Consider the following 72,089-nt stretch of genomic DNA (forward strand, 5'->3'; position numbering starts at 1 on the left):
CTGGAGAGCCTGCAGTGGTGGGCGCTGCAGCCAGTGAGTGACAGCAGCCTCCTCCTTCAGCATCTGACACAGAGCCCGAGCAGAATGAAGTCGCCTGCGGTGCCGCGTGGAACGTCTTCCGTTGGCCTTCAGGCTGAACCTCAGCTTTCTTGAGAAGTGACTCATCATGCAGAATCGTAGGGTGCCACCTGCCACATTCATCACACTTGCATCTTGAGCGGCATTCCCTCCACCTGTGTCCTCTTCTTAAGCAGCCTCGACACAGTCCCAGCTCGTTGACCTTGCTGTTCCGTTCAGTTCCAGTCATCCTTTTGAAGGTGTCGCAGTCGCTGATCTTGTGCTGGTGTTGACACAGTTCGCATGTTGAAGGCTTCCTTGTGTCCACTTGAGTTCCTCCATTGGCCCTCTTCACACCCGTTGTGGACATGAAAGTCCTGGCCTTACTCTGTGTCTTCTGTGGGGCTTGCCGCGTTTCTTCACACTTGGGTACATCCACTGGTCCGCAAGCAATCCTGGCTTCAATGCCGACAAAACGGACAAACTCTGAGAACGGTGGATGTCTCCTTTTAGCAACGCCCTTTTCATCGTAGAGCCACTTGTCCACCTCCCTCTTCCATCTGTCCACCAGGTACTTGGGCAGCTTCTTCACCATCAGCTGAATTTCCAGGTAGTCATCCAGGATTCCTAGGTGGCGAAGAGGACCCGCAGCTGCCGCTTGGCAGTGCTCGAGGAAATCAGCATAGTCTCTGAGAGCACGACCATCTTCATTTTTGATTGCGGGCCAGCTCCTCAACTTCATGCGATACGTGTTGGATATGATGAAGTCGTTTCCGAACCTGTCATTCAGTCTCGCCTTCGCCTGCGAGTAAGCCTCATCTGTCCTTAGGTGGAGCAGGCCCAGGATGGCTGTCTTGGCTTCACCCGCTGTGTACTTTCCTAGAAAGTGAAGGCGTTCGATGGGAGAGGATGTCTGATGTTCAATATAGGTTTCAAAAGACTTCAGCCACATTGGAAACTCCTCAATGTTGCCACTGAAGGTGCCTGGTTCCAGCACGGGAAGCCTACTACCATTGTGTCGCTCAGTAAGCAGATCTGCCAGTCTGTGTAGTGCTGCTTGAGTGCTGGGTTCATCATCCTCCACTCGACCATTGGCTGTCTTGTCGTTTCTTCCTGTACCTTGGACATTATCCTTCACTTGGACTGCAGCATCAATGGAGACATCATTTCTTGGTACTGCTCCAGTTCCAGTGACCACTTCAGTATTCTCCTCCTTTACACCAGGTCCAACTTCATCACTTGGGTCTTGACTTGCTCCCTCCTCCCTGTCAACATCAAACTGGTCAACCACCCTCAGCTTGGCTTCATTTATGTTCATTTCTGTTTCTATATCCAGTTGTTCTTGCTCCAGCAGCAGCTGTTCTTGTTTTTGCTTCAGATGCAGCCTTCTACTACTCATTGCAGCTCTTGCTTCCAGCTCTGCTCTGTCCTGCTGCATCTTGAGCTTCATGAGCAAAACCTGTGCCTTTACTTCACTGCCGGCACATGACTTGCTTGAACGTGATCCACCAGCATCAGATCTTGCAGGAGTAGCATCATCTGCGGAGACTGAAGACAGGTGAACCTCCACCTTGCCTTTCAGCTAATTCACTTCAGTGAGGTTCTTGTCATGGTCCAGGTTTTCTCTCTCTTCACCTTCCATCAGGGAGCATATCACTTCATATGTTTGCACAAAATCAACATAATCATGCTTCCAGACATCAAAGTCCTTCCTGATCACTTGTGGCTTTTCTTCCTGCTCAACAGACTCCAACAGTAAGCTGCCACGTGATCTCAGCTTCTTCAATAACTGCTTGTACAGCTTTGACTTCTGAGCAGCCTGGTAGCATCTACCTTTCTCAGTGGTCCGCAGCTCCCTGCCCTTCGCAGACAACATCCTCTGTTCCTCACTCATTGTGGACCAGGCAAGGAATTGCTCAAGAAAAGATGGCACAGGATTTAGTTTCACTACTTAAATAAATGTAAGAGGTGCAAATAATACATAGTTTAAATACTGCAATAACAAAACAAAAATGAAGCACAAAAAATTGTGACGCAAAACCAGTGCTAACACGTCAAGGTCAGACGTCCAGGTGCTGAGGTCAAAACTCAAGGTCAAAGTGACAAATACAGGTGTGTCTAGCTACAAACACCTCTACTAGTCAACCATCATGCATGATACGACAGGGGGAATCCTACTAACAACCCTGCGTAACCACTGAATCTACAACCAGTTGATATTCATTCAGTGCAACTGAAACTGTTAAAAGAAGAAAATAAAGACAATCTTTCAACTACAAAGTCTCTCAAAATCAGGACTAGATCCAAAAGTTTTACTGTAACGGCCATTCAAATCAATTTCTACAAATAAACCGCCATTCTACTAGGTGCCGCTATATTGTACGTAAAACCTGAAACAAACAATAGTATCAACAAAAAATAATACACATGGACACACGAACAACACAAAAACCAATCATTTCAAAGCATTGCATACATTAATCAATTATCAATGGACAATAATCTTACTTTTGTGGGATCTGACGTCCCAGTATCACAATCTTATGTGTCAATGGCCACGCTTCACCGCGTGTCACGCCCTGTTCAAGGTTCTATTAATTGGAGGCGGCAAATTGGGGAAAAGAAAACATCGCTGCCCAATGACCTCTGGGCGGCGGTTACACACAGCTTTCACTTTTGTGCTTAAACAAAACAATGCAAATGATCTACGTTAAATTAGCAGCATTTACATACACATTTAAACACTAAACTAGAATCCCTTCCGCATGAAACACGGTAAAAAGCGGAGCATCTGAGTGAGGATGGAGAACGCCGCGGCCGCTGCCGAAGAGCGGCAGACTGTGAGCGAACTTGTGCGCAATTTTGGCGACTCGCTCGGTGAAGGACCAGGAAAACGGGACAGGTCCGAATCGGGAGACCCAGCACCAGCCGGCAAACGCGGCGCTCGTGAACGCGACTCCGAGCCCAGTCCGTCTCCGAGAAACACCAGCATGAGGCAGTACCTGGATGATGCCCTGGAGAAGCTGGAGGAAAGGCTGTCCTCGTCAATCTCCAGGGATCTGCATGAATTTCGCGAGCTGGTGTCCTCTGAGCTGAGTGCTCTCACCGATCGGGTACGTGACCTCGAACGACACGTAGAGGAACGGGACCTGGAGGTTGCTGAGCTGACCAATCATCTGGATGCTTCCCGAAAGCAGATCAAACTCCTGGAAGAAAGAGCCGAGAACGCGGAAATGAACTCGCGGATTCCGTGTCTGGTTCTCTCCGGCCAGGCCATGGCGCCCCACCGGCCTACGCGCCTGGACGCGCCCCTGCCGCCGGCCGGTCGCACCGCGCCCGGGGGCGGTGACTCGGCGCGTGGAGAGGGCCGGGCCGAGTCAGCTGACGCGCCGGCCGGCGCCGGCCGGGCGCGGGACGGGGAGAGGGGCGGCCGTTCCGCCGGTGGACAGAGTGGAGGTGAGGCGGAGGACATTAACCAGCTGGTGATCAGTGCTGTTCGCGCCCGCTTGCCGGGACTGGACATCACGGATGCTGACATCGACCGCGCTCATCGACTTCCCGGAGCTAACCACAAGGTCATCGTGCGGTTCGTCCGGTCCGGACCCGGCGGCGTGCGAGACCAGCTGATGTCTCGCCGTCTGGAGCTCAAGGGACGAAACGACCTCTTCATAAACGAGAGCTTAACAGCACAGAAGAGCCAAATCTTCCGCTCTCTACTGGAGGCCAAGAAAAACAAGAAAATCTACACCGTCTACACCAGGTGGGGACATGTCTATTATAAGGCTGAGAAATTCGGTACCAGCTCCCGTGTCGAGTCTGTCGATAAGCTGCGTGAGCTGCGGTTCCCCGTCAAACAGTGATGTACGATTGTCTCGTCAGTTGCGGTAGCGACGCTGAATGCCGTGTTTCTCATTATGTCACGCTTTGTTTCACATTATTAATTTTAGTTTTCGTCTTATATTTATCATGTTACCACTTGTTTTTTCAGGAACACTTTTTTTGCATTTTATTTGTTTATCCGACTGATGGTGTGAGTAGTTGCGTTTTCCCTTTCTGGCTTCGTCTGTGTTTCGTTTCGCAGATAACGCCCTGTGCTGCTATTGGAAAAGAGGCGACCGAGGCGGCGGCGATGGCGGGGCGGCGGCCGGCGGTGGCGGCGCGCGGCCGCGGCTGCTGTCGAGTGAGGAGCTTCATCCCTGGCGCGGCTCGCGGGCTGGCGCGGCGACGCGGCGGACGATGTCACGGCTTGTTCCCAGATCCCCTGATGAGTATGAATCTAGTTAGGGCTTTGACGTCCCTACAGCTAAGGGTTTACTTAGACAGCTCATATAAATATTTAGCGTCTTTCTCTTTTAAGATAATCGAAGATGGCTCTTAACATGAATAATGGAAATAGCGACTTGGAAGTCGTAACATTCAACGTGAGAGGCCTGAATAATTTTGTTAAAAGGAAAGACGTATTCGATTTTCTGAGAAATAGCAAAGCAGATATTTTATGTTTGCAAGAACTGCATGTCACCTTAGAAAGCGAAAAACTATTTAAAAGTCAATGGGGAGGAAGGGCTTGGTTCAGCTCAAATACTTCATCGTCAGCTGGCACTGGAATTCTTGTTAATAATAAAACAAACTGTAAACTGATTGATGTAACCACCAACAAAAAAGGAACAGCAATAATAGTTTTAATTGAAACAGCTGGAGTACAGTTAAAGATAGTTAATATTTATGGTCCACCAGACAATGATGACCCTGCATTTTTTGCTGAAGTTTTTGAATTGACCCAATGTAAAAATGATGACTTTGTTATATTCTGTGGGGACTGGAACATGACTATGAATCCGGAGTTAGATACATATAATTATGCAAGCCGAGATAGGAAACCAGGCACACGTCGATTTCTTAAAGAAAAATGCTCACAATTAAACCTTTACGATGTATGGAGAGTGATGAATGAAAGTGAAAAACATTTCTCGTGGAGAAGAAGTAACCCAGTTAAATGTGCGCGACTCGACTTCTTCATAGTCTCTGAACCAATTCTTAACAGAACTACATCTTGTCAAATTATTCCGGGATACAGATCAGATCACTCCAGAGTTTCGTTACGGTTAAACCTAAGTGATCAAAAGAGAGGGAAAGGATTTTGGAAATTCAACTGCTCACTACTCAAAGACAAAAATTACTTGGAATCCATAAAAAATGTATTTCAGGATGTAACTCATGAATACGCATGCTCAGTTTATGCTGAGTCATACCTTAGAAATATACAAAACCGAGAAAATATTCAAATGAAAATAAACGATGCCTTGTTTCTTGAGACATTACTAATGAAAATACGGTCCCATACCATAACATATTCCATAAGGAAAAAGCGAGAAAGATCCGAAAATGAAAATAGTATTTTACGCGACTTGCAGATTTTGGAGTCATTACCAAACCCTTCAAGCGTAGATATGGAAAACATTGTTAAAAAGCAGTCAGAATTACAAACAGCGCGGGCTGCTGAAAACGAGGGCCGAATAGTTAGATCACGGGCCCGTTGGTATGAGGATGGAGAGCGAAGCTCACGCTATTTTTTCAATTTGGAGAAAAGAAATTTTGAAAGTAAAGTTATTCCTTGCTTGGATGTGAATGGTAGACAATTACAAAGTACTGACGATATTCTTGATGGGCTTTCAAATCATTTTGAAAATTTATTCAAAAAACATGATTGTTTCTCGGAATCAGAGGTGGTACATTACCTCCACAAAATTGAATGTCCAAAACTGACAAAAAATGAGGCTGAATTACTAGATAAAGATATAACGGTCGAAGAATTAGGGGAAACGCTGAAAAAACTTCAAAATAATAGAAGTCCTGGCTCTGATGGATTTCCGTATGAATTTTACAAAGTATTTTGGGGAGAAATAAAGTACTTTGCTTACAAATCGCTAAGATATGGATTATCTAAAGGATCTCTTTCAGTCAGTCAACGGGAAGGCCTAATTACTTTAGTTCCAAAACCATCAAAACCACGAAATTTAATTAGTAGTTGGCGTCCGATTACGCTCCTAAACTCAACGTACAAGATTCTCTCCGCAACCATAGCAAACCGCCTCAAACAAGTTCTAAATTCTATTATTCATGAGGATCAAGTGGCGTTCTTAAAGAAACGATTTATTGGTGAGAACACCCGAGTTGTATATGATGTATTATGGGAAAGCCAGAAAAACAATCAGGATGGCATGCTTTTGTCTGTAGACTTCAAGTCCGCTTTTGACGTCATGAGCTGGAAGTTCTTGGAATTATGTTTGTTAAAGTTTAACTTTAGTTCTAATTTTATCCAAATTTTCCAATGTCTGCACAAAGATAACATATCGCGCATAACTTACAATGGACACGCTTCAACGCGGCAGATAAATCTTGAAAGAGGTTGTCGACAGGGCGACCCAGTGTCATGCTACTTTTTTATTATAGGCGCTGAGATACTTGCAAATATAATAAGACATAGCAATATGATCAGAGGAATGAAAATACGTAATACAACAGTAAAAATAATTCAATATGCCGACGACACAACATTTTTCCTTGATGGATCTGAAGAAAGTTTGAGGAACGTTTTCAACGAGCTGGGCTGGTTCGCCAAATTCTCAGGTTTAAAGCCAAATGTAACAAAATGTCACGCAATGTGGATTGGAAAAAAGGCACTTGAAGAAAACATTATTTGCCCTGATATTGAATTAAGATGGGTAACAAAACTGAAGTTACTCGGTATTGTTTTTAACCCGTTGTGTTCAAATATCACGGAAGAAAATATACAGCTAAAAAAAGATGCGATGTTAAGAATAATCAGAACATGGCAAAGCCGCAACCTAACACTGGTTGGAAAAATTGTCATAGTTAAATCTCTTTTGCTATCACAAATAACTCATATTCTTGCCTCCCTACCAAATCCTTGTCAAAAAGCAATGAAGGAAATAAATAACATCTTATTTAACTTTGTTTGGGGCTCGCAAAGAAATCCGATAAAAAGAGCACGCCTTTGTCAAACAGTAACCGAAAACGGTCTTGGAATGATAGACATTGAATCGTTCGTGAATTCACTGAAAATCAAGTGGATAAAAAGGCACATTGCTGGAAACAAAGCTACGTGGCATGAGCTTGTACCAAATAAAATAAATGACGATTTCATTTGGAATTACGGTGTCGTGGCACTGAACAAAAAACTTGAATATATCTTAAATCCTTTCTGGAAGGATGTTATAAACGCATGGATATCTTTTTCTATGAGGTTCTGCTCAGAAGACAGTCTTCTTTGCTACGAAAATATTTTCAACTCAGACCTAACAAAATTTAAAAAGAAGAGGTATGCAGGATGGGAAAGAAAGGGCGTTAAATTTATTGGGGATTTGTACGAAAATAATAGGCTGATGACATGGCACCAATTTAAAGAAAAGTTTAATATAAACTGTGTCCCATTAGAGTACCAAGGACTCTTGCATAGTTTGCCTGCCCCCTTGAAAAAACAACAGTCACCAGGATGGTACATGCAACCAGCGCTTCCAGCACGTATTCAGTGCCTATTAAACAATAAAACATTTACGAGATATTTCACAAAAATTGCTGGAAGTGACACCAGAGCACAGGAAGACATCGCGAGAATAGAAAGGAAATGGATTTCTGATGTTGGCAATTTTGAAAAGCTATCAGTTTATAATATCGAAAAAGGTGTAAACGTGAGCAAATATATATCATTCCATTTTAAATTGATTATGCGTATCCTGACAACTAATGTTTTCTTAAGTATAATTAATGTTCAGGAAAATAACAAATGCACCTTTTGTGAGTCGGAACCAGAGACATTGAAACATTTATTCGTAATGTGTCCAGTAGTGGACAGGTTTTGGGATGAGGTTTCCAATTTTATGTCGAGCAACAGGTTAGGTCACCTTTCAAATAAAACTAAACTATTTGGGCACAATGAAATACCAATGATAACACACTGCGTGACGGTGGCGAAATATGTGATATACGAGGCAAGACGTGCACAGAAGTTGCCTTATTTCATTCATTTCAAGATATGCCTTTCAAGAGATTTTATTTCTGAAGAATATATAGCACGTAAAAATGGACAAACTGAGAAGTTCAGGGAAAAATGGAAATCCCTGGACACATGCTTACGCACAGATAACGAAAGAAGAATTACAGCATAGATTAATAGTGTACACCCTTTTGTTCTGAGAACGAGGGGATTGTACATTGAACAAAAAAGTAAAATATCACAATAGTAAGTAAAATAATTTACACAAACATGTACGAGCATATGCAACTGGTATGCAGCATATACATATGATATATGTATATATGTTTTATGTACATGTATATGCACGCGTGAATATACATGTATATACGTCATATGCGTACATTTACAATGCTTCATAAGGACATACGTATACACTATACATGCCCACATAAAATATACCTACGTACTAATATATGAAGTAAAACATAATTCACCATAATGCAGCTTGGGGACGTCAAAGTTATTAAACCCCCCTTCCCCCACCCCCCAACCACGCACCGTCGTATGCCCTTCACGTACGGTTCGTCGCTGCGCTGCGCCGGCCCGGCCGGTGGCTGTTGCCTAATGTACACGTGCAGTATAACCCGGCGGCCTCTGCCCGCGCCGCCGCTGCCGCCGCTGCTGCCTGTGCTGTCGCCGCCGCCTTGCAGCTACTGTATCGAGTGTTTGATCACTGAACGCCGGCCTGTGGCGGAGCCCTGAGTTTGCCGAGCACTGGGCCCCCGCCCCTATGACCCATCCGGGCCAACCTGGGTACCGGTCCCAATTGAAAGGGACCGGTCGGCCGCCCGGGCGGGCGGGGCGCCGGCCTGTCGGGTCGGGTCGGCGCTCCCCTCGCCCGGGCGGTGGTTAGGGGGCACCCTCGGGAAAGATGATTTTCCGGGGGTGCGGGCGGGGGCCCGCGGCCCGTTAAAAAAAAAGACATTGACCTGACGGACATGTCGGTGACCTGTGAGGAGGACGAGGTGTTCCGTAGCGCCGTGCTGACGGCCGTCACAAAGCTGTATCAGTCGCTGTCGCCGGCCACGCTCAGCAGAAATGACTGAGCCGCGCTAGGGTAAAGTGGCTGGTGTGAGAGGTATTAGTGAACTGTGAGACTGAACTGAGCTGGTGAGAAGTGTGACCATGTGAACACCTAGGGAGGGAGGGGAGGGTTAAAGCTGACTGTTTTGTAGACGTGATGCGGAATGTCATGTGTCTTGTTCGGAATGTCAGGTGTCTACACGGGCTGTTGTCTATCATTGTGCGTATTTTTTTCGGGTCGTTTGAGACCAGTCAAAAGCTCATCTGAAGCATCGTTCATCTGATGCTTCCCCACTATATCGTCATGCAGTGCATTTGTTTTGTGAGAATATCACTGTTGTTCGTAATAAATGCCGGACTATCGAAAAAAAAAAGCGGAGCATCTTCAAACACGTCTATCCCCTTGAAAAGCCCAAGGTGCACCCCAACCCTACGGTGGGGTAAGAAGCAAGGGAGATACGCAACATTTATTCTTAAGAAATGTCTGCATGGTCAAGGGATAAGACCATGCAGAGGTCTTAGGAGACGCAACATTTATTCTGGCAATAACTCGGCCGCAATAATACAATAACTCGGCCGGCCAAGAGGAAACGCAACATTTATTCTGGCAATAACTCGGCCGCTACTGGGCCGATTTTAATTTGTAAGTCGGCGGTCAGAGCCCAAAATGTGAACAAGCCAAAATCATAATAATTTTTACTTTGGACTAAACTGTGACGTCATCGTTGAACTCGAGGTCAATGAAATTAGGTTTCGTTCAACAGTTTTTTTCCAGGACTATCAGACGCTGTTTGAATTTTGACGATCGGCCCAGTACACAGTGGGGATTTTTCCGATCTAGCACGTATTTATTCGTAGAGGGCAAACCATAGGTAATATTGTAGCCAGATTGTGCACAGATGTTGGCTGGTGTGTTCTGGTGAGAATTTTACCTGTAAATGTGCATAGTCAACGTAGTATAGGGGGTTCAATTGGACCCCCGGCTCAGCCGTTTGGCCCCTGATCAAGCTAGAGCTTCGCGGAAAAATCAAGCGTGCTGCCTATGACGAAATGAGGCCGAATATATCCAATTTCAAAGTCCAAGGCCATTAGTTGACTTTCCAAGTCAGTTTAATGACCCAACTTAAGTTGGGAAATCGAGACCTTTTGAAACTTCGCAAAGTTAGGGTGTTACGGGGTATTTTGGGGTGCTGATCACGAATTTCATGCTAATTTTGATCACAGACGATGTCTTTATGCATTTAGGCCAGGTCGGGTCAGGTCAGGTTAGATCAACCATTAGGCGTCCTGCCGGCCATTCATAGCAGGTGTCACCTACTACTGATAGCTTCGTAACATGGTACGAAGGCACCAGAACTACTTCGTAAATATTCAAATATTCAAATATTCAAATGGTTGCTAAATTCGAAATCAGCACCAAAAAGTACCCTAGAAACAAGTAAAACCCGAAAAGGTGAACCAAGGTCATCAAAGGTCAATGACCTTGACTTGACCTTCACGTGACCTTATCACCCACCATAATGCATGGCACCAACATCATTTCATATATTTGAGCGTTTAAAACCACAAAAAGACTGGAAACCGCGGATAATGTGAACTGGCATACGCCGAATCACGATTCCGGCCAAACATGGTCTCGAGAAATATGCCACAGGTCAAAGGTCAGTTGGGTCAGAGTCATGAAAGTTTTAGGTTAGATGTAAAATTGATGATCTCGAGGGCACCGAAAGTTTCGTCGCGATCGGCCGCTTTTTGCGCGAGTAATTTGCGGAAAACCATGGGGGTTTTATCCGACCCCTCCCCCTCCCCCTCCCCACAAGTGCAAGGGTTGATAAGGTTACGGTATGTATTATTTACACTTGTCATCCTATTCCTAATGAATGTGTCTCAGAAAATATGCTTCATATAAATCACGAAGTAAAATTATTCGCCTCTGTCCGGAACATACCTACATATATCGTGCTGTTTGCCCTAGCGCTCCTAGAGTGGGGTGTTAAGATACTCTAATGTGAATATTCCGTGTTCAGGCAAGTTCCGGCAGCCAAACTAGGCGTTGACTTGTGCAGGAGAAAGTGGCGAATTTGATAGGATATATTTCGAAGTGGAAAAGTGTGGAAAACATTGTTGATTTCCTACATTTATTTAAAATACCATTCCTTCAACATGGTGTCTGTAAGGGTTTTTGTAAATGGCATTTTTGTGACCTTAGTAAGGTTGTGGCATACTTTCTGTTTGCCATTCCATTCCCAATAAAGGTGCCTTTCAGAAGATATGCAACTTTAAGACCTCGCAAGATTAAAACCAACAGGACAGGACAATGAAATTGAGCTATACTTTCGGGCCTTACTGAGCCCATTGAATAATCACTCATGAATGTTAACTTTGGGCGCATTTTTCCTAGTCTTGCTGTGGACATACATATAAAACAATGCCATATATGAAAAATTCAGACATTTCTTAGCCCCACTGACACAAAAAATAAACAAAAATCCAAAAAAATTTGAATTTATAGGCGCTAGATCGGAAAAATCCCCACTGTGCAGTAGTTTCGGAGTTAGGAGGGGGGCTACGAAGAGCCCCCCCCCCCCCAGTAGGGCGCGTTATACGCAGACCCCAGTGGGGCAAGGGATAAGACCATGCAGAGGTTTGCTTATGACGTCATAGGTCGGTGACCTAAAATGACCCGAAAATCGCGGTTGGTGTCAAAAGATCCGGCTTGAATCAAAATTCAGGTACCTATACCAAGCTTCATCTCAGTATCGCCGTGGTATTCGGAGCTATCGCGAAAAAAAAAACTATGGGGAGCGGTACCCCCCCCCCCCCGGCCGGCGTGGGTGTAAGTATTGCGGGAGCTGAACACACTCAGACTCGATGCTTTACTGTATTATCGGCAGAGGCCCAAACAAGAACCACAGAGCCAACCGCTCGTAACCACGGTCTCCCTGCCTCTCCCGGGCCGCCGACCGCCCAGCCAGCGCCAGCCCTCGACCCCGCCCGAGGGCCACGCGGCAGGGGCGGCGCCGGGCGCGGCCAGCCGGGGAGGCGCCACGGGCGGCGCCAGGCATGCCACAACGGGCGGTCACAGCCGCCCGTAACACCCCTCCCCCCTCACGGAAACAATCATACATTGAACAATGCGACACTTACGACACGCTATTTACATTACAACTATATACACAATCACAGCCTTCACCACCTCCACCACACTCATAGTCCCGCCTGGAACCTTTCAGGTGGTCGCGACACTCGGCCTGATCTGGTCACGTATGACATTGGCGGCAACATTCCCCTCTGAGCGACGCCCACATCACCAGATGGGCCAGCTCTCCCGAGTAAGTGCATTAGCGGCACCTCGAGCAGAACGCCATGCTCGTTACCACAGTCGCTCACGGGATCCACCCCCACGGCCTCACCACGTCCATTTGGACCACTCGGATCCTGAACTGGCCGCAAGTCGGTCCGACGAGGGATGAACTCCTTGAGGTCGTTGTGGTGCACGACGCGTGTCTTGCCGCGGACGTCCTGTATCCGGTAGGTAACTTCCTCCCCCGGTGTGCCTCTTCTCTCGACGATGGTCACCGGTCCTTTAAACGGCAGACCCAGCTTCGGTTTTCCTCCCACAGCGGCAGTGTGGTCTCGTACCCACACCTTCAAGCCCGTTGGGTACGCGGTAAAATTGAGTTTGCTGTCATGGCGAACCGCCATTCGAGCAGCTGATTGGGAGGAGGCTCTCCTCACCTGTGCGAAGACCCGCTTCATGTTCTTCAGCCGTTTGTTCAGGAAGGTTTCAGCTGGTATTGCGACTTCATCGGTTCCGTACATTACATCCAAAGGCAACCGAGGCTCAAAGCCATGGATCATGTAGAAAGGTGTGTGACCGGTGGTTTCGTGGAGGGAAGAATTGTAGGCCATGGCGTATGATCTGGTACTTTCGTCCCAGTCAAGGCCCTGGCTGTCGATGTATTTCGACACCATGTCTTTCAGGGTCCTCATGAAGCGCTCCACCATCCCGTCGCTCTCAGGATGATAAGGCGTTGTTCTAGTCTTGTGGATGCCGAGCCTCTGATACAGCTCACGCATCATCAGAGATTCGAATTGAGCGCCCTGATCTGTGTGAAGCCTCTCGGGAACACCAAGCTCCTGAACCCAGTGAAGGAGTGCCTCCATCACCGTTTCTGTCTTCTGATTCGGCATCGGGAAGATTCGTACGAACTTTGAGAAGTAATCCATGATCACGAGCACATATCGGTTGCCTCTTCTCGACACTGGCATCTCCGTGATGTCCATGGCTATTCTCTGGAAGGGTCGTGAGGTAACCTCGGTAACCATCGGTGCTCGTCTTTTGGGTGCCGGTCTGTACCGCCGCTGACACGGCGTGCACGAGGCACAGAAGCTCCGGATGTCCTCATTCATCCCCGGCCAGACGAATCGAGCCTTCACCCGGGCGATGGTCCGTCTGCGACCCATGTGCCCGCTCGATGGATCATCATGCGCCAGTCGGATGATCTCGGCCCGTTCAGTTTGAGGCACCGCCGCCTGGAACTGTCGACCCGAGGCAATGCCGATTACTCCATTCATGACGCGCACCTTGCTCCAGTGTTTTCGCAGCACTCCCCACCCAGCGAACGCTGCAGGCCTTGGCTTCTCCTTCCTCTCGTGTGCTCTTCGGAGAGCCGACAGCGTCGCGTCACTGGCTTGCGCCTGGGCGATTGGAGGGAGGGTCCGTTCTTGGACTGATTGTGACACAGCGACTGATACAGCAGCCGGTTCCTGCGTAAGCCTTGAGAATACAGCAGTTGGAGCTACAAGAGTCACAACCGACTCAGGCGAACCGCCTTCCGTCGGCGCGGGCGAGCCGCCCGCTACTGACCCCACCGTCTCCGTTCTATCTCCTCTCTCTGAGACAGAGCGACCGGGACACCACCCCTGGCCTTGGGCTTGACCAGATCGGACCGCAGACGCCATATCTGGTGGTCTGCGAGACAGCGCATCAGCGTTCCCGTGGGCCAGACCGCTGCGGATCCGAACATTGAAGTCGAAAGAACTCAGCTCGATCGCCCATCGACCACGACGTCCTGTGCCGTCTCGCTCTGCTGCGATCGATGTCGGTATGTTTGCCAGCGGCTTGTGGTCGGTCACCACTTCAAATCTGGCACCAACAGTGTACTGACGGAAATGTCTGATGCCATGAACGATCGCCCAGAGTTCCTTATCGTAAGTCGGCCATCTCGTCTGCTGCTTTGTGAGTGCCTTACTCTCATAGGCGATCACCTTTTCCTCATCTCCAATGCGTTCAGCCAGCACCACACCCACAGCAGAGTTGCATGCGTCTGTATACAGGACGAACGTCCCTTCACCTGTTGGCAAAGCCAGTACGGGAGGCGAGGACAGAGTGGACTTCAACAGCTCGAATGCAATGCGCATCGGTTCGGACCACCTGATTCGTCCCTCCTCTACTGCGGCGTCCCTAAGTGGCTTTGTAATCGCGGCATACCCCTGAATAAACCGCGCGTAGTACCCGCACAGGCCTAAGAAGCTTTTCATCTCCTCCTCAGATGACGGCTGCGGCCAGGCCAGGACCTTGTCCACGTTATGCGGATCTGGACGTATCCCTTCCTCGGAGACGAGATGTCCAAGGAAAGTCACCTCCTTGCGTGCGAATCGACATTTCTGTGCCTTTAGCTTCAGCCCGGCTTGCTGAATCCTCAGGAGTACCTCCTGCAGGGTAGCCAGATGTTCTTCCTCGGTCCTGTTGAACAAGATGACGTCATCCAAGTACACCAAACAGCTTTTGGTGTCAAGGCCTGCGAGAATCAGTTCCATCATCTTCTGGAAAGTGCCGCTGGCGTTCTTGAGACCCATTGCCATGACTCTGAACTGATGGAGGCCTTTCCCAGTCGAAAATGCCGTCTTCTCTCGATCTTCAGCCGCCAGTTCAACCTGCCAATACCCTGTGGCCATGTCCAGCGTGGTAAACCACCTCGCCCTTGACAGGGTATCGAGCGAGTCGTCGATTCGTGGGAGCGGCATGGCGAAGCCCTTCGTCACTGCGTTCACAGCCCTCAGGTCGACGCAGAAGCGGAAGGATCCATCTTTCTTGCGCACCAACACGACCGGCGAACACCACGGACTTTCGCTTTCCTCAATGACACCATCCTGTAACATCTTTTCTTTTTGTTTCTCTACCTGGTCTCGGACTTTCATGGGTATCCGTCGTGGACGTTGTTTGACTGGGACTGCATCCCCCGTGTCAATCCTGTGTTTTGTCACACCTGTACGACCAATGTCTCCCGGTCTTTTACTGAAGACGTCACTGTAGGTCTCAAATAAACCCCGTAGTTTGTTACGACCTCTCTCACTCAAGTCTGTCAGTTCTGGTGACAGGGCTTGCTGCACCTCCGGTTCCACCTCTCCAGGATCATGAGATGGATTACCTCCATCTCCACAGCTCGCCACATTGCAATCGGCACAGTCTGCCCCGGGACACAAAACACACAGGGCGTCTTCACCGCCCCCAAACGCAAGGAACGTCCCGACATCAGAGCCCTTCAAGAGACGGACGCCCTCCGCTCCGACATTCATCAACCGGATAGGTATGGTGCCATTGGAGGCGATCACCACCACAGCCCGTGGAATCAATAGATCCTCACGCTCCGCCGTGCGGCTTGGCTCCATCATCCCACTTACCGAGCCTGCTGACGTCACAAAAGGTCCCTGGCCATCAAGTCGCTGCACCACTGCTGCTACCGTTGTTACCGAACGACCTGGTAGTGTTACTGCATCGCCAAGAATGACTCTAGCCCGCGGGGGACGGATCTCAGGGTATGTTGGAAGTGGAATCGTCATCCCTTTCATACGGATCACCCCCTTCTCATCGTCAATGATAGTTCTGTTTTGGCAACAGAAGTCACGTCCAAGGATCACGTCATAGACCAGCCCCGACACCACAGCCAGTCGTGGACACACAATCGACTCCTCCTCCACCTGGATAGGGACATCACGGAGCACCTCAACGATGTTCAGGGGGCTACCACCAGCTCCCTTCGCGGACCGCGTCGGGGTGGTGGCCTGACAAGCCAGTTCCGTTTTCAACCGCTGCTGGAGCCCATCCCTGACCATGGAAAAGTCGGCACCCGAATCGACCAGCGCCCATACTTCGAGGCTGCCCAAGTGGACTCGAATGGCTGTTGCAGTTAATCGGGACTGGATACACGCAGCCGGCTCTTGTCCCACAGGGCCAGCTGCCCCTAGTTTTCCGCCGGCTTATCAGATGGAAGGGCTTCCCTCGACATCAGCCCCCGACGTCCACCCATTGCTGGAGACCCCTGCTGCAGGCGAGAATGGCATGCCGCCATCCAGTGCCCAGCCTCGCCACAGAATAAACAAAACGGTTGGAGCGGGGTGGCAGCTTGTACAGCCGACTGACAGTTACTCCGAATGTGACCCTCCTGCCCGCACGAAAAACATTTCACCCTGGTGGCTCTCGGTCCAGTTCTCGGCTGACCACGGCGTACCACCGGGCAGTCACGCCGAAAATGGCCGGGGGCACCACACCCGTAACATTTGACAGCCTCAGGCAGGTGGTCCGTCTTGGCAACGGCGAACGCCTCCAACGAAGACCGCAGCTGGCCGATCTCCTGCTGCAGCTGAGCTATCCTTGCATCCTGCTGCGACCCACCTCCTACCTCTGCATGAACAGCTGACGCTACAGCACCCAGGGGAAGGGGCCCAGTACCTGTATGCGTCGATGGGTTAGCAGCGCGTACCGCCTGGACGACCTCCTGGCGTTTATGCAGCTCTCGGATCACCGCTACAGCCGCAGACAGTGACTCAGGATTACGGTGGCACAGTTTCGTCTGGAGCCACTCATCCCGAAGTCCACATATGAACCGACTCGTCAGGGTTTTCATCACGAACGCCCTCTCTGCATACGTTTCCTCAGGACCTTTTCCCTCCCCTGACGGACCGGTAGAATGAGGGAACGCAGCCCGCCCCAGTCTCTTAATACGGTCAGCGAAGCTCTCAGCTGATTCCCCCGGCGACTGGGAGGCGCGCCCCAGCTCGGCCTGCGCCTGTAAGGGCTCGATTAACCGACCAAACCGGACCCCAAGTCCTGACTTTATCTCAGAGTACGAACTGTCACCCTGATACAGCGAATGCGCATAATCGAGTGCGACGCCATCCAGCAGAGGCAACAGCCGCTTAACTCGCTCAACGTCTCCGAGTCCCACCGTTAACGACTCGAAACGAGATATCCACCGCTCCCAATCATCTGTCTCTATACCCGCAAAACGAGGGGTTCGCGATACCAAAATAGTGTCGTTGAAATCCATGGCCAGCGGAAACAATTCACCAAATTATTCAAAACTGCACCCAGGCGGACCGCCTTATTCCTAACGTTCCCCTCAGAACAGAAAATATCGGCGTTCTATTTTCGAGCAAACCGCCCGCTTTTTGTCGAGCACAGACTAGTTACGACAATCAACATTCATGAACTAAATTTCAATAAATATCATCAAATGAAATTAATGAACTCACCCTTTGTCGTCTTCTGCAGTCCTACCGACCGCGCCAAATATTGCGGGAGCTGAACACACTCAGACTCGATGCTTTACTGTATTATCGGCAGAGGCCCAAACAAGAACCACAGAGCCAACCGCTCGTAACCACGGTCTCCCTGCCTCTCCCGGGCCGCCGACCGCCCAGCCAGCGCCAGCCCTCGACCCCGCCCGAGGGCCACGCGGCAGGGGCGGCGCCGGGCGCGGCCAGCCGGGGAGGCGCCACGGGCGGCGCCAGGCATGCCACAACGGGCGGTCACAGCCGCCCGTAACATAAGTGCCGCTTTTGTCTCGAGATTTGACGGGGGCCATTTCTCAGTTGTGCCTATTTTCAGTTGCCCTTCTCACTCATGTGTTTGGTGTCATCGTCCTTTACATATTGCCTGCGAGCCATTTGCTTGTTGCGAGCCATTTCCGAGCCATTTGCCTATGGGTACTTGGCAGTGTTTTTGGTGGTCACATAAGCAATGAGACTGAGCAGCGCCATCACTCAAGCCATCCGCTTGGCCAGAGGCAATGACTGTGGTGTTTGAGGCTCGTCAGTGCCAGAGTTGTGACGTCATCTTTTATGTTACAGATAAAGAAGTTGAAGATGGACGGCTCTCGTCGGCAACGATCATACCATGCTGAAAATACCAGTTCCCGTCCGATCACTGAAGTCAAGCAGCATCGGGCCCGGTTAGTACTTGTATGGGTGACCGCCTGGTAACACCGGGTGTCGTTGTCATTTTCGCTTCTTCAATGGTGACCAGTGCCCACTGATGGCTATTTTCCCCCTCACTGTTAATGCTCTTGCGACATGGCCCGTGCCTTGCACACTGTACACGTCTTCTATTTATTAGGACTCGATAAGCTTCTTTTTACATACTGGTTCTAGCTACATGTCATTCGAAACGGGACTGTAACTATCGAAAGACGTTCAACGAATTTGCTTCAGGGGGCCGAGATATCGCTATGTTGCCTAGAAGCAGTGGTATGTCCTCTCCCTTAACCCTCGCCCAACCTATTGGCTTTCTACATACGCGTCGGCCGAGGGGGAGGGGGGTGGCAGGTCTCTCTGTCTCTGTCTCTGTCTCTCTCTCTCTCTCTCTCTCTCTCTCTCTCTCTCTCTCTCTCTCTCTCTTCTTGCACCTCACCCGCCGCCCCCCCCCCCTAGGGGGACGGCGGCACAGGCGGGTCGATCGGAGGGTCGACTCGCCCGACAGCCCGGATGAATTCAATCACCAACGTCGCCGGTCCGCCGAGGACGTCCCCTAGGCTCGGGTCGAGTCCCAGCGGCGGCGTCGCGCAGCTTCGTATGCCGGACACTCGGTCAGCAGGTGGGCCGCGCTGTCCGGCTCGCCGCACGCAGGACAGGTCGCGTCCGCCGCCAGGCCTAGGCGGTGGACGACGTCCCGCGTGAGCGGCGACGCGCCCGTCCGCAACTGGGAGAGGGTGCACGCCTCCCAGCGGGACAGGTCGTTGTGTCCTGGTGTGGGCGCCGGATGGGGGTGGAACGCTGTTGTTCTCGCGTCGACCATCGTTCCTATCCGGCGCCCGATCGCGCTTCTAGCGCTCGCGAGGTCGATTGGGACATCCGGCTGTTCCGCAGCGGTCGCTTCTCCAGCCAGCTGGTCGGCGTACTCATTTCCTTCCAGGCCCGCATGTCCTGGCGCCCACTGGAAGGTGACAGTGGTGCCTCGCTCGCTGAGGGTGTGCAGGCCTTTCCAGATATCGGCGGCCAGGGCGGTCACCTGGCCGGCCGGTCCCCTCTGGAGCTGTTGCAGGCCGGACTTGGAGTCGGTTAACAGGCGGACTGCGCGGACGTGCTCCCGGTCTTCTTCGGGGAGGGAGGTCACCACGGTTAGTGCCTCTCTGATGGCAGTGAGCTCGGCACGCAGGCTGCTGCACAGCGCCGGCCGGGGCCCTGATGCGCTCCTCTCGACCGAGGCAGTGGAGCTGAACTAGGGCACCCGCGCCGCCACACGTCGTCCCCTCTCTTGCCGACCCGTCCGACCAGATGGTAACGTCCGCGGGCGGTAGGAGATCTATGCCCCGGAGCGCCGCCTCTCTGCGCTTGTCGGGGGGGGGGGGGGGGGTCTGAGCGGCGCGTGGACGCGGGCAGGTCCAACACGAAGTGAGCGGGGGTTCTCTCGACCGCCCAGGGCGGGCGGCACTGGTACAGCGCCAGTGGCTCAATCGGCAGCTGCTTCAGCCCGGCTTCGTCGGCGATCCACCGGCCCACCCGCCTGAGACACGGCTTCTTGGTGAGCACCGCGTCCTCGTCGGGCGGCTACGGTGGCGGCCTCCGCGCCGCCTCTGTCTGTGTGCAGTCTCTCCGCCATGCCAGGTGGGCTCGGTACTCGAGTCGGGACCGCACCTCCTTCTCCAGGAGGGTCCTGGCAGGGTCGAGTGCGGGGAGTCTGGCGAGGCGCTGGCACTCCAGTCCGGCCAGCTGCTTCGCGCGCAGTGACAGAGGTGGGAGGTCGGCTTCTGCGAGCAGGGCGTCCGTGCAGGTCAGACGGATGCAGCCGGTGATGAGGCGAGCACACTTGTTCTGCTCGGCCTCCAGTCGCTCCCTGACGGTCGGTGCTGCATGTGTGCCGACTACGGCGGCGCCGTAGTCGAACAGCGCCCGCACGTAGCCGATGTAGGCGGTCTGGAGAGTCCGGCGGTGGCTGCCCCCGGATGTCGCCGACCTGAAGACAAAGATGGCCCGACGAAGACGATACCTACAGGCGATGGCAGGGGGGGGGGTGGCAGGTACGAACCCCCATTCGCTGTTTCGCCCCTGGTTGAGCTAGCGCGTCGCAGAAAAAACGGGCGTGTGCGCCGTTACGAGACGAAGAGATTGCTGCCCAATTCTAACCTTCCAGGCGGTGGGGGAGGCATTTTTTGCCCCCCCCCCTTAGTTTTTCATATATCTCGAGAACTGCTGCGCTGATCGTCACCAAACTTTCAGTACCTTCCCGTGAATAGCTATTGCACATTGTGACCAAAATTTTTTTTCCAAAGGCTATGATAGGTTGGACGCTAATGACGTCAGATTGACGTCATTTCTGTCATTTTCGACCCAAAAAAACGGTTTCCCGAGAAGAGCTGTCAGGCCTACAGCTTTAGAGATACAGAAAAATGTTTCAACATAAAAGGTGTAGAATTTAGAGGGCTACAAAACTGCTGTCTCGGGTTATTGATTTTTATTGATTGAGAGCGAGCGAGAGAGCGAGAGAGCGAGCGAGAGAGAGAGAGCGAGAGAGAGAGAGAGCGAGAGAGAGAGAGAGCGAGAGCGAGAGAGCGAGAGAGCGAGAGAGAGAGCGAGAGAGCGAGAGAGCGAGAGAGAGAGCGAGAGAGCGAGAGAGAGAGAGCGAGAGAGAGCGAGAGAGAGAGCGAGAGAGAGCGAGAGAGAGAGAGCGAGAGAGAGAGAGCGAGAGAGAGCGAGAGAGAGAGAGCGAGAGAGCGAGCGAGCGAGAGCGTGAGCGCGAGAGCGAGAGAGAGCGAGAGCGAGAGAGCGAGAGCGAGAGAGAGCGAGAGAGCGAGAGAGCGAGAGCGAGAGAGAGAGCGAGAAAGAGAGAGAGAGAGCGAGAGAGAGCGAGAGAGCGAGAGAGCGAGAGAGCGAGAGAGAGCGAGAGAGAGAGAGCGAGAGCGAGAGAGCGAGAGCGAGAGAGCGAGAGCGAGAGAGAGCGAGAGAGCGAGAGAGAGCGAGAGAGAGCGAGAGAGAGCGAGAGAGAGCGAGAGAGAGCGAGAGAGAGCGAGAGAGAGAGAGCGAGAGAGAGCGAGAGAGAGCGAGAGAGAGAGCGAGAGAGAGCGAGAGAGAGCGAGAGAGAGAGAGCGAGAGAGAGCGAGAGAGAGAGAGCGAGAGAGAGAGAGCGAGAGAGAGCGAGAGAGAGAGAGAGAGAGAGAGAGAGAGAGAGAGAGAGAGAGAGAGAGAGAGAGAGAGCTTTTTACAGCATTCAAAAGTGTGGAAGGTTTCTTGAAAACAGTCTGATTACTGCAATACATGTCATCATGAACCCCACATATCAAAGTTTACTAAGTCCTAGCACGTCCAGATAAGACTGAGACAATATGCATTTCAAACAGGCAAAAGCATGCAGACACATACAAAAATAACATCAGGTTCTTAAAACCGTGAAGCCCCAATGGCCCTCGTAAGATCTGTGGTAGACTCACACCACGCAACTTTCAATATTCATCTGGTCACGCAATTATTACTGGTGCTGTAAGCATCAGAATGCAATGATAATGATCAATAAATAAACACACACCCACACCAATGTTTTTTAAGGTTTGGCAATTTGATGTTGATTTTTGAAAATAATAGTCATGTTGAGGAACAAAACATGTGAAAAAAAATAGTAAATAATTGACCACCAGCCTGCAGCCTGACGTGTTTGACTGCTAGGCTGTGCCAAACCCCTACTCATTTCCCAAAAGGAATTGTCTTGATTCAAAATAGCTGGTCATTACATACACTTTAAAGTCTGGAGAATAAGATGGAGGTAACATTTTTAACCAAAATGGATTATTAAACCACTAAAATGACATCCTAACCATTAAGGTTGAAAAGTCGTGCTAAGACCCAGCAGGGTATAAGCTGCTGTTTGAACAAAACCAGGCAATGCTATGTGCCAAATTTCTCATTATAAGAAACACTGTGGCCAGGGTCATCTTAACAAACCACATAAATGGTTAAATTAACTATTAAAATATGCCCACATAGCTATTTACCCCTTCAATGGTATGACCTTGATAACATGTGTGTCAACCAATCATGCCAAATTGTGTTTGTTATAGTGATGGCCTGTTCTAGTAATGAATCTCAACCTTATGTATTTTTTGCTAGATTTTGTTTTGAACATTATTTTCTGTCTATTCTTCAGGGAAGAAACAGAAAATACCTAAAACAATGACCAATTTCTAGGAAATTTCAGTGCATTCATCTTCCAATGGCAATATCTTATTAAAAAATAGTCGGATCTGAAAGAAAATAGAAGAGGACACTCTCAGCACTATTCTCATCATGAATCTGCCAGGTATTTGATGCGCATTTGCTTCAAGTAGTGCGCAAATCTGTTTTTTATGGGTCCGTACCCAAATCTGCTATATTTGGGTACGATGATGTCACGTGCGTACCCATTTTTAGCAGGTCCGTACCCATTTTTGGCAGATTTCTGTTAAAAATAGCAGACTGCTAAAATGAAAAATGGCAGATTTTACCACAGTTTCCCCGACTGATCACGCACCATTATTGTCCTGAGGCCCCTCATAAGGTAACCAAAAGTAGAGTGACAGTGACAAAGTAGAGTGACTGTACAGCCCTCTGCAAACTGCGGTCTGCATGGTAGGTATTCTTTTTTCGACAAAACCGATAATAACTCAAGGCATGTCCATAAAGTTAGCGTCGTATTCGTATTCGGATTCAAATTCGAGTAATGATTTCGCTCAAAATTGGCATACAGATAGCCCATGGCACGCTGAGTTCGAAAATGGTGATCTTTTTTCCTAGGTCAAACCGTTTGACCTTGAGAGGTCAAAATACTGCGTACCCTGTAGAATCTTTGTTTGTGGTCCGATTTGAAAAATTCGACCACCAGTGTGTTCGTCTCATCGAGAAGCAGTAGCACATTAAAAAAAAATCCGAGGTCAAGGTCATAGGTCCAGGTCAAGGTCACTTTAAAAATCGCCGTACCCTATAAAATCTTCATTTTTGGAGCTATCGGAAAATTTCGGCCACCACTGTGTTCGTCTCATCGAGAAGCAGTAGCACATTCAAAAAAATCCGAGTTCAAGGTCATAGGTCAAGGTCAAGGTCACTTTAAACGTTAATTTTAGTCCCCGTACTTTATAAAATCTTCATTTTTGGAGCTATCGGAAAATTTCGGCCACCACTGTGTTCGTCTCATCGAGAAGCAGTAGCACATTCAAAAAAATCCGAGGTCAAGGTCATAGGTCAAGGTCAAGGTCACTTTAAACGTTAATTTTAGTCCCCGTACTTTATAAAATCTTCATTTTTGGAGCTATCGGAAAATTTCGGCCACCACTGTGTTCGTCTCATCGAGAAGCAGTAGCAAATTCAAAAAAATCCGAGGTCAAGGTCATAGGTCAAGGTCAAGGTCACTTTAAACGTTAATTTTAGTCCCCGTACTTTATAAAATCTTCATTTTTGGAGCTATCGGAAAATTTCGGCCACCACTGTGTTCGTCTCATCGAGAAGCAGTAGCACATTCGAAAAATCCGAGGTCAAGGTCATAGGTCAAGGTCAAGGTCACTTTAAACGTTAATTTTAGACCCCGTACCCTATAAAATCTTCATTTTTGGAGCTATCGGAAAATTTTGGCCACCACTGTGTTCGTCTCATCGAGAAGCAGTAGCACATTAAAAAAATCCGAGGTCAAGGTCATAGGTCAAGGTCAATGTCACTTTAAACGTTAATTTTAGTCCCCGTACCCTATAAAATCTTCATTTTTGGAGCTATCGGATTTTATAGGGTACGGGGACTAAAATTAACGTTTAAAGTGACCTTGACCTTGACCTATGACCTTGACCTCGGATTTTTTCGAATGTGCTACTGCTTCTCGATGAGACGAACACAGTGGTGGCCGAAATTTTCAAATCGGACCATAAACAAAGATTCTACAGGGTACGGGGACTAAAATTAACGTTTAAAGTGACCTTAACCTTGACCTATGACCTTGACCTCGGATTTTTTCGAATGTGCTACTGCTTCTCGATGAGACGAACACAGTGGTGGCCGAAGTTTTCAAATCGGACCATAAACAAAGATTCTACAGGGTACGGGGACTAAAATTAACGTTTAAAGTGACCTTGACCTTGAACTATGACCTTGACCTCGGATTTTTTTAATGTGCTACTGCTTCTCGATGAGACGAACACAGTGGTGGCCGAAATTTTCTGATAGCTCCCAAAATGAAGATTTTATAGGGTACGGGGACTAAAATTAACGTTTAAAGTGACCTTGACCTTGACCTATGACCTTGACCTCGGATTTTTCAAATGTGCTACTGCTTCTCGATGAGACGAACACAGTGGTGGCCGAAATTTTCAAATCGGACCATAAACAAAGATTCTACAGGGTACGGGGACTAAAATTAACGTTTAATGTGACCTTGACCTTGACCTATGATCTTGACCCCAGATTTTTTTGAATGTGCTACTGCTTCTTGATGAGACGAACACAGTGGTGGCCAAAATTTTCCGATAGCTCCAAAAATGAAGATTTTATAGGGTACGGGGACTAAAATTAACGTTTAAAGTGACCTTGACCTTGACCTATGACCTTGACCTCGGATTTTTTTAATGTGCTACTGCTTCTCGATGAGACGAACACAGTGGTGGCCGAAATTTTCCAATCGGACCATAAACAAAGATTCTACATGGTACGGGGACTAAAATTAACGTTTAAAGTGACCTTGACCTTGACCTATGACCTTGACCTCGGAATTTTTCAAATGTGCTACTGCTTCTCGATGAGACGAACACAGTGGTGGCCGAAATTTTACGATAGCTCCAAACATGAAGATTTTATAGGGTACGGGGACTAAAATTAACGTTTAAAGTGACCTTGACCTTGACCTATGACCTTGACCTCGGATTTTTTCGAACGTGCTACTGCTTGTCGATGAGACGAACACAGTGGCGGCCGAAATTTTCCGATAGCTCCAAAAATGAAGATTGTATAGGGTACGGGGACTAAAATTAACGTTTAAAGTGACCTTGACCTTGACCTATGACCTTGACCTTAGATTTTTTCGAATGTGCTACTGCTTCTTGATGAGACGAACACAGTGGTGGCCGAAATTTTCAAATCGGACCATAAACAAAGATTCTACAGGGTACGGAGACTAAAATTAACGTTTAAAGTGACCTTGACCTTGAACTATGACCTTGACCTCGGATTTTGTTTGAATGTGCTACTGCTTCTCGGATGAGACGAACACAGTGGTGTCCGAAATTTTCAAATCGGACCATTAACAAAGATTCTACATGGTACGGGGACTAAAATTAACGTTTCAAGTGACCTTGACCTTGACCTATGACCTTGACCTCGGATTTTTTTGAATGTGCTACTGCTTCTCGATGAGACGAACACAGTGGTGGCCGAAATTTTCAAATCGGACCATAAACAAAGATTCTACAGGGTACGGGGACTAAAATTAACGTTTAAAGTGACCTTGACCTTGACCTATGACCTTGACCTCGGATTTTTTTAAATGTGCTACTGCTTCTCGATGAGACGAACACAGTGGTGGCCGAAATTTTCCGATAGCTCCAAAAATGAAGATTTTATAGGGTACGGGGACTAAAATTAATGTTTAAAGTGACCTTGACCTTGACCTATGATCTTGACCTCGGATTTTTCAAATGTGCTACTGCTTCTCGATGAGACGAACACAGTGGTGGCCGAAATTCTCAAATCGGACCATAAACAAAGATTCTACAGGGTACGGGGACTAAAATTAACGTTTAAAGTGACCTTGATCTTGACCTACGACCTTGACCTCGGATTTTTTCAAATGTGCTACTGCTTCTCGATGAGACGAACACAGTGGTGGCCGAAATTTTCAAATCGGACCATAAACAAAGATTCTACAGGGTACGGGGACTAAAATTAACGTTTAAAGTGACCTTGACCTTGACCTATGACCTTGACCTCGGATTTTTCGAATGTGCTACTGCTTCTCGATGAGACGAACACAGTGGTGGCCGAAATTTTCCGATAGCTCCAAAAATGAAGATTTTATAAAGTACGGGGACTAAAATTAACGTTTAAAGTGACCTTGACCTTGACCTATGACCTTGACCTCGGATTTTTTTGAATGTGCTACTGCTTCTCGATGAGACGAACACAGTGGTGGCCGAAATTTTCAAATCGGACCATAAACAAAGATTCTATAGGGTACGGGGACTAAAATTAACGTTTAAAGTGACCTTGACCTTGACCTATGACCTTGACCTCGGATTTTTTCGAATGTGCTACTGCTTCTCGATGAGACGAACACAGTGGTGGCCGAAATTTTCAAATCGGACCATAAACAAAGATTCTATAGGGTACGGGGACTAAAATTAACGTTTAAAGTGACCTTGACCTTGACCTATGACCTTGACCTCGGATTTTTTCGAATGTGCTACTGCTTCTCGATGAGACGAACACAGTGGTGGCCGAAATTTTCAAATCGGACCATAAGCAAAGATTCTACAGGTACGGGGACTAAAATTAACGTTTAAAGTGACCTTGACCTTGAACTATGACCTTGACCTCGGATTTTTTTTTGAATGTACTACTGCTTCTCGATGAGACGAACACAGTGGTGGCCGAAATTTTCCAATCGGACCATAAACAAAGATTCTACAGGGTACGGGGACTAAAATTAACGTTTAAAGTGACCTTGACCTTGACCTATGACCTTGACCTCGGATTTTTTTATTGTGCTACTGCTTCTCGATGAGACAAACACAGTGGTGGCCGAAATTTTTCGATAGCTCCAAAAATGAAGATTTTATAGGGTACGGCGATTTTTAAAGTGACCTTGACCTTGACCTATGACCTTGACCTCGGATTTTTTTAATGTGCTACTGCTTCTCGATGAGACGAACACACTGGTGGTCGAATTTTTCAAATCGGACCATAAACAACAAAGATTCTACAGGGTACGCAGTATTTTGACCTCAAGGTCAAACGGTTTGACCTAGGAAATAAAGGTCACCATTTTCGAACTCAGCGTGCCATGGGCTATCTGTATGCCAACTTTGAGCGAAATCATTACACGAATTTGAATCCGAATACGAATACGACGCTAACTTTATGGACATCTCAAAGGCTCTGTTATCAGTCGGTCGGATCTCATTGCATATAGATGCGCCATGCTTCACTCCTTCGATTGGTTCTATCACTGAACAAAGTCCTAGGCCTAGTGTAGCAACAAAATGCAAAAGTTTGTTTTGGGGGCAAATATAAACTTTTGTGTGTTGTTGCTAAACTAGATGAAAAATGTATACCAAAATAAGCCCAATCTAATGTGCGGAGCCTCGCGCGTCTTCCCGTTACGATTTCCGAGTGACCGTTAGCATAGCATTCGCGTTATCCTCGGTTTTGTGGGGAAAAGAATACCTACCACGCAGTTTGCAGAGGGCTGTACCTTCTATAGATGGCCTTGCTCACAACACACTCAGGATCAACACTATCAGCTGCCGTATTTCTCCAAATGCCAGGTATTTTCAGGGAATATTCCCTGAACATTGAGTGAATGGTGTATCACAAATCACAGGTGAGGTAATAAAGAAAATATCAACAAGAAACAGTAAAAGTTAGCATGACAAAAATACAACTTACCTTTGCGTGGCGATTCAAGTTGGTCTTGGAAGAAGCTGAGACGATGACAACTTTGTGGCAGATCTTGCATTTGTACTTGAAGTTGTCAAGGTGTTCGAAAAGAGTCAGGGCAGCAGAACACGGAGCACGAGAAGACATAATGAAAAGTAAAGAGAATCAGTAGAAATAAAACCAACAAACTAAATTATCCATGATAGATATCAATTTTGACGCCAACACCACGTGGTGCGCCGCGCACGCCGCGCACGTGCGCCAAAGAAAATATCAACCAAGGTCATCGCCAAACCAAGGTCAGGGCTATGCCGAATGCCACCCCATATCTCCGTAACGAACTTGGCGCACTCGGATAGTGTTCGAAATTTGTGACGCTTACTAGTTGCTATGGCGACCGGGCAGTACCTAGGCTTTTCATTCGTCAACAAGTGCTCGCGATCACGCTTTTGAACACAGTCTTTATGCGTCAGTTTGTGAGACGCGTCATATCTGAAACATATTTTGTGAGGCTCCAAATCCATTCAATTCATCTCCTTCAAGAGAAGTGTTTTGTATTATTTTCGATATCTTTTTTGGGCTTAATTGCTAGCTCTATTCATCGTATCTTGCGTGAGTATTATCCGTTCTCATCATCTTCCAGTGTACCTAGTACCTACTAGAACTGGATCAGCTCAGCTCAGCTAAATCAGCTCAGCTAAATCAGCCCAGCTCAATCAGCTCAGCTCAATCAGCTCAGCTCAATCAGCTCAGCTCAGCTCAGCTCAGCTCAGCTCAAGCTCATTCAGCTCAGCTCAAGCCCATTCAGCTCAGCTCAGACAGCAGCTCAGCTCAATGCATTACTGAGCCGGCTCAGCTCACAGCTCATCAATTTGGCAAAATGTTGAGCCAGCTCATGAGCTGAGCTGATTTTCGAGCCGGCTCAACTGAGCTGATCACAAGTCTGCAGTCATAATCTTCATGATGATATTCCTCACTACGCTTAACTATCTTAAAGGGACCCTCCCACCTTAACATTAGATTTGAGTTGAGATAGCCAAAATGGGGTCCCTGGCTCACAATTACCGGTTTCGGCACTCACAACATCGAGAAATGCCTTAAATCGGAAATATTGAATTTCAAAATTGCAGCATTTTGATTCAGAGGGGCTAATGCATTGGAATACCCCTCTGAATGTGTGACGTCAGTGCAGATATCTAACGATTTTTAAATGTTTGACTAAAACATTTTGTAGCACGCGGTGGTATATGCTATTTGCGCGCAACACCTGCCGCAAACGCCGCACTTCTAAAATAAAGTCGCTAGAAACAGCGGAGATCCCAAAAAAGTAAACAAAAGTAAAAGTCTAATATCTTGAAAACCGATGAATATTTTTCGGTGAAATTTGGTATATATTCGTTTTCGCTCTTTCTGAACCGAGCGACATCACTTTCATGCCATTTCATAAACTTTTTTGAAGGTGGGAGGGTCCCTTTAAATAAATTATATTTGTTGAAAATACTTGAGGTTTGATAGTAAATAGAAACTGAAAATGGTTCAGAATTGATAAATAAGCAAATATTTTATTGTATCGGTACTCTAGGACCTTGCCGCTTTTTTTCCAGAGGCATTAAGAGGAACAGAAAGAGGACGTTTTTGCGGGAACATACCGACACCCTTATTATCAGCATTTTGATCTATAAAATGATACAGATTTCTTTAGCCAGTCTTACTGGCAAACTCATGAGTTGTAGATGGTCATGCCTGTGCTGAAAAGTTGGGCCCAGCTTCATCCATGTTTTTATTTTGGTAATTTTTGTCTTTATATACTCCCACTGTGCATTCCTGTGTTAATGTTAAACATATAAACTTTTACGTTTTAAAAACCAGTTCGGAAATCAAAATGATGCTACAGTTAAAACTTATTTTGAATTGCATCGGATAAGTATTTCATTTTTGCATTGATAGCATGGTGACAAAGTCACCCCATGTGGCCTGCAATTCACTTGGAAGAATCGCCACCAATAATTTTAGCTAAATTAAGTGACAAATGCCAGTTTTGTTGGATATGCTAACTTAACAGCCTTGTCATGATCAACCATACCAAATTTCAGCATCGCAGTTGGTCTAGAACATGGTTAGATAATAAAAAGTTCAGACCTCTTCAAATTTGACAATTTCAATGGCTCAGATAAAAGGGAGCCCTGTTAAGTATTTAGTGGTAATTTATCTCTCAACATTGGTTATGTTGGAAGGCCCATCAATTATCTTTCATTTGTGCATAAAAATTTATTACATTCTTCGTAAAATATCACTGGAGATCACCCTAAAGCATTTTTTGAGAAGCATGGCAAAGTCAACCAGCAAGGCAAAGTCACCCCCGTTTACGGTACTGGTTCTATCTAAAAAGTTAATTGTTTTCAAAACGGGCTTCGCTGAGGAAAACTAAATATTATAACCAAATATTTCGGCTTTATTGATCAGCCTTGTTCACTGGTTTGAAATACATTTTTCTCAAAAACATGACCTAAAAATTCAAATATTCATATCGTGCCGTCAGTGATGACGATCTTCTAGCTTACAAAAAACCGAACAAATGAATCGTGGTGAAACACATTTCAAGGCACACTGTAACAGGCAAACGCACACATGTTCCTGTCTCAACGCAATGTCCCAAATAGGGCTGATGGTGACCTTTCCGACCCCCCTGTTCATTGACGAATTGTGCACCTTAATCTCCAGTGCCTCACGGATAGTCCTACGCTTCCAGTTTCTTTCAACTGCCAATGTTTTCGCGTCTCTTGGATTTAATGATTTGTTGCATGAGTAGGCATGCTGAGCTGTTGCTGACGTGACGTACTGGTTCTAGCTACATGTCATTCGAAACGGGACTGTAACCATCGAAACACGTTCAACGAATTTGCTTCAGGGGGCCGAGATATCGCAATGTTGCCAAAAAGCAGTGGTATGTCTTCTCCCTTCACCCTCGCCGAACCTATTGGCTTTCTACATACGCGTCGGCCGAGGGGGGAGAGGTGGCAGGTACAGGAACCCGCAGTTGCTACTGTACACATATATTACCAATTTAGAATTGCGCTATTATTTGCTAAGTGCCGGCCATTGGAGAAAGGAAATGTAGCGCAAATTATGGAGGAATAACACATGTTTGCTCCTAGCACGTATGTTTGGTATAATTCCTCTTACCGCAACAGATATTCTTCCAAAACTACAATCGTGCTATTTTTCCGCGCCGGTTGCCTCCCCAGAGCCCGTCCTTGGTATCGCCTTATAGCTTCCGTTCCCGCTACGTGAATGAAAGTCACGTGACTACTACAGGTTTGCGCTCAGTACTAACACACCTAGCCCGAGGGCCGGTCCGTAGCGGGGAGGGGTAGAACGCCTGAGCTCCAGCGCAGTGGAGGTGGTGGTGGCCCGTATCATAAAGAGGCAACCGTAAGCAGAACTACAATTGCCGCAGTATAAGATTATGATCAAGTTTTCTTTAAATGTATTGATTGACAAGAAAGTGCAATGCTTATCCGATATAATAAAACGGTGTCCAAGGCCTTGGAAGAACTATAAAACATATTCAGCAACGTATAAATTTGTGATACAGGTTATGACCTTTCACCTTGCCTCTGGGGAGGACCGCTCAGGAAGCCACATACCGAGCGAATCGAGGCCTCGCAGCGCGGCGGCAGAGGAGGTGGATAAACCATCGCCAGATCTTTCGGTTACTTATGTTTCCAGAAGAAGGAGGGGGGGGGTGGAGGGTGAGGGCTGTTTTCAACCCACTCACCAATCCTTTCCTTATTAACTTATCCCTCGCACGACCAGGCCATTTCTCATAACACGAACGACCAGGGGGGGGGGGGTTGTTACGACCCCCCCTGGCGTTTCGAAACGTAAGGTCGTAGAGCTTAGCGGAAAAAACCAACGGATTGCTCTCAACGAGATCTCGCGATTGGTGGTATATTTTTTGGTCCTAGGTCAACATTTGACCTACTTTTGACCGGTCAAAGGTCAAATTTTCGGAGAAATAGACTTTTTCAACTTTCGGCGGCGATTGCGGCAAAACGGTGGGAGATATCGACTTGAAACCTTCACTATCGTGTTCCTTGATCAATTCTCTATCGTTTGGTATGTATTTCGTTTCCCTAGCTCTAAAAATGGCGCGTTGGGAGCGCCGGAAGTCGGCAAGGTCACAGTCGGCGACAGAAATTCGAAAAATCAAAATTTAAATTTTTGAAATCTGATTGTATTTTTGGATTTGGGAGGTCCATTTGCTCCCTATAGAAGCTAATATTGCTGCATATTCCCATTGAGGTGACAAGAATTAGCAAAATAGTGGTTCGGGCGCTTTTCAAAAATAGTACCGGACGCTGTTCCTCTTGTGACGTCATAACTCCGTGACCTGACCTGACCCGGTCAATTTTCTTGCACCACACGATAGCCAATGCTTGCCCCAACATGCATGGGAAGTTTCATCATGATCCATCAAACAATGTGGGTATCACCGGCAGAAAACCTAGGGATTCGGCGCACACGTTTGGTAACTGTCGGCCGGAGGCTGTACCTCTTATGACGTCATAACTCCGTGACCTGACATGACCCGATCAATTTTTTTTTCGGCAAAAGATGCGCAAAGGTTGCCCCAGAGGGTATTGAAAATTTCAGCCCGCTACGACAAGCCGTTTAGCGTGCACTTCGAAAAAACCTCAGGGGGGGTTGATACAACCCCCCCCCTAGGCGTTCTAGGGTTATAGCTTACCGAAAAAATGCAACACAATGGTGGCCGTCACGAGATGTAGCGAAGAGTGCCTCAGCCACACCGGTTTTGAGTAAACTTTAAGCATTGGAATTCAGGCCAGTGATCCTGAAGCATTATTTTATTTTTGTCGTGCATAAGCTGGGATGACGTGGTCCAAGCTAATTGCGAAAAAAAAACGGTTTTAGTTTCAGAACATTTATGAGGCTAGTCGCGCCAAATAGTATACGTTTGTTGTAAAATGTCAAATAGAATGTTGACGTGCTATCCAGATGATGGAATTTATTTGACACAAGAAGTCAAAAAGTGGCATCGTTATAGTCTGTTCCATATCATGCTTGCAGTCGGTGTTTCTTCGGTAGATCTCTCCTCCGCTCAAGAATTTGCGTCTTAAAATGTAAAAACTGAATATACAGAAATCACGCACTGCTTTTAGCAGGGAACTTCGGCTGCAAGCTTGAAACGGAACAGAGTATAGTCATCCTGCATACCCATAAATCGATTCGTCACCTTGGTTCGAGCTCAATAGTTCTTTTCGCGGATGATCGGTTTCGTTTTCTTTTTTTTTGGGGGGGGGGGACAGTTTATGAGCCAGTAACCATCCTCCCCAGTCCCCCAAACAACAATTGTTGACAAATACTGTGATGGCCTAAAAAATGCCCTCAATTGTGTAACGTAGGGAAGAATGAGGTAAGTTGAGCCGCTTTTGTTTTTCGTAAGCTACAGGCTAATTTACTGATCATTTTTCTGCGTTTACGGGTTGGACGGACAGAGTGGTCATTGCGCATGTAATGGTGGCCAGAAATGTTTCATACCGCTTATTTTTATACTGAAAGGCTACGTCTAAAATCATCTTGCACGTTGCTCAGCTTACCCCATGGGCGGGGTAAGTTGTGACACGTCGTGGGGAAAGTTGAGCATGGATAGAAAAAGCGAACCTCTTCTTTTCCCGGGCGCGGCGAAGAGTGGGCTCTTTTATTTACTCCATGGCATACATACTTATGGCAAAGTTTTTTTCCTCCAAAAAGTGACTGTTTTAAGCCTTCCAATAACTCGTCAAGTTTTTTATCACGGAAGAAATCATTTTATCCTTCAGATAATCTGCAAATCACTTACAACTTGTGTAATCAACAAAGAAAAACAATTTCCTACCATTTTTATTCAGCAGAAACAAGCGCAGCTCAGTTTGGTTTTCGACAGCGGAGATAACAATGGCTTATCCGGCTCATCTTCCCCCAGGTGAAAATGGCTCATCATGCCCCACCCGTGGCCATTATCGATTAATGACACCCGCTAAGGAAAATAGCCATGCACGGCAGATAACAACCATCTCATTTTAAAGGCAAAACATGTCTTAGTTATCAGGGGCGATACCACATGTTACCGGGTGCTAAGCGTGAGAACGTTGCCGTCTCACGTGAAAGACCGCAGCATCGTAAGCCAACGGCACATGGAAGCTCAAGTAAATTAGCGCCATAGGAGCTGAGAAACATGGGGTGGCTAAACTTGCCCCTTGGCTCATCTTACCTCACTCTCCCCTATTTGGGGCTCTCAACCTTGATTCGTTAAAGTTATTTGTCTGTTCATTATAAAAGCTGTCAAATTTGCCGTATCATTGAACTCTTATTGAGTTTGTATTTCACACTTATCTAAAATGAACAATTTTGTCACTGGTTTCTTTTATGAATGGAATTGGATGGTCGCATGAATGAACGAATGAATAGCTCCATTTGAGCATCAGCTGAAATCAGTCCTAAAATTTAATCTACCAGTCTGCAACGAAAAGGTTTAAAAACCAGTGCAAGTTAGGTGCAGTTTCTAATCTATGCCGTTTTTTATTAAGTGTCTCATAGCTCATAGGCGTAGGAACAGGGGGGGGCCAGGTGGGCAAGTGCCCACCCACTTTTCGAGGTGGGTGGGCCAACCATGTGTTTTGGCCCACCCACTTTTTACTCGGGCCCCTCGTCTCGATTTGAGAGGACGTCGTCACCTTCCAGAATCTCGGTAAAAATAAGTTCCACGAATCCCCACGCACGGACTCCAAGGGGCCGTGATGGATCCAAGGAGGCCCTCTGTTCATACTTGTCAGTCGAAGCCCCTGAGACTGATGGCCTGAGAGGCCCTAGTGGATCTGAGGAGGCCCCAATTTCCACACTAGTCTGGGGAGGCCCCTGACACTGGCGGTCTGGGAGGCCCCTCTATCCACACTTGTCAGAGGTCTGAGACTGGTGGTCTGGGAGGCCCCTCCATCCACACTAGTCAGAATAAATTTAGGCCCCTGACACTGGCGGTCTAGCAGAGGCCCCCTACCCTCACTAGTCAGAGGAGGCCCCTCTATCCTCAATAGTCATAAGAGGCCCCTGAGACTGATGGTCTGGGAGGCCTATCCATCTACACAGTAGTCAGAGGAGGCCCCTGAGACTGATGACCTGAGAGGCCCTTATAATCACACCAGGCAGAAGAGGCCCATGATACTGATGGACTGAGAGGCCCTTCTATTTATACTGGCCACAGGAGACCCCCAAAATTTTCGGTCTGGGAGGTCCCTCAATCCGGCACCAGTCAGAAGAGTCCCCTGAGACTGATGGCCTGGGAAGCCCTTATATTCACACTAGGCAGAGGAGGCCCCTGAGACTGATGGTATGAGAGGCCCTCATATTCACACCAGTCAGAAGAGGCCCCCGAGGCTGATGGCTGTGAGGCCGCTTCTGTTCATATAACTGGCCACTGGAGGCCCCTGAAACCGGTGGTCTGGGAGGGCCCTCTATCCACACTAGTCAGAAGAGGCCCCTGAGACCGATGGTCTGAGAGGCTCTTATATTCATACTGGCCACAAGAGGCCCCTGAGACTGATATTCAGAGAGGTCCACTCCTAATGAGTCTGAGGGGGCCCTCTATCCACATTTACACTTTTCTAGGGAGGCCCCCGAGACTGATGGTCTGAGAGGCCCTTTTATATATACTGTCCACAGGAGCCCCCTGAGATTAATGGTCTGAGAGGCTCTTCTATTTATACTAACCAGAGGAGGCCCCTAGGATTGATGGTCTAACAGGCCCTTCTATTTATACTAGCCAGAGGAGGCCCATGAGACTGATGGTCTGAGAGGCCCTTCTATTCAAACTAGGCAGATGAGGCCCCTGATAATGATAGTCCGAAGAGCCATGCGGCGGCAACTGACCGTGGCCATATTTCGGCTCGGTAGGGCCCCACAGAGCTCATGAGAGCAGAGCACCTCAAGGGCTCCTAAGTAGACACGCTTATCCCCACGTGCCACGCCGGCTTCTGAAGGCTCCTCGTAGGCATCTAAGGGCCCTTTCCGGCCTCTAACGACTCCACCCGCCTGTGATGGCTCCACACCAGTGTTTATGAGCGCCACACAGCGGCGCCTTTGAGGGTCATAGGGGAAGCCGGGGGAAGCCCGGCATAGTAAGCTCTTTTTCATTTTTATTACATACCGTACGTGCTGTATAAAATGTTGATATCCTGTTAGCTAGCTAAGTTCATTGGCCGTGTCTTCCCAAAAAGTCGGTTTCGTGGAATAAGTATAAGGCTGATGATCCGGGAGTGCTCTTAAATAATGTCTCGAGAATAATGTCTCGAGACAAATACTAAGAATTTGTGTTACGCATGGATTTTGGCTGTCTCATGTGTCTCATCTACTTGTCTGACTAGCATGTCATTTTAAGTATATCATTTGTGTGATATAAATCCTGTACTTATTTATACCTATTGTGTCAACAAACGAAACATGGCGCAGCCGGCAGGATTTCCATTAGTAAAATGTAACGTAAGATAGTAAAAAAAAAGCAAAAGACACGATTAGGTACGAGAAATATTCACAACAAAGCAAGCAAGCAAGCAAAGCAGCAAGCAACCAAGTGTATAGGTATGAAGCGAATATTTCAACAAAAGAAAAGAAACAAGCATATCCAGTACAAGTAAAAGTAAAAAGTCAAGCAAGCAAGAGAAACAGTAAAAAGCAAGAAATCAAGAGAAGCAAGAAAAGCAAACAGAGAGCACCTGGCATCCAAGAGCCAATCATGCCTGGTTCGTTTAAGCCACCAGATAACTTCGATTTTACATCGCCAGATCAGTGGCCTGCCTGGAGAGAACGCTTCAAGCGATACAGACTAGCGTCAGCTCTGCACAAAGAAGATGAAGAAATTCAAGTATCAGCACTCATCTACAGCATGGGACCCGAAGCCGAGGGCGTAGTGCAATCTTTCGTAGGTGAAGCAAACACTTTTGCAGCAGTGATAGATAAGCTGGATGGATACTTCATTCCGAAGCGAAACCACATCGCCGAAAGACAGTGCTTTGAACAGCGCAACCAAGCGGAATGGGAGTCCAATGAGCAATACATCCGTGCCCTGTTCACGCAAGCTGATAAATGTGACTTCGCCGATAAGCAGGAGCGTCTAAGGGACCGGTTATTGGCTGGGATGAAAGACAAGGAACTTTCAAAGAAGGTTCAGCTTAAGGCGCTGGAAGAGGCTGTTACTCTCGATACAGTTATACAGATGCTAAGAAACACGGACATCATTGAGGGTGACACCAGATCAAAGGAACCAATCGGGAGTGTTCAAAGAGTGTACCAAACTCATTATCAAAAGAGACAAAAAGCACACAAAGGGCATGAGCAACAGAAGAGATTCCAGCCAAGATACAAGCCAAACCAAAACAGAGCAAACATAAGTACAAGCACGACCTGCAAATACTGCGGGCGCGCAAGACACGACAGTCCCAGTGAGTGTCCGGCCCGTGGAAGAACGTGTGCCAAGTGTGGGAGGCGAGACCACTTTGCCGCAGTGTGTCTCTCAAAAGCTCCCGGTCATGTCACTGAGACAAGTGCATCACCGCCGACAGAGCAAAGCGAGAAGATGACATTTTTAGGAGAAACAGAAAGTGGCGGCGTATCAGATTGGCGGGTGCAGCTGGCTGTCCACGGAGAGCAGTGCTCCTTTAAAGCTGACAGCGGTGCCGACGTAAACGTGCTTACCCGACGTCAGTTCCTGGCTTTCAAGGATCCAGTTCAGCTGAAACCAGCCGATAGAAAGCTGCAGAGTGTGGGACACGCACTGGATATCGTCGGCATGTTCAGCGCTGACATCTCATACAAAGGGATGCTACTGAAGCAGGAGGCCTTCTATGTCGTTGACACATGTGAGAACCTGCTATCACGAGAGACCTGTTCCAAGCTGGGAATTCTGAGATTCGTAGACGGCATTCAGCAGAGCGTCTACGGAGAAATCGGCCTGATGAAAACTCAACCAGTCAAGCTGGAGGTGTCTGCAGAGGCAAAGCCATGTGCTGTCACGTCGGCGCGGAAGGTTCCGATCCCTCTCATGAAGCCTGTTGAAGATGAGCTGCTCAGAATGGAGGAAGCGGGCATCATCAGACCCGTCACGTGCCCAACAGAGTGGTGCTCCCCGATGGTGCCTGTCAGGAAAGCTGGAGGGAAGGTCAGGATCACAGTCGACTACAAGCACTTGAATAAAGCAGTAAAACGGGAAATATTTCCCATACCGACTCTGGAACAGCTCACATCAAAGCTCAGCGGAGCAACGCTGTTCTCAAAGCTAGACGCGGTCTCCGGATTCTATCAGCTCCCATTAGACGAGGAGAGCTCTCTGCTGACTACATTCATTACCCCGTTTGGAAGAAAGGCCTTTCTCCGCCTACCGATGGGGCTCAACATGGCTCCGGAATGCTTCCAACGAAAAATGGAAGAGACTCTCAAAGATTTACCAGGAGTTATCTGCTACATGGATGACATCATGTGCTTCGGTGACGAGGAGAGCCATGACGCGCGGTTGAAAGCCGTGATGGAACGCATCGAAGCCTCTGGTCTCAAGCTAAACCAGTCGAAATGCGTGATCCGTCAGTCTAGCGTCCTCTTCCTGGGAATGAAGATTTCTCAGGAGGGACTGCAAGTCGACCCAGAGAAGCTGGAAGCAATCCGAGCTCTAGAAGCACCGGCAAACACAAAGCAACTGCGATCACTCCTGGGGATGATCAATCATCTTAGCAGGTTCGTTCCGCGCGTGCAGGAAACACTGAAGCCACTGAATGAGCTCCTCAGAACAAATACAGCATGGAACTGGTCGTATCCGCAAGAAAAAGCACTTGCAGAGGTAAAGAATCTGCTGACACAGGCACCCGTGCTGGCATTCTTCGATCCATCAAAAGAGACGGTCGTCAGCGCCGACGCGAGTAGTTTTGGAATAGGAGGTTGTATCCTCCAGCGCCACGGAAAAGGCATGAAGCCCGTGGGATTCTGCAGCAGAACACTGACCGATACGGAGAAGAGATACGCCCAGATCGAGAAAGAGCTGCTAGCAGCGACATGGACGTGTGGAAAGTTCCACATGTTTCTCTCAGGTCTTCCAGAGTTCCGACTGGAATTGGACCACAAACCACTCGTCCCTCTCATCAATTCAAAGAACCTGGAAGACGCGCCTCTCAGATGCCAGAGGATGTTGATGCGGCTCATGCACTACAACGGTACAGCCGTCTTCGTGCCAGGAAAGGAACATTGTATTCCAGACTATCTGTCGAGGAATCCTCTGAAAATGACTGCAGACCACGTAGGCGAGGTCATCCAACAAGAAGTATTCGAACACTGTACGGGAGTGTTCAGCGACCTCCCTGCCAGTGTGAAGAAGCTGGAAGAGATCAGCAAATGTCAGCAAGAGGATGACCTGATGAGAGCAGTGTCAGAGCAAATTCAGAATGGATGGAGAGAGAGTGCGAAGACGGGCCCCCTCAGCGAGTTTTTCAAGGAAAGAGGTCAGTTGAGCGTGCTACACATGACGTTCGGGCCCCTGATCATGAATGGTAAGCGTTTGGTGATACCAACTCGCATGAAAGCAGACCGTTAGGGTGCAGGCCCCGTGTAAAGGCGGACATTTGGCCAGATGGGGATTAGAAGAAAAAAAAAACATGTTCTTGATATTATCAAGAGCTTTGGAAACTGCATACGTTCCATGCGCTTATGAGACATTTGTTGCGCAGTGTACCCTCCCTGTATATTGCCGCCAATTTCTCGGCATTTCCAGCGGTTCAAACGTTTCTTCTGGGTTTTAGGCAATTGCCTGGGTTTCCGTTATTTGAAAAAAAAGGTGTTAAATCGCCAGATCAATCTAGTGGAAGGGGTGAGTCGGCCAGTGATTTCGAGGTAAGCCACCAATTAAGTGCAGCCTGCTCTTCAGTCTTCATGGACTAGACTGAGATGCTTTATTTCTGAGTATAATTATAGCCCCATTAGTGTGACATCGTTCCTCACTTGTTGCAACAAAATTTGTTACTTCTTTATCCATTCATATTCTTTTCCTAAAGCTGCTGTGATTTTTTCGCAACTTGTTAGGTCACAACCCTTTCACTAAGCCTTTACGCAAGCCCTTCGTAACCCTTTCGCAGCCTTTTCATAACTTATTTGAAACAACCCTTTCGTAAACTCATCGTAACTCTTTCTCAGCCTTTTATTAGTTTATTCAGAGTAACCCTTTCATAACTTATTCTTAACTATGTGCAATATTTTCATAGCTCATTCAAAATAACCCTTTCGTAAATTATTTGCAACCCTTTCGCAACATTTTCCTGACTCATTCGAAAGAGGCTTTTCATTAACTTATTGTAGCCCTTTCACAGCCCTTTCATAATTCATTCAAAGCAAATTTCTCATAGATTATTTGTGACCCTCTGACAACTTGTTCATATCTCATTCATAAAATCTTCATTAACTCATTGTAACTCTTTCGGAACCTTTTCGTAACTCTTTTGAAGGAACCCTTTTGCAAATTTTTCATAACTCTTTCACAGCCTTTACATAACTCATTTCAAACAACACTTTTGTTAACTTGTTGAACCCTTTGGCAAAATTTTCATAACTCATTCGCAGTGTCCCAAAATTTGTCAATTTGGGTGAAACAAGACATCCAAATGAAAATAATTTTCCACTCCCACCTCCAACTTTCAATAGCAATTTACCACTCATGAAAGAGCATCTAATTGCATGATCGCATCAGCTTCTACCATTGTACAGAAAAGTGTGCAATTTTTCCTTCTTCTGTTCTTTATTTTTTTTTGGGGTGGCTAACCTTATCAAGAATATACCACCCTCATCCCTTTTTTGGAGAAGAATTTTCCCCTCTAACACCCAAGCATTAATATAATTTTGTGACACTGCAGTCATTCGACACTGCCCTTTTGTAAATTATTTGGAACCCTTTCACAACATTTTCATAACTTGTTTGAAGTGATTCTTTCATAACTACCTTTGACATCAGCTTCCCAAGTATGTATTGATCTTCCCTATTTAACATTGATGCAACAAGTAGTGCCTACTAAATTTATTAGTATGCCATTACCACCCAATGCCATTACAACATGCTGCTGAAATCAGAACATGTGTCACTCATGTGCAGTTTCAAGAATTGTTGTGGTGGCTCTGCAGTCTGCAACTCACTTCATTAAACGGCTGCTTGTTAACTCCTCAGATAGTAGGCATATGCTTCTAGCCTGCATATATTAATTCAGGCTGCTTTGAAAAATTGACTTACTTTCTTTGAAATTGGTATCCCATTTGTCAAGTACCTAGGTAGTATGCTCTTTTTTCTGGGCTGATTCGTAGTAGTGTCAGTGTCAGTTGTCAGTTTGTATTTATTGTTTTACAAATAAGATTATTACCATCAGGCTGCTCACGCATGAATGTGAAGTTTCACTAGGGGGGACCGAAATTCCTCATAATATCTTTTTACCTAGGGCTAAGGGGTTTTAAATATGAGCCTTCTGGTGAATGACAGTGACACTGAAGAAAATGTTTTTGTGACAATTTGGCTTTTCTTTCCAGATGAGTGCGACACCTACGTGCATCAACGTTTAGTGGACCTAAAGGACATCGTCAGCACCGAGATTTGCCAGCTGGAAACGCAGTGGGGCTACACGCAATGGAGGCACGCGTACCACTCGTCCTAGACAAAGAAACGTCCTCCGTGCTTCCGACGAACTTCAATCGGCGCGAAATTCCTAAACCTCGAGTCACGAGTTCATTCAGAGTAAAATAGCATGCCGAGGAAAAATCACTGTTCGGGACGAAAAGTGGAGTTCAGTAATTTAGATAAAGCCGGCCGTCACAAAAGCATATTTTTCTTGTTTTTGCCCTCCTGCCATGGATTTCCTCGGCCTCCAAAGCGGGATGCAGCTGCGACTGCTACTTCTAAAGTGTGTAAAAGTAATGAACCTATAGGACGATAAGTCGTGATCTCGATTAACTTCGCCACGAGGTTGCGAACTTAATGAAAATGTTCCTGTCGGTGTTCTTGTTGTCCATGATCGGCCCGTTTTTTTTTCTTCGTATTCAGTTATTTCATGTTTGTGATTTAACTACTGGGCGGGCAGAATCTATGCAAGTGTTTACCCAACAACCTGTTGAAAAACAGGACGGAATGCGACATGCCTTGACGCAGGACGGCCGCTGACTGTTGAAGGCAGCTAAAAATTGTTATGTGACTTGAATTGCGAGCGAATGTGCACCTATCGAAATGTTGGCGCATCAGAATCTGGTGACTGCATTAGATTTGTGATAAATGTTTTGATATGCTACTTGCGAAGAATATACATTCTATATTTACGCGACGTTGATTGCGTCAATATGAAGAGATTGAACATGAAAATAACTGGCCCGCACCCTGACAGGTATCTCCCATCGCCGCCATGCCTAGGTACCTACATGTTTGGATCATGCCTACTGATACTTTGATTAGGTAGTCAATTTTTAAGATTAAGTAAATTATGTTCAGGTAAGTGAAGTTCTCCAGTTTTACTCTTATTTGAAACGCTTAAGTAGCTACATTTGAAAGAAATACCTTTTGCGTTTGTCCCCTCACCCTAAAAATCATTTTTGCCCGGAAAAGGCCTGAGACCGCTATTGCACCCAGTGATTGGCAATGAAGACAGGGGGTAAAAGCAGCTTAGGCTAGGCGCAATGGGGGTATGGGTACCATCATTCGAATAGCAATTGATGGCTGTTTGATTATCTACTGGGGCATTAACGTAATATTCAAATTTGACTGAGTTGTAAGCATTGAAATATAGTAAAAGTGTATGTTATATCGACCGATAACGAAAACAATCGCGTCAAAAGTAGCATAAGCCATCACTGACTTGTGGCTAATATGCATTTTTAGAAAGCTTACTTTGTGGGCTTTCGTATTCCGGTGGGGCATTTATCGAAGGTGTCATTTATTCATTAATTTTATTAGTTAATTATGGTGATACCACAATTTTGCCTAGTGCTTGCTTATCAAGACACGAGAAAAAAGTAGCTTAGGGTAGGCACCATTGAGGCATGCGTAACATCATTCGAACGGCAATTAATTGATGTTTAATTATCTACTGGGGCATTAACGTAATATTCAAATTTGACTGAGTTGTACGCTTTGGAATATAGTAAAAGTGTATGTTATATCGACCGATAACGAAAACAATCGCGTCAAAAGTAGCATAAGCCATCACTGACTTGTGACTAATATACTTTTTTAGATAGCTTACTTTGTGGGCTTTCATATTCCGGTGGGGCATTTATCGAATGCGAAATATGTGCAATGATATTATTAGTTAATTGAAGCGATGCAATTATTTACTAATCAAATTATCCATTAAAATACCTATTTACATCGCGAGATGTATCATGAAATTAAGCTATAATATGAAATGCATTTTTTTAAAATTTTCAGTTAAGGTTTCGTTGACGCATAACGTATCGTTACTAAATAATTTGAATTAACCCGCGCCCGGCTGGGGGTCCTGGATTTCCACGCCCTGCTGGGGGGGTGTTTGAACACCCCCCCTTCTAACTCGGCTCCTGGGCCACGTAGCGATACGCGGAAGGCGGCGTTCGAAAGAGCGTCAAAAATAATGAGGAAATCACTTCGGTCAATTTTTTGGTCAGGTCAAAGGTCAGGTCACCAGAGGTCATTGAAGGCAAATTTTCGCCGATTTCCAGGTCGAATGTCGAAAATTTCCAAGAAACCAACGCATAACTCGGGAACCAATAGAGCTACAGCGCCGCGGAAAAGCGCATTCGATAGCCCTATTAACGCCCTTTCTGAGTAATTCTCTCAGATTTGACCTAACGTCAACGGTTTTGCCTGCAGGGGGCAAAAACTGCAAAAATAGCCGATTTTTTCGGAAACAGTTTTTCTGCAATAACTTTTGACCCAAGCATTGTACGAGCTTACTTTTACCGGCATCGTGTTCCTCTCGTCAAGACGCATCGAACGAACTATAATTTGACCTTGAAAGGTCAACTTGAAAATTTGACCTCAGGTCAAGGTCATGACCTGACCGGAAAGGGTCATGTTGCATATCAGTCGATCCGTATCGTCGAGCTGAACACATCTAAGGCGTTTTCATCGCTCTAGCATGCCTCTATCAAAAGTTATTTGCGAAAAACTGTTAGATACCATTCGTGACCTAAGATGACCTCAGGGGATAAACAGGGGTCACAGACACCATTTTCATGTTCAGTGTGTCTAAACCACTTGTAATTCAGTGTTTGGGAGTGTTTATAATGTCTTTCGTCCAAAACAGGCGCATTTCAATTTTCTCCCATTGACTTATAATGGTGAGGTCGCAAAATTGACCTGACCTTAGGTCATCGATATCAAAATTCTGAGATATAAATTTTGTACATGCTAATGCTCTTAGCAATCGCTGAAAGTTTCAAAGCGATCGGTCACTCGGTGTAGCTATGACAGACATTGAAACTTTTTATGAGGTGAGGTCACTTCGAGTGACCTGGTGACCTGACCTTGAATGACCTTGGTCTGAAATTTTCACAACATGTGTAGAATTGATGTATGATAAGGTGTACCAAAAACGGCGGCGCTCCGCGCCGCCGTTTTTGAGATATTCGCGAAAAACCACAGGGGGGGGGGTGTTCAAACACCCCCCCCCCCAGCAGGGCGCGGGTTAACGTGCGATCCGTTGCGATAGTTCCGACCGGCCGCCGATGGTGGCGCTAGTGTCGCTCCGGCCGTTATGGCCGCGGCCGCCGCCTATCGCATCATCAGCAAAATCCACGACGACGGCCACTTCGGAATAGGGAAGTGCCGAGAACGAGCCCATGCGTCGGTGTGGTGGCCAGGTATTGGTGCAGACTTGAAGCAATATGTGTCAGCTTGCAACTTCTGTCAAGTCAACGCGCCTATCCAGAAGAAGGAGCCTCTTCTATCGACAGCAGTGCCGACGAAAGCATGGTCGCACATAGCAACTGACATCTGTCATCATGCCAACGCTGACTACCTTGTCACAGTCGATTTATTGAGCCGCTTTATAGAGATACAGAAGCTTCCGAGCACCACAGCTGCAGCAGTGATAGAGCGCTTGAAGTCGCTCTTCAGCCGTTACGGTATCCCTGACTGTGTGACTTCAGACGGTGGCACGCAGTTTACCTCTCAGACATTTCGGGACTTCTCCTCTACCTACGGTTTCAGTCACCGCATCACAGATCCGCACACGCCGTCTGCAAATGGAGCTGCAGAGCGTGCAGTGCGCACCGCGAAGTGGGTACTCAAACAAAAGGATCCACACCTAGCGCTCTTGAACTACCGAGCCACACCCATTGAGGCGACTGGCCATTCACCTGCTCACATGCTGATGGGGCGTGAGCTGCGGACGCGACTACCCAAGCTCACTTCTGAAGAGGACGGACTAAAAGAGGCCCGTTCGAGAGACATGCAGCAAAAGAAGAGGACGGAGCAGCGCTACCGGAAGAACAGAAGCGGAAAAGCAGTGGTCGGAAACAAAGGCATTGGTAACAAAGAGACTAGGCCCTCGAAGCTACCTGATCAGTCACCGAGGAACGACCTATCGTCGAAACAGGCGTCACCTGAAGCTCGTGTCTCGCGCTCCAAAAGCCAGTGTCCATACCAAGTCAAACTGCAACAACCCACAGCAAGATGACTTTGACTATCTTGTCACTATCCAGCCCACGTAGCACAACAGCAGGCGAGGCAGCCACCGGAACAAGCCCACAGCAGCCCACGTGTCACTCGAAGCGGAAGGGTGTTCGGTTAAGTGGACTTAAGCTCGTGCTCTCGAGCTTGCAGGGAAGGTGTTCCGGGAGTGCTCTTAAATAATGTCTCGAGAATAATGTCTCGAGACAAATACTAAGAATTTGTGTTACGCATGGATTTTGGCTGTCTCATGTGTCTCATCTACTTGTCTGACTAGCATGTCATTTTAAGTATATCATTTGTGTGATATAAATCCTGTACTTATTTATACCTATTGTGTCAACAAACGAAACAGCTGAGAAAATCGAGTTTGAAAAAGTGTTGATTTTTCTGGGGTAAGCCCGGCATAGGGGTAACGCCGGCCACCTTCCCAGCGCTTTACAACGAGTTGATGAAACCATTATGTGTCTTCCAAATATTAACGGAAAGTGAAATATTAAGGTACGCATTAGCTCTGGACATCTTAGAGTTTATGTCACTACTGGTATTTTAGCTAGCGTCTACCACATATACAGTACAGGTCGATGAAAATCGTGATGCAAAATTGACAAAAAATGTGAATTTCAAAATTCCCTAAAATTTATTTTTCTTTTTACCTTAATGCATCATATTGCATATCATTCGACTCGGCTGATGAAGAAGAACACAACGACACCATTTTTGAAGCTCTAGCTTCATTGTCTGTCGCGTTATCTGCAAAAACATAGTTTGACCCTAGTTGACCTTAAGTGACATGACTGGCTTTGTCTATGATAACATGTTTATTTTCGAAATTTATCTTTGATCTAGGTGTAAACCAAACCTGCTCAGTACCTATTATCTCATGGAAAACAGTGGTTTAGTGGCATTGCTCTCGGTTGGGGGTAGGCTTGGCCACTCGCCCGGGGTTACCCCAATGTGATGATTTTTATTTTAGAACAGCGATGTTCGAAAAATGTCATACTTCAGCCAGCCTGCCTCGTCACCCCTCACTACAAACACATAAATGGTCCTTACATAACATTCGTATAAATATTAGTACTGTATGGTATAACATTAACAGTGCAACATATCTCACTTTTTAGCTAAAAACCCTTAAAATATCATTTTTGCTCTATAACTTTAACAATATGCAATTTTTGTTGGCCTTAACTTTTTTGCTGGCGTTACCTTAGCTGCCACGCTGAAAGGACAAACACTTGAACATTCTATTGTGAATAATTTAGCCGGAAACGGGGTGGCCGGGCTTCCCCCGCGCCCGGGCTTCCCCCGGCTTCCCCTACTAGTGTCTCTTAGGGCCCTATATCGGTGGCTCTGGGGGCCCCACACCTGCGCCTCTGTGGGCCACCACACCTGTGCATCTCAAGGCTCTATAGGTACATCTGAAGGACCCACACCGACACCTCTGAGGGCCCCAGACCAGTATCTCGGAGCTCGGAAGGCCCCACACCGGTGACTCTGAGGACTCACCGGCTCCTGAGCAGTGTCAGAAAAGTGGTTTGGGGATCTAAGTTCGCAGACTAAAATTTTGAAAAGGTCGCAGAACAAAGTTGGAACTAAGCTATGGTTCCAAATTTTTAATGAAGCTACTGCATTATATCAGTTTCTTTTTAGCATAATGGGCAGAGATTGTTGAAATGCAGCACATATCAAAGTGAAACACCTGCACATGACCAACATGCAATGGTAATCATTAAGCAGGCACCTCACGAGATGCCAGATCTGTCTACGATAGCAATGTAGGTTGTAGGTTGTAGGTGTTAGGCTTGTAGGTTGTAGGCTAGTAGGTAAGGTTAGGTCAGGTTAGATTATGTTTCAGATTTGGCATCTCGTGAGACGCCTGCTTAATGAATCCCCATGGCCCATGCAATCTCGTATCTACTTAACAGGCAGGTAGCCTACATTGCCATTGCTCAAGTATAATGATGCATACCTATATAAATATTAATATTCACATTTGCCTAATTTTAACAAGGGAAATCCAAGAACATATCATAACTAAATGCAAGAAAACAATCTGAACCCACCAGAAGGCTACTAATGTGAAAGCAGCTACACTTGGATATCACTTTCTTAGCCTAGGTAGAAGTGAAGGTATAATCAAGAAGGGGAGAAGTTAAGACAAACTGAAACACATGGTTTATGTTAAGTATTACCATTACCTGAGCTTGTTACAAAAATAGACATGAACAATCCCACCTCAGATTCCTTGAACGAAGATGGTCGAAGTCGAATGAGTCTCAGTATCTCAGCCTTTAAACAAAAATCATATTGTTGAGTATGAAAAAAACGAGAAAAAAATGCACATAACCATTTAACTATTAAATTACCCCACGAAATTATACTTCTTTACAATAACTCACGCAAATTGCGAGACTAACCCGGCGCAGTCGCGTAAAAGCGCGCGATACGCGCCAGACAGCGCTGCCTAGTCTGAGAATGTATTTATTTTTTTTTAAAGTATTTGTTGCTAGTTAAGTTCATTGCCGAATGACAAAAACGATTTTGATGTTCAATTTATTTTAATACAAAATTTAATGAATAATATGCAGCACAAAATAATGCCTTCGGTCGATTTATTACAAGTTAAGATATCTTACTGCCATGAGTTCGAGAAAAATAAAAAGGTCATTTTTTGTGTAATTCAGATGGGAAAAGGGCATCAAAAAGACAATAAATGTTTATTTTGTTCATTTTAATATCATTCACAAAAATTTTGCCATAAATTCGTCCAAGTTCTCTTATGCCGGCACCAAAAAGGTGATACCTCATAAGACGCTGTCACTTATTATCCCCATACGCATTTTTTGCTCATTTTTACGAAACAAAAACTATTCTATAACTTTTTCCAATCAATTTCCATTCTAGCCATACCTTGTTTTGCAATGAATGATGTCTAGGTGTCTTAAACGATCCAAGTGAAGCTGACCTTAGCAGGCACGGAACGACCCCGCAGACTATCGTAAAATATGGGCATCACACGTTATAAAATTGCTAAATTTTGACATTTTTGAAAAGAAAAATCTTTTTTACATCTACTGATATCATTTTTTCATACTTTACTGCAATTGGGAACTTTTACCAGGGGATAGTCTGCCACCACGGAAACACCAAATATGTTCTGCGAGAACTCAGAAAAAGTTTGCGCCCGGTTGCGTTATGAAGGGAGCCGGGCGGGGAGCGAGCTTGTTGGTGCGGCGATGGCAGTGTTTTAGACGTCAAAAGTCCAATGCTTATGACTCGTCTCCCATGACTCGCGTGTTATTTTTGTGATTTGTTTGGTACCTTCGTTTGATTTGTGTGAGAATGTGATTTTAAAGGTAGGATAGGTTGTTCTGATATATGTATTATGGGTAATATGCTTATCCAGTACCCATAATTTTCTGATAGCATTTAGGTACTACTCACTAGCTTGGTATATGTGTCATTTATCAGAACAGTGTACATGTAAATTAATCAAGCTGAGCTTTTCAGGTTTATCTCACCTGACTACGTTATTAACTTGAACTGCTGTTGCCTGTCAGTTAATTTTTTTAAAGCATTCACTACTTTGTAGGCACTGCATGCTAATATGGATATGAAATCGAGCTTTTCAGGTTTATCTCACCTGATTACGTTAAGTTTGCATATCCATTGGGGCATTGCCCATTTCCAGCTCCTGCATGCTGTGTAGTCCTTCATTCATATCATACGTGTTGAACCAGATGTTAAAAGAGTGACAAAATTTTCAACATTTGTATTATAAAATACAGGATTAATTGTTAATGCACACACTGTGTGATCACAATTCACAGATCACCTGTTCATAAAACATCACAGTTGATGGGCTTCAGGCTGCCGATCAAATACCAGTTATATCTATCAATCTAATACCAGTGAAAGTTTTGCCAACAGCTGTCAGCTGGTGAACCAAGAGTAGCAGGCGGTGCTGGTTCTTGGGAGTAGGTCAGTAGTTTGTACTGCATTCTATTCAGGAGTCCAGGTCTTCATTCAGTAGCCATGGAGACTGGAGAGATGACTTAATCTGCTGAAGAAGAAAAATCAGTCAAAATGGGTAGGCAGTTGGGTTTTTATTAAGTGACCCATTGTGAAATGCTCCATCAAGCCTGATAATGCTGACATAGATGGGTAGAGGTACCTACTTTGTTGCACAGAAATCATCTGTTTAGGAAACGTTTGCTCACAGAACAAAAATTGCTTTTCTTTAGTCAAAACTTTTCGCAGAACAAATCTTCCGAGTTCAAGAAAACTTAGAAACGGGCCACTTTTCTGACACTGCTCCTGAGAGCACCATGTTGATGTCTAACGGCTCCACAAGGCCACTGAAGGCACCACACAAGCTCTCACTGAGCTCTTATGTCCATGTACCGGCCTCTGAGGGATTTAAGCCAGCGCATTCATAGCTCCACACCAGCAATTGTAAGGGCTTCACACTGAAGTATCTGAGGGTTCCACACCGGTGTCTCTAAGGGCCACATACCTACCTACCGGCACCTCTGAGGGCCCATACCGGCATCTCTGAGGGCCCCATACCGGCGTCTCCGAGGGTCCACATCTGGCGGGCACCCATCAGCGACTGAAGGTCCCACACTGTCGACTCCGAGAGCCCCATCTGCGTCTGGGAGCAACATGCCGTCTCTAAGAACCACAGCGGCTCCTCCGTACGAAAGATGGGCGTCTCCTGTCTCCATGCCAAAGGGGAGCGGTTCTGAGACAGTAGGGCACCTACGTGCAATAGAGGGGCGCCTATGAACCCCATAGGGGCGCCTCAATGCGAAAGAGGTGCGCCTCTGAGGCCTACATATATGGGCGCCCACATGCAATAGAGGTCTGCAAATTGCAATTGATCAATTCCATGGGGGTGCATTCATAAGAAACAGGGGGCGCCGGCATGGCAAAGAGAGGTGCCTTCAAGTGTCCATAAAAGAGAGACGCCTATGATAAGCGCACATTGTATGCGACAATGGGGCGACTGTGGGACATATAGGAATGTCTCTGATGGCTATGCATAGGGCGCTTATATGCCAAAGACGGTGCCTATGAAGCTAATGGGGGCACCTGGGAAACGAGGAAGACATTTGTGTAAGGGTTTTCAGGGGTCATGCGCCGTTTGCGGCAAATAGGGGAAGGAGGGTGAATTGCGCCACCTTAAGGAAAAACGCTAATTGTAAGAAAACCGCTGGAGATATAAGCATGCATTGGTGACCATTTCAAAGAGGAACTCATTGGCTACGATTTAAGAGCCTCCCGATCAATTAAGAATGTTTCGTTTGCTTCTGACAGCTGCTTTTTCAGAAACATGTAAAAGGGCGCATTTGCCAACAACTGCTGTAAATTGCGCCAGGGGGATGGCGCAATTAGAACCGAATTGCGCCCTATACTTTAACATGGCTAAGCGAATGGGACGGAATGCTTACACCCCGGCAGTCTAATGTCATTGCGGCCTACTTTTACATTCATAATATTATTCACGCTGGTTAAATAATAAATGTAGGTGTAAATCGCGATGTTTTTTGCCCAGGTAGATAACTTTACATGTGTTCGTACGCTTGTAAAAGTGCAACGAAAACGTTTACTGTAACCGACTAGATATATGTGAATGTATGCGCCTATACGGTTATATTTCCAATCGTTTCTCTCAAAATTAATAATTTTTAGTGTTTCGACAGTTTTATGACATCAGTTTTACTTTTTTATCATAGCTGTCACCTCTCACGCCTGAGTCCATGTTGAAAATGTCGTATTTTGTCAATTACACAAGTTCGTAGCCTAAATGGCAGCTGCATTATAAGTTTGACGAGAGAAATAATTTGCGGACTGACGACAGCGGGTTGCTTCCCTGCCTGATTTTAAACTGCTTCTTTATTGCAATCGGTTAATGATGCATTCATGCTGTCGTGATATACAAAAGCTACACCATTATTCTATTTGCGCCCCCTGGCGCAATTGCCATGGGCGCAATTAAAATTGAGGTACTTTTTAATAAAAGCGTGGAAGTTACCATAAAGATGTTGAAGGAAGTTAACTGTTGTAGTGAAATATAATGAAAAAAAGGTTTTACTTTCTAAATATCACTCTGAAAATCAAAAAAATAGGAGGCCCCCTGGAAAAGGAGGCCCCTTGACAGGGTGGCCCACCCACTTTTCATGACGTTCCTACGCCCGTGTCATAGCTCCTTAATCTTCAGCCGCTTCTCTCACGATTCATTTTATGTGGTGCTTACATTGTTCAAGAAGTTATAGTATTCCAGCTCGTTGGTCTTAAAAACTGCTATCGAAGTAAATTAAAGTGCTTCGGGACTCGGCACTTAAAAACCAATCGATATTTAAGTTTTAACCCTCACCCATTTAGGCATTTCTTTTCAGCGTCTTACATGTAGCGGAGGGGCGAAGAAACCCTCAGCCATTCGGCCCTTGATAAAAAGAGCCAGAGCTTCGCTGAAAAAATAAAAAAGAGCGAGCTGCTCGTGACGAGAGAAATCCGATGATTTGAGGGTCCTGGTCATCGCTGACGAGAAAAAGCCAATTATTTTTATGTCCTGGTCAATGCTGAGATCCTACTATGAACGTCAAACCCCATGAGACCCCACTTTTTGCGATAATTTTTAAATGCGTCAACTTTCGTTGACAATATTCTGGCAATGTATGTTTCAGAACCTGCCGAAACTTTTATTACTAAGGTATTTTGACGCCAAACGATTATGGAAGGTACTTCTCATTCACTCGTAATGCTAAGGTCAATTCAGGCCCGGGCAGAGGCTTGCGCTCGGCCACACTCGAGCCCCGCCATCAGCGCCATCTGCTCTAAATGCCATCTACCAGCGCCCGCTACCGCTACCAGCTACCGCCCACCATCAAGCCTGAATGGAGCGAGAGACGCGAGTGACCGGTCGCCGGGCAAGGAGCGCCGGAGGGGTAGGGCGGAGGTTAGCGCTGACGTCATTGCGTGGCTCCGCCCCATGAGCGCGTAGCCTCTACCCAAACAGCAGATTCGTTCCGTGAAATTTAACATTACGAGTGAATGAGAAGTACCTTTCATAATCGTTTGGCGTCAAAATACCTTAGTAATAAAAGTTTCGGCAGGTTCTAAAACACACATTGCCAGAATATTGTCAACGAGAGTTGACGCATTTAAAAATTATCGCAAAAAAGTGGGGTCTCAAGGAGTTTGACGTCCATAATAGGTCACTGGTTGACCTCCCAGATCAGGTTAATAACCCAAAAGCACGGAAAATTGGGTCCTGCTAGAATTTCTACAAGTAAAGTTTGCTGGGACTTGGCTTGCTTCTGACTCCGAATTTGCACTTGCTTTGATCAAAGATGATGTATCAAAGCATTTGGGGTAGGACGGGTCACGCCAGATCACTCATTAGGCGTTCTGCCGGCTATCCATAAGCACTTACAGCCTTGCAACATTTTGCATAGGCACTATAACTGATAACTAAGTATGCCTAGTTTTCAAATGCTAAAATGGGTGCTAAATTTCAAACCAACACTTCCTAAAAACCACAGTAAAAAGGTGTAAATTTAAGGAAGTTAACCGAGATAATTTCAAGTAAGTGACCTTAACCTGAGTTTCACGTGACCTTGGCACCCACAACAATCAATGAGACAAACATTATTTCACATATTGTCACGTTGCTAATCACGAAACGACTATGGAAACACACAGAAGATGTGCGCTGACTTTCAATTGCTATTCTGGCCTGACATGACCTTGAGAAAAATAATCACAGGTTAAAGGTAAAATTTGGTTCAGGGATTTAAAATTCTCAGACAAGAAGCAAAAATGATAAGGGCTATTTAATTTTCCGGGAAGTTGTAAAATTAATGAACTCCAGGGCACCAAAGAATCGTCGCAATCCTTGGCTTTGCCGCGATTTATCGGTGAAAAACAGGGGGCGCGGTCTACTTACCTATACTTATGTGTGTGGTGAGGGCTAATATTCATTTTATCTGTGTTGATGAATGTGCAACAATTTCTATATGAACTGAGACCAGTCCCTGATGTTAGTTGTCGGACTTTCGTCCCCGTCTTGAGTTGAGATGTTAGTTTCACAACGTTTCGGCCAGTTACTTCTCCGGCCGTCGTCAGGTGTTCTTTGGCCCTTAGAAGGACCTGGATGTTGGTGGCGTTGCGCCGTACGCGTCATACCGTTCGAAAGCTCCTGTAGTCAGCAGGAATCGAACTCGGGTTTCCCCGGTGATAGTCCACGGTTCTAACCACTCCACTATCGAGGCAGACATCGTTACGGAGCTGGAAACTTGGTGTCATTTATCCCCCAGATGTTTTTGTGATTTCCTTAGTAGTGGGAGCCATATTGGGCTGATGTCAACGCTTGGCTTGCTGATGGGGTTGCTAGCCAGCGCCATGTGTGCGGCTTCCTTGATTTTTCTGATTTTCCAGTGTGGCTCCTTGTCGATGATGGTGGTATCATCCCAAGCAGGTCTGTGATCTCCTTCAGACCATGCATGCTCCGCCACACCGGATTTCAGTGTTTCGCCTCGGATGGTGGCCTTCCTGTGTTCTTCGAGCCTGACCGCCAGTGGGCGGCCAGTCTCGCCCTTGTATGACCTGCCGCAGCTGCACGGGATGTCGTATATGCAGTTCTTTGTTTTCTCCTTGGTGGTTGGCGGTCTGACCTTTGTGAGTGACCTGCGGAGGGTGGTGGTACTTCTGAACACCGTCCTGATGTTGTATGCTCCGCAGATTCGCCTTAGCTTCTCTGACAGTCCTCTGTTGTATGGGAGGGATACTGTCGCGATGGGCTTATCCCTTGGTTGTTGTTGGGATGCTTCCTTGGGTTTGTGTTTCATGAAGCTCGTTGGGTATCCGTTTCTCCTGAAGGTGCTGGTAAGGCGTGACATTTCCATCTTTCTGGCTGCTTCGTCTCCACAGATGTTGGTGGCTCGGGTCTGCAGGCATCTTACGATACCTTTCTTGACTGTGTCTGGGTGGTGTGACTTGAAGTTGAGGTAGCGGTCGGTCGCTGTTGGTTTGCGGTAGACCGATGTTCTGAATGCTTCCTCAGATTTCTCCACTTGGACGTCAAGGAATGGTAGTTTGTTGTCGACTTCTGTTTCCATTGTGAATTGGATGGAGGGTCGGAGGCTGTTGAGGTGGTCTAGGAACGGTGTTATGTCCTCGCGATGGTCCCACAGGACGAATGTGTCGTCGACATATCGCAGCCACAGGGATGGTTTCAGTGGTGCTGTTTGTAAGGCCAGTTCCGCCAACCACCAAGGAGAAAACAAAGAACTGCATATACGACATCCCGTGCAGCTGCGGCAGGTCATACAAGGGCGAGACTGGCCGCCCACTGGCGGTCAGGCTCGAAGAACACAGGAAGGCCACCATCCGAGGCGAAACACTGAAATCCGGTGTGGCGGAGCATGCATGGTCTGAAGGAGATCACAGACCTGCTTGGGATGATACCACCATCATCGACAAGGAGCCACACTGGAAAATCAGAAAAATCAAGGAAGCTGCACACATGGCGCTGGCTAGCAACCCCATCAGCAAGCCAAGCGTTGACATCAGCCCAATATGGCTCCCACTACTAAGGAAATCACAAAAACATCTGGGGGATAAATGACACCAAGTTTCCAGCTCCGTAACGATGTCTGCCTCGATAGTGGAGTGGTTAGAACCGTGGACTATCACCGGGGAAACCCGAGTTCGATTCCTGCTGACTACAGGAGCTTTCGAACGGTATGACGCGTACGGCGCAACGCCACCAACATCCAGGTCCTTCTAAGGGCCAAAGAACACCTGACGACGGCCGGAGAAGTAACTGGCCGAAACGTTGTGAAACTAACATCTCAACTCAAGACGGGGACGAAAGTCCGACAACTAACATCAGTGATACTAACACCCCGTCTCAAGCATTCAGATGAGACCAGTCCATATGAGTATGTTTTTCTCACGGACAATGACAATATAAAAACAATGTGAATAAAACCAAACGTTTCGGACAACAACGTGCCTTCGTCAGTGGAGAAAAATAAATAAGTGTATAGGTTTAACATCGATGAGAACTAAATGCGGCACCGTCTCGGTCTGGCCAGCCGGGTTGCCGATAAAATACACAAATGTTTATAAGCTTCCATGATGTGCTTAAAGGGACCCTCCCACCTTCAAAAAAAGTCAATGAATTGGCATGAAAGTGATGTCGCTCGATTCAGAAAGAGCAAAAACGAATATCTACCAAATTTCACCGAAAAATATTCACCGGTTTTCAAGATATTAGACTTTTACTTTTGTTTACTTTTTTGGGATCTCCGCTGTTCCTAGCGACTTCATTTTGGAAGTGCGGCGTTCGCGGCAGATGTTGCGCGCAAATAGCATATACCACCACTGCTTTACAAAGATGTTAGTATAAGGTTTTAAAATCGTTAGATCACCGCTGACGTCACAGATTCTAAGGGGACATCTCAATGCATTAGCCCCTTAGAACCCGAAAACTGCAAGTTTGAAATTCCATACCTCCGAATTAAAGCATTTTTCGATGTTGTGAGTGCCCAAACCGGTATTTGCAGGCCATGGCCACCAATTTGGCTATCTCAACTCAAAACTAATGTTAAGGTGGGATTTTCACTTTAAAAAACTGCTGAAAATATATCTTTAAAAAAATAAAGATAACTACTTCATCGATTTTATCTAAAGAAAACATGTATGCCTAATTACTTATTTTTTGCCACTGACGGAGGCACTTTTTTGTGCGAAACGTGTGGTTTTATTCGTATTGTTATTGTATTGTCAGTCCCTGTGAGAAAATAGGATAACTCTTCAGTTAGTAACCATAACAGCGAAACGGCTTATTGTAACACAATTCACTGTGTATACGAAACCTATAAGTCCCTAAAAATAATTGTATTTGCAACTTTTAAAAGATACAGAGCTTATACAGCTTGGGCATACAATTTTTTTCTGCATTAAGATAATATTAATTTATCTCCACAGAATATGGTAAATTAGTGCTGCTGAAGTTCGCTTTCGAAGCGTCTCCTCCAGGCATTCCACAGCTCTCGTGCCATTTTGGATCACGGAACATGGCTGGGCGCAAGACAGGTCGTCTGCGAGCTTGGACGGACCACGTGACCACCTTCTCCCCTCCCCCTCACTCCCGTCCCCTTCCCCAGCAGGGCGTCCGATCTAACCGCGCCCCAGGCAGTCGGCTCGGTCCGACCCTCCCCATGGTCGAGCCACGGCCTGGTGCCGCCTGAGTTTGTGCCGGGTGCAAAACTGGAGCAGTAACTAGCGCCGGAACTAGTAGTCAGCACGACCATCGTCAGATGGCAGGAGTAAATGGAATAAGCGGTTCCAGGTTTCAGAAGGAATGGGGCAGGAAAAAGCGCTGAAAACAATGTTTTGCTGATATAGCCATAAAAAGTTCACTGAATTAGGAGAGCAGCACATCAGTTTAAAGCCCGTCAGATGGTGGTTTTAATAAGCACACAATCATTTCCCAATTCGCCTCCAACGGTGTCACAGGCAAAGAATACGCTGAAATACCAGTGTGTACAGAAGCAACTGCGGGTCCCTGTACGATGCCCCCACCCCACCCTTCGCTGTTTCGCCCCTGGTGGAGCTAGCGTGTCGCGGAAAAAACGAGCGATTGCACCGTTACGAGACGAAGAGATTGCTACCCGATTTTAAGGTCCTCGATCAATCGGTGACTTTTGAGGTCAGGTCAAGTGCCCCAAGGTAACGTTCCGCTTTTGGTGAATAACTTCGCAAAAAACGGCCGCAGAGCCGCCATTTTGGCAGCATCGTGCTTGCCTTGCTCAGGCGCGTCGAATTACATACTTTTTGTTTGGGTGAGGTCACTTTAGGGTGTTGACCTCGGGTCACGGTCAGCTCAGCGCCCACACGTCACGAAGTTGATCGAAGAAGGTCATGACCCATATCCTTCGATTCGCAAGTCTCCCTGAGGCCTGAGTCCATTGGTGGCTTTCCCCAATCGCTGGATCAATTTCATCGGGAGTCATTGACGAAAAATGAATATGAACCTAATGACGTCATAAATGACGTCAGACAAGTTCAACATTGCAAAAGTGACGCATCGAACCTTACAACGAGTGCATGAAATCACGATTCTTTTTTTTCATACATCATCATTTATTACGACAAACCACATTTTACATGATCTCATGTCACAAACGCACGACGTTCCAGCGCCCTCAAAAAGCTCCTGGCCCCTGTCTTCCGCTCACTCCGCACCAAACTAGCCAACATAATATAAACATCCATAACAAAATAGCATTTGCCTACGAGCTGACCTCATGGCCCCATACCGGACTGGACACCGGACCGATTCCTTCTACGCACCGGTCTCTCTCGCACGCGCTCTCTGACTGACCACATACTCTTTCCCCACAACGAAACAGTGACAAAAGCATGGATATGACAAATCATAAACCCAGAGATGAAGATCTAAACAACATAGTTAGCAGAAACACTGACACAATCGTCCGTAGTGCGTGGCGGCGACGGCGGCGCCGCCGGCGGCGGCAGCTGCCCGGCCGACCAGACGACGGGCGCGGCGGCGGCAGCGTACACGGGACCTTCATGCGGTCACCTGTTTAATCAAATATCGGGACTGCATGCCCTGCCCCGCCCAACAAACCGACGAAGCTCGCTGCACATGGCTGTAGTAGGTATTCCAATTTTATTTTGTGTTTCTGCGATATGTGTAGTGTGCTGACTTTTGATTATTAGTCACCGATGATTTTCCTAGTTTGTTGAGTTTTGGTTTCTTTGTCGGTCACCCATGTTTATGAGTGACCCCCACTTCTTTTTGAAGTAGTCTTGCTTGCCGGTATGTTCAGCTGCTTTGCTTTCCACTTCAAGTTCTTGTTTTATTTTGTTGTGTAAGTGAATAATATTTGGTGAGATCTCTTTCATACGTGCTGAATAAATGACTAGCTTTGCTAATGTTATTATGCATGTTTCTCTTGCGCTTATGTCTTTGGGAAAAAACCACAGTTTAGGATCTAAGCTTAAGTTGATGTTGTATTTGTCCAATATGTCCGATTTCACCGCGTTGATAAACTGCTTTGTTATCGGACAGTACCAGAACAGATGAGCTAGTGTTTCCGGCTCCATGTTACAAAAAGTACAACTTTCACTAGCTTTTATTTTTATTATATTTAAATATTTATTTGTAGCGAGGATACGATTAACGAGCTTATAATGGAAAATCCTTATGTGTGTTGACTTTGTGGCGTTATTAACCTCAAGGCAGCTATGTTCGTCATAGCATCCAACATCTCTTATCCATTTCTGTTTTTGTCTTTGGTCAGATTCTCTTAGCTCTATCTTTCTATGTTGTACTAATTTAGTGTAGGCTAAACGAGAGAAATTAGCCTCGTTCATTACCAAATTCATTCTGAATGGAATCGTCGGTTGATACATTTTGTCCATTACTTCTGACTTCATGGAGCTGGGTAAACTTCGAATCAAGCTGGTATAACAGAGAATGGTCATCTTTATGTGATACGCTCTCTGTAAGCTCTCTTTTGTGTGCAACCGCCCCGTATTTTCGTCAATCAAGTCGCCCAGAAATCGTAAACCTTTTGTTTGCCAACTTTTTATGATGGAGCATGTGAATTTGGTGTAGTCTGAAAACCATATGTTTTCAGACATTATTTCTGGCGTATCTAGTCGGTATATGCTAGTGAAATATGCAAATGCGCCCAATACATCTCTCCAGAACGGGTTGCTCGCTTTACTACTTTTTTTCAGATATTTACTTCCATATGAAAAAATATCTTGTATGTTTGTTACCTCTAAAGCAAAGATGTTGACCCATGGAGCCCGACTACTTACTAATCTTTTGAGCCATGTGAGTTTCATGCTCATTATGAACGCTTGGATGTCAACCATCTTTAAACCTCCGTCTTTATAGCTTTGGGATAATTTGGCACGCTTGATACGGTCGTTCTTACCTGCCCATACGAATGAGTACAATAAATTATTGAGACGTTTCAAGTTAATCTGTGTTGGGTTAGGCAGGGCTGTGAATAAATGCACAAATTTTGCTATGAATAAAGACTTCACTACCGTGATCCTTCCGAGAATAGTTAAGTTTCTTCTACGCCACTGTGCCATTTCTTTTTGCAATTGCAATAGCTTTGGCTCCAAGTTGACACTAGTTATATTGGTACTTTGGTTGTTAAAAACAATACCCAATATTTTCATATCACTGACGCATTTAACACCATGGATGTCTTCCATATTCTCTTGAAACGGCCCTATTGGGAGACACGTTGTTTTGTCTATGTTAATGTATAACCCAGATGCTTCGGAGAAGATTTTTAATTCATTCAAGGCTTCTTTCACACACCTTGCGTCCTCGAGAAATAATACGGTGTCGTCGGCGTACTGCGAAATTCGTATTTCGACATGATTTGTTAGCGTGATGCCCCTCAACTGTTTGGATTCCTTAATTTTTATTGCCAATATATTGACCGCCAAATTAAATAAATAACCGGAGCTTGGGTCTCCCTGTCGAATTCCGGAATTAAGCGTTATCTTATCCCCTAAGTAGCCGTTTAGTAAAATTCGTGAGAAGTTTTCGCCATTGAGATATAAGAGATTAACAGTCTCTCTGAAAACCGGACCAAAGTTATACTTTTCTAAGACTCTGTCTATGAATTGCCAAGATATAGAATCGAATGCCGCCTCAAAATCGACAGACATAATTAATCCTGGACTTTCGTTTTCCAACAGCTTACTAATGACGTCAAATACTAAACGTGTATTTTCTCCAATAAAACGGCCTCTGATATATGCCGTCTGGCAGGGATCGATCAATTTATCTATTACTTTTTGAAATCTGACTGCAATAGCTGTTGATATGATCTTGAAATCTACATTTAATAATGTTATCGGCCGCCATCCTTTTATACTATTGGGCGATTTTCCAGCTTTGGGGATCATAGTGATGATACCCTCTCGATGAGTCGAAGGCATCTTACCTTGCTCGTAAGAGAAAATTAGAGTTCTATACAAAAACGGTCCCAATTTGTCCCAAAATTTTCTGAAGAAACACGCTGTATATCCGTTCGAGCCGGGTGACTTTCCTTTCTTCATTTTGCGCAAAGCGTCTGTCAGTTCATCAAACGTTATGGGTTTATCTAGCAGTGCGTTTTCATGTGCACTTAGTGAATTTGACGAAGTCATTGTGAGGTAGCTGGTCATTGATGGCAGCAATATATGCGGTTTATTATATTTCTTCGACATGTCTCGAGTAAATTCGTTTAGTATTGCGGATGTCTTTGATACTTTTTTGCCCTGAATTGCAAGAGATGTTACAGTTTTTTCATGGCATTTCTCTTTTCAAGTCCAAGAAAATACTTTGTCGATTTTTCGCCCTCTTCGTGCCACTTTGTTTTTGATCGGACGATCAGGCCATTAATAATGGGTTTTCTCATTTCCTCAAGCTCCTCCTTAAGTGTTTTCAAGCGAATATAATTCTCTTCCGATCTTGCTATTGTTAACCTAGCAGCTGGTCTGTAATCTTGTCAGATATCTCTTTCTCTTTTTCTCTGATTCGTCTCGTCTTTCTTTTAGAATATTTGACGGTTTCGCCCCGGATCATTAACAGTAGGGTTTCATAGATAAATTATCATCAACCTTGAACTGTATATCCTTATAGTTCATCCCATCTGAAATAAATGTCTGTGTGTATAATGGGACGGCATATTGCTGTATAGTATTCTTAATGCATTCTTCTACCGTCTTAACATAGTCTTCATCATCCAGTAGGGACTCGTTGAACTTCCACAGTCCCGGTCCTCGTGATTCGCCTAGGACCAACCAGACTGAAACTTGACTATGATCTGTGCGATAGCCCGGAAAAATTTTCACGTCATGACATAAACTAACTAAATGTTGACTAACAAAGAACATGTCTAGCCTGGCACCTTTGTCGTAGGCTGGTGTGTGCCAGGTATATTGTTTATCTCCGGGGTTATGAATTCTCCAAATGTCAACAAGATTATGTTTCTAACAAGCTGAGAGGAATTCTTTTCTAGCGTTAACGTTATTTTCCTGTACATAGCCGTAGCAATCGATGTCAACATTCAGAACGAAATTGAAGTCTCCACCAATGATTGTGTGGTCACAGTCCACACTGTCTAGGATATCACCTATACGTTCATAAAAGCTTGGACTATCGCGATTCGGCCCGTATACACTGCCTATAAGAAATGTTTCTGTTCCGATTTTACATTCTAGAAAGACATAATTTCCTTCACTGTTGGTAAATGTATTCATTACATCATGTTGAATTCTTTTATTGATGAGTATTGAAGTTCCTCTACTGTTATATTTATAAAAGGAATGATATGCTTTTCCCTTCCATAAACTGTTAAATGCACTTACTTTTTCGGTTGTTAAGTGTGTATCTTGAAGTAACACAATGTCACTGTTTTTACTTCTTATGTAATGCATCACATCTCTACGTTTATGTTGAGCGCCTAGGCCTCGCGCATTACATGAAATTATATTAATTTTAGCTATCTTTACTTACTAACTGAAAGAAAGAGAGAAGAAAGAAAGAGAAAGAAATAGGGGATGTTTTAACTGCTGTGTCCGTGTCGCTTGCGGTGGATTTGTTAACTAGAGTACAGGGACCCGCAGTTGCTACTGTACACATATATTACCAATTAAGAATTGCGCTATTATTTGCTAAGTGCTGGCCATTGGAGAAAGGAAATGTAGCACATAGTATGGAGGAATAACACATGTTTGCTCCTAGGACGTATGTTTTGTATAATTCCTCTTACCGCAACAGATATTCTTCCAAAACTGCAATCGTGCTATTTTTCCGCGCCGGTTGCCTCCCCAGAGCCCGTCCTTGGTATCGCCTATAGCTTCCCTTCCCGCTACGTGAATGAAAGTCACGTGACTACTACAGGTTTGCCCTCAGTACTAACACATCTAGCCCGAGGGCCGGTCCGTAGCGGGGAGGGGTAGAACGCCAGAGCTCCAGCGCGGTGGAGGTGGTGGTGGCCCGTATCATAAAGAGGCAACCGTAAGCAGAACTACAATTGCCGCAGTATAAGATTATGATCAAGTTTTCTTTAAATGTATTGATTGACAAGAAAGTGCAATGCTTATTCGATATAATAAAACGGTGTCCAAGGCCTTGGAAGAACTATAAGACATATTCAGCAACGTATAAATTTATGATACAGACCATGACCTTTCACCTTGCCTCCGGGGAGGACCGCTCAGGAAGCCACATACCGAACGAATCGAGGCCTCGCAGCGCGGCGGCAGAGGAGGTGGACAAACCATCGCCAGATCTTTCGGTTACTTATGTTTCCAGAAGAAGGAGGGGGTGGGGGGGGGGGGGGGGGTGGGGGTGGAGGATGAGGGCTGTTTTCAACCCACTCACCAATCCTTTCCTTATTAACTTATAGCTTACCGAAAAAATGCAACACAATAGTGGCCGTCACGAGATGTAGCGAAGAGTGCCTCAGCCACACCGGTTTTGAGTAAACTTTAAGCATTGGAATTCAGGCCAGTGATCCTGAAGCAATATTTCATTTTTGTCGTGCATAAGCTGGGGTGACGTGGTCCAAGTTAATTGCGAAGAAACTGTTTTAGTTTCAGAACATTTATGAGGCTAGTCGCGCCAAATAGTATACGTTTGTTGCAAAATGTCAAATAGAATGTTGACGTGCTATCCAGATGACGGAATTTATTTGACACAAGAAGTCAAAAAGTGGCATCGTTAGTCATCCTGCATACCTATAAATCGATTCGTCACCTTGGTTCGAGCTCAATAGTTCTTTTCGCGGATGATCGGTTTCGTTTTCTTTCTTTTTTGGGGGGGGGGGGGGGAGTTTATGAGCCAGTAACCACCCTTCCCAGTCCCCCAAACAACAATTGTTGACAAATACTGTGATGGCCTAAAAAATGCCCTCAATTGTGTTACGTAGGGGAGAATGAGGTAAGTTGAGCCGCTTTTTGTTTTTCGTAAGCTACAGGCTAACTTACTGATCATTTTTCTGCGTTTACGGGTTGGACGGACAGAGTGGTCATTTGCGCATGCAATGGTGGCCAGAAATGTTTCATACCGCTTATTTTGCACTGAAAAGGCGACGTCAAAAATCATCTTGCACGTTTCTCATCTTATCCCATGGGCGGGGTAAGTTGAGACACGTCGTGGGGAAAGTTGAGCATGGATAGAAAAAGCGAACCTCTTCTTTTCCCGGGCGCGGCGAAGAGTGGGCTCTTTTATTTACTGCATGGCATACATACTTATGGCAAAGTTTTTTCCTCCACCAAAAAGTGACTGTTTAAGCCCTTCCAATAACTCGTCAAGTTTTCTATCACGGAAGAAATCATTTTATCCTTCAGATAATCTGCAAATCATTTACAACTTGTGTAATCAACAAAGAAAAACAATTTCCTACCATTTTTATTCAGCAGAAACAAGCGCAGCTCAGTTTGGTTTTCGACAGCGGAGACAACAATGGCTTATCCGGCTCATCTTCCCCCAGGTGAAAAAGGCTCATCTTGCCCTGCACCCGTTGCCATTTTCGATTAATGACACACGCTAAGGAAAATAACCATGCACCGCAGATAACAACCATCTCATTTTAAAGGCAAAACATGTCTTAGTTATCAGGGGCGATACCAGGCGATACCACATGTTACCGGGTGCTGAGCGTGAGAACGTTGCCGTCTCACGTTGAAAGACTGCAGCATCGTAAGCGAACGGCGCATGGAAGCTCAAGTCAATTAGCGCCATAGGAGCTGAGAAACATGGGGTGGCTAAACTTGCCCCTTGGCTCATCTTACCTCACTCTCCCCTATTTGGGGCTCTCAGCTTTGATTTGTTAAAGTTATTTGTCTGTTCATTATAAAAGCTGTCAAATTTGCCGTATCATTAAACTTTTATTGAGTTTGTATTTTACACTTATCTAAAATGAACAATTTTGTCACTGGCTTCTTTTCTGAATGGAATTGGATGGTCGCATGAAACTGCGTGCCTTTGAGAACAAGTGCGAGATAGGTTTCTGAGAGGAATAACGTAAAGAAGATTACCAATCGCGGGTTTTTCATGAGCCATATACCGTTATCTAACGGGGACAAACACAGAAAGGCTCAGTCAGAGCTTTTGGTTTGCGAGGTGTTGGAGAAGCTCAGTATGTTGTGGGAACTTAACGCTGTTCAGTGTGATTCCGTTGGCTGTTGCGCTGTGGTCCTATGTAGTCTGTAGAAGCATCGTTTATCTCCTCTCGAAAGTAACACTTATTACGGAGCGAGCGAAGCGAGCGTAGTCTTTCCTTAGATTAACGGAAATTTCTGAGCATGAGCGGCCGGCCGGCCGGCCGGCCGGCCGTGGTCACGATTCTGCGACGCTTATATCTCAGCAACCACTTGACAGATTTACACGCGGTAATTTTTGTAGGGTAGCTTCATTCCTTCTACCAAGTATTGGACTATTCCCGATGCATGTGGGTGACCCCTTATGCACGTGCCACGTGCAAAACGAAGAGGTGTCACTTTTGTAATTGTTGCAATATCTTGGTAACTACTTGGCCGATTGCGCTGAAAGTTGGCATGGGTAGGCACCCACTAGGCAATGCATATCCATGTGCCAGAGTTAGGGTGCTGCTGCACGTGCGCACGTGCAGGGGTCGATTCCAGATCTCGAGAACGGCTGGACCGATGGCGCTCAAATTTGGCACATGGCTAGGGACCGGTTAGTAGGGTGCCGTGCAAAAGTCAGTTGGGACCCATTTTGCACGTGCGCACGTGCAGGGTGCCGCTTCCAGATCTCGAGAACGGCTGGGCCGATTTTGCCCAAATTTGGTACATCGCTAGAGACCGGTTAGTAGGGTGCCGTGCACAAGTCAGCTGGAGGTACCCCCTCGAAATTTCGCACGTGCAAGGCTCACCCTCTCGCTCGCTCCGTTAGTCGCCCCAAAAGGCGTTATACTGGTTGTATAATTTTGCTAGCTCGCAAAGTTTAGTCCCAAAGTTAAGGAATGTTCATTGTAATTGCATCAATAAATGCAAGACCGAAAACAAATGCGCTGTTCTTCGTCTATTTCTTGTTGGGATTCTTAGCCCGCGACCTGGTGGGGGGGGGGCTATTTTTTGCCCCCCCCCTCCAGACTTTTCGATATATCTCAAGAACCGCTGCGGCGATCGTCACCAAACTTTTAGTACCCTCCCGGACATCAATTTTACACATGGTGACCAAAAATTTTTCCAAAGGCTATGATAGGTTGGCCGGAAATGACGTCAGAGTGACGTCATGTTCTGCCGTTTTCGACCCAAAAAAGGGTTTCGCGGGAAGAGCTGTCAGGCCTATAGCTTTGCAAATACAGAAAAATGATAAAGACATAAAAGCTGCAGAATTGACAGGGCTACAAAACTGCAATCTCGAATTTTTGAAATTTTCGGATTTTGACCCCCAAAAATCAAAAAATAAATTTTTTGGATATAATGATCGAAAAATCCAAAAAGTTTTTTGAATTTCGCAAAAACCGGAATATATGTGATAGTCCTCGCCGACTTCCATCCACATACCAAATTTGAGATTGATACCTCTTTTTTTAGCGAAGTTATAGCGAAAAAAACTGTTCAAAATTGATGACGTCAAATTTTCACACTCAATTTTTAGCAATTCTAGACCCCGTAGCGCAAAACAAAGACCACCATTAGACTCCCCGTGACAAGGTGCATCGAATCAATACCCATTTTATGCAAAACTATCAACTTTAAAATTTGACCTTTTTTGGCCTGACCTTGACCTGACCTTGACCTGAACTTCACCAGAAAGTGACCTAAGCCGTACCTGATAGTCTTATAACCAACACCATTGAGTTGGAAATGAAAAATTGGCCATAAAACATGCATCACACAACCTTAGTAAAGTTGGGCTCATGTGACCTGACCTGTGACCCTTGGTGACCTGACCTGTGACCTGACCTGGTATTGTCAGTGACCTCTAATAGCAACATATCTACTAGGCAACTGACGCCCTATCGCTGATTCTCGACAAAATGCGTTTTCCTCGGTGTTATAGCGCATTCCCTAGAAGACCCGTGAACGGTGAAACATTTCATCTTTGACCTGACCTGTGACGTCATCGGTGACCCCGAGGTCAATGAAATTTGGTTTCCCTCGACAAATTTGACAGGCCTTTCGAACGCCGTTTGAATTTTGCGGATCCGTCCATTAGTTTCGGAGATACGAGGGGGGGGGGCAAAAAATAGCCCCCCCCACCAGGTCGCGTTATAAACAGACCCCACCAGGGCGCGGGTTAATCGACTGATCTCATTTTCTATTACCGGAAACAACTGTTCATACGTTTAACTACGTGGCAACCCTGACTGCGTATAGTATCGCAGGTACGCTGATGTGGCCTTTGGTCGTGGGCATTTACACATGAACCTGCTGCTGCGACCCTTATCGGTCTCCGGATACAGAAGCCCTTGAGAACCGGCGCGGGCGGACCTTTCGGACGAGGTCTTGCCGAGGTGATGCGGGAGGTAGAGGACGGACCGTCCATAGCGCCGGTGAGCTATTCTCTAACTATCTCCCGGAGTCAGGGTGGCTGCAATTTTTTTTTGTGCTGCCCTGGCTTGGCCGGACTGACAAAAATGTAAAAAATCAAAAAAAAAATCCCAAAATCCGAGGAGAAAAATAGGGGTAGCTCGTTTTTTTTTTTTTTGTTCCTAAGACTGGAGGTTTGAAATTCTCGCCGACTTGCCTGGCGGCGCAATGTTTGCCCCCCCTAAACTCAAATCCTAGATCCGCCACTGCATGAATGAACGAATGAATAGCTCCATTTGAGCATCAGCTGAAATCAATCCTAAAATTTAATCGACCAGTCTGCAACGAAAAGTTTTAAAAACCAGTGCAAGTTACCTAGGTGCAGTTTCTAATCTATGCCGTTTTTTATTCAGTGTCTCATAGCTCCTTAATCTTGAGCCGCTTCTCTCACGATTCATTTTACGTGGTGCTTACTGCTTACATTGTTCAAGAAGTTATAGTATTCGAGCTCGTTGGCCTTAAAAACTGCTATCGGCGAAGTAAATTAAAGTGTTTCGGGCTTCGGCACTTAAAAACCAATCGATATTTAACCCTTACCCATTTAGGCATTTCTTTTCAGCGTCTTACATGTAGCGGAGGGGCGTAGAAACCCTCAGCCATTCGGCCCTTGATAAAAGAGCCAAAGCTTCGCTGAAAAAAAGAGCGAGCTGCTCGTGACGAGAGAAATCCGATGATTTGAGGGTCCTGGTCATCGCTGACAAGAGAAAGCCAATTATTTTTATGTCCTGGTCAATGCTGAGATCCTAGGTCACTGGTTGACCTCCCAGATCAGGTTAATAACCCAAAAGCACGGAAAATTGGGTCCTGCTAGAATTTCTACAAGTGAAGTTTGCAGGGACTTGGCTTGCTTCTGACTCCAAATTTGCACTTGCTTTGATCAAAGATGATGTATCAAAGCATTTGGGGTAGGACGGGTCGCGCCAGATCACCCATTAGGCGTTCTGCCGGCTATCCATAGAATGTTAACCAGCACTTACAGCCTTGCAACATATTGCATAGGCACTTTGCATAGGCACTATAACTGATACCTAAGTACCTATGCCTAGTTTTCAAATGCTAAAATGGGTGCTAAATTTCAAACCAACACTTCCTAAAAACCACAGTAAAAAGGTGTAAATTTAAGGAAGGTAACCGAGATCATTTCAAGTAAATGACCTTAACCTGAGTTTCACGTGACCTTGGCACCCACAACAATCAATGAGCCAAACATAAGATAGTATATTTCACATGTTGTCACGTTGCTAATCACGAAACGACTATGGAAACACACAGAAGATGTGCGCTGACTTTCAATTGCTATTCTGGCCTGACATGATCTTGAGAAAAATAATCACAGGTTAAAGGTAATTTGGCTCAGGAATTTGAAATTCTCAGACAAGATGCAAAAATGATAAGGGCTATTTAATTTTCCGGGAAGTTGTAAAATTGATTGATCAACTCCAGGGCACCAAAGAATCGTCGCAATCCTTCGCTTTACCGCGATTTATTGGTGAAAACAGGGGGCGCGGTCTACTTTACTCTACTTATATGTGTGGTGAGGGCTAATATTCATTTTATCTGTGTTGATGAATGTGCAACAATTTCTACATGAACTGAGACCAGTCCATATGAGTATGTTCTTCTCACGGACAATGACAATATAAAAACAATGCGAATAAAACAAAACGTTTCGGATAACAACGCGCCTTCGTCAGTGGAGAAAAATAAGTGTATAGGTTTAACATCGATGAGAACTATATGCGGCACCGTCTCGGTCTGGCCAGCCGGGTTGCCGATAAAATACACAAATGTTTATAAGCTTCCATGATGTGCTTTAAAAAACTGCTGAAAAAAATATCTTTAAAAAATAAAGATAACTACTTTATCGATTTTATCGAACTAAAACATGTATGACTAATTACTTATTTCTTGCCACTGACGGAGGCACTTTTTTGTGCGAAACGTCTGGTTTTATTCGTATTGTTATTGTATTGTCATTCCCTGTGAGAAAAAGGATAACTCTTCAGTTAGTAACCATAAAAGCGAAACCAGTCCCACGCACAAGGGGGAAAAGCTCAAATTATTGAGCGCTCAAAATATTGAGCGTGTGACGTCAGAGGCTCCCATAGCCGTAATGCTGAGGGCTCAAAAAATTGAGCCGTTTCAGGAACACGTTTTACAAAAGCAACTCGCAACACCTAGGGAGAAATGGCAACACCCTAGGAGAATCATTAATGATGCAAAACAGATTAGGCTTTCATATTTTTCACTGCTCAAGCTTCAATGATTGGGGGAACACCAATTTATAGGTCGAAATCTTACGGCATACCAGGATGACTCAAAAACTGGCCAATATTTATGTCGAAATAAAAGTTATTTTTTGTCCATTCACGTTTTTTACTAGGGTTCTGTTGGAAAGAGCATTTTTCATACTACCCAAAATGATTGCGATTCAATTTCACATTACCCATATCGGAGAATATTTTTCATTTGGCGGCGCCGTTTGTTTATTTCGTCGCGACGTCTCCGGTCACGTGGTTGTCGTCGTCCTTGTGTTGAGGGTAAGTTTTTATCGTTTTAGTTGTACTTAGATGTTAAAAGGTACACTGAAAAGTTTGAATATGCTGTGATTTTAAATTTGGAAACACGTAAACGTCAATCAATTCACGTTTTCCTCGATTAGCGTGCAGATAAGTAACTGTCGACGAAAGTGGCGCCATCCGATATGATGTTTTGAAGGAAGGAGACACAACATATTTACGTGAAAATTTTTGTTTTTTAGTGGTCTAAGTGCTTCAAAGAGGCTGTGAATGTTTTCTTTACACAATTTTTCATTAGTTATGATGAGGTAAAAAGTAGTTTCAGTCTTAACTTTCATATAATTGACATTAAAACATATGATAGTCCACTGCTATCAGTGATTGAGTACCTTGATATTTGGCATTTCTTATTAATTTGAATGTATTCTCTATCCATATGTCCTGATAGTAAGTGACAATACTCTGCCAATATGTTTCCATAGTTTTCACATTCATTTTCCAGTCCTTAACATAACATCATAATTTATAATCAACAAAACTCAACTCCTTCATTACTTCACAACACTGACAGCATGACAGACTGACAGTCAACTATTGTGTGGGTGAATGCTGAAACAGGATAGCCACTTTGCTGACTGGCTCGCTCATATGAAATAAGATAAAAATGATCCTTTGTATCATTTCCATCTGGAGGATCGGAGTCAACGGAAAAGGAAGGCCACTTTCAAGCCTCAAGGTCTAGGCCGCCAGACGCCAGTCGGCAGTCACCACCAAATTTATAATCGATTAATTCATTATTATACTTTGAGTCCCTTAGGTCACTGGATCAGCATCACATTTTCAGTTTCAATATAGTAAAGGTTTTTATTTGTATGATGTGAAATATTTTCCTGAATCAGAATTTAATTATCCCTAGGTACCTGGTAGAGGTTTTGGATATAATGCTTATTGTTGGTGTGCAGTCAGGATTTTTTGACAGGTTCAGATAGGGAATCGTGAGCAATTTTATAGTAAAGTGGTCTCCTTATAATCACCACACATTTTATCAAAAGCATTTGCAGAATTCATTCAATGAAGAATTTTATCAATGCTGCACCCATTTCTTAGACGACCTAGGCTGCATCTTTTTTTTAGTTCCTGTTGTATGACATATTTTCCGTTTTGTTCCACTGCATAAAGAAAAAAATCGTTTGAGATCACCAAACAGCTTTTCTTTTTCTGGCAGGTCTGCACAACCAAGCGGTCGCTGGCGAGGACGTCGGCCGTCTCTGTGGGTAAGGTCATCTGCTCAGCCTTTGTGGAGATCAGCAAGACGTCACTAAGATGAAGACTTCGCTGGAGCAGAAGCCGCTGACCCGTGTCCGATCGGGCAGGTCATGCTCGACGGCACGAGCCACAACTCGAACGACTCGGTGACATCAACAACATGGTGGAGCAGGTGAATGAGTTTGGCGACGTGTTGTGCGACTGCAAGAAGGGTTGTCTGCGTGTTCTGGCCGGCGGAGCGGCGACGCTGCGCAGTCTGTGCTGGCGGTGAGCAGCTGGCCGTGGTGACCGCGCGCGCCCACATGCGCCGACAACCTGTGCGGCTTCGACGGCCCGGGACAGCCCGATGCCGCCCACTATGCGACGCCGACCGCACGCCGCTACCTCGCAGCTGGTCTGCAACCACGCCGTCGCCGCCTGTAGCCCGATAACAAAACGGCTGTCTGATAATGCCGCGTGTTCTTTGTGATGTTGCTACTGTGATCGTTGCTACTGCTGGTCTGAGACTCGATGTTTCCATTCGTCTTTTACATGTTAAGGATTTGATAATGATAAGCTTAGTCCGAGCTTAGGTCGTTAATATCATTTGTTATATGGCATATTTTGGATCAAAGCAGTACGACACTGCCTCCTGCTTTTGTGATGTATGCTGGGAAGACGCAGGTTCCGGTCGCAGGTCACCCGGACCCGGTTCCAATGTGGTCGGGCTGGCATGCGATAATGTGATGTTGTTTTGCTCGTCTCTGTGTTCCACACTTGATGATGTTTGTGAATCTAACCCACATTGTATAGTATTTTTGTTTGTTTGCGGCCGATGGCCTTGTAAGTTGTAACCGTGGCAATACAGTTTTTCCTGCTATAATTCTCCAATATTCAAGGGTGGGTGGATATCTCTGTATTCACGTATTCCCTTCTCCCAGTACAGTCAAAGAATATCAATTACAGTATTCATACG

The 72,089-nt window shown here is 46.0% G+C and overlaps 1 long non-coding RNA gene and 1 other non-coding gene across 2 annotated transcripts; both read left to right on the forward strand.

The window, feature by feature from the left end:
* Positions 1-18,302: 18,302 nt before the first annotated feature.
* Positions 18,303-18,421, forward strand: LOC122390828. The gene has a single exon (XR_006258234.1). It is a non-coding gene; the product is annotated as a 5S ribosomal RNA (ribosomal RNA).
* Positions 18,422-39,795: 21,374 nt separating this feature from the next.
* On the forward strand, positions 39,796-42,111 carry LOC122390818. Its single transcript, XR_006258229.1, has 2 exons — positions 39,796-39,940; positions 41,615-42,111. It is a non-coding gene; the product is annotated as an uncharacterized LOC122390818 (long non-coding RNA).
* The last annotated feature ends 29,978 nt before the right edge of the window (positions 42,112-72,089 follow it).

This window comes from Amphibalanus amphitrite, unplaced genomic scaffold, assembly GCF_019059575.1.
Source record: "Amphibalanus amphitrite isolate SeventyFive unplaced genomic scaffold, NRLGWU_Aamphi_draft 000411F_arrow, whole genome shotgun sequence".
Lineage (NCBI taxonomy): Eukaryota > Metazoa > Arthropoda > Thecostraca > Balanomorpha > Balanidae > Amphibalanus > Amphibalanus amphitrite.